This window comes from Furipterus horrens, unplaced genomic scaffold (assembly GCF_987537825.1).
Source record: "Furipterus horrens unplaced genomic scaffold, mFurHor1.1.pri manual_scaffold_17, whole genome shotgun sequence".
NCBI lineage: Eukaryota > Metazoa > Chordata > Mammalia > Chiroptera > Furipteridae > Furipterus > Furipterus horrens.
This window is the reverse complement of record NW_028327187.1, coordinates 31,942,171-32,014,259: the sequence shown is the minus strand read 5'-3', so window position 1 is coordinate 32,014,259 and position 72,089 is coordinate 31,942,171. Positions and strand designations below refer to the sequence as shown.

General features: G+C 36.9%; 1 pseudogene; it reads right to left on the bottom strand.

Moving 5' to 3' along the window:
• Window positions 1-23,232: 23,232 nt before the first annotated feature.
• Window positions 23,233-53,474, bottom strand: LOC149990779 (hydroxyacyl-coenzyme A dehydrogenase, mitochondrial pseudogene; annotated as a pseudogene).
• Between the last annotated feature and the right edge of the window lie 18,615 nt (window positions 53,475-72,089).

Here is a 72,089-nt window from a genome sequence, read left to right as displayed (position 1 = left end):
TCAGGAAACTCTGGCCAGCTTCATTAGACCAGCTGTGGATCCAGAAAAAGAAGACTACACACAAAGGCTGAACGGAGTAAAAACTTTACTTTTGTGTATATATATATATATTTTTTTTTTTAATTTTTATTTCTTTATTTGTATTTTATTTTATTTTAATTTTTTAAATTTCTTATTTTCTATTATAATTTTAATTTTTACTTAAAAATTTTTTTCTTAAAGAACTATCTCTTTAATTTGTTTCATAGCATCTCTCCTTCTCATCCTTCCTCTTTAATTTTTGTTTATTTGTTTGTTTTGTTTAGCCTCCCTTTCACACTAAATAGAATATAACTACTACATAAATCTTACTACACAATTCCACTATCTTACTATATTCTGCATTATTCCCTTTTTTCTTTTGTCATTATTAACACACAATGTAAATATTACCTACTGTCTTGCATAGTCTTGACACAACCTGCTACTATTACTAATCTATCATCCCCTCTCTCAAAAATTATATTTTTCCTCTTTAATAACAACTCTCATCTATTCTTCCTATAGTAGAAAAGCCCTAAGATCTACATTTATATTAATACTGGCTCATTTGTTGATTATAGCGGGATAGAGGGTGGGGGATGTTTTTGAGGGTGTGGGTCTCCTGCCTGGGCTGTGTGTTTATGTTTTTAACAGCATCTCCACAAAAGAACTCAAGACAAAGTGGAGAGAGTGACCCTCAATCAACTAGCCAGAGGAAAGATACCACCAAAGAGCATCTGAAATACAATCAGACAGCATAAACAAACGACATAAAGGGCACACCAAGAAAATCAGGCTCAGGAGATCAAAGAGACTGCAGCACTGAAACCCCCAGATCATCTATAAAGAATCTCATACCACAAAGGTGGAAAGTCAAAGCAGATAAACCCAAAAAACAAAACCAAACAAGAAGAATCCAACATGGTAAGACACAGAAACAACCTCTCAATGAAAAGAAAAGAGGAATCCCCAGAAAGAGATGTAGATGGAATGGACATAGCCCAAATGTCAGACACGGAATTCAAAACAAAGATGGTGAAGAAGCTCAATATACTCAACAACCTCAAAAACAACTATGACAACGTCCAAGAAAGTTACCAAAAACTGCAAGAAAATTACAGGGAACTTACAGGGAACTACACCACCATAAAAAAAGACAAAGAAACTATTAACAAGAACCAGGAAGAAATAAAGGACACAATCTCTGAACTGAAAAACACAGTAGAGTCAATCAAAAGCAGGCTAAATGAAGCAGAGGATCAGATCAGTGAGTTAGAGGACGATGTAGAAAAAAATTCCCAGACAATACAGCAAAGTGAAAAAAGATTGAAAAAGTACAAAACAAGTAAGGAAATTACAGGATAGCATAAGGAAAAACAATATCAGAATTATTGTAATTACGGAGGGGGGAAAAAAACAAGTTATAGAAAAACTGATAGGAGAAATAGTGACAGAAAATTTTCTGAACCTGATGAGAGAAAAAGTTATGCAAGTTCAGGAAGCACAGAGAGTTCCAATGAAGGGCAACCCTAAAAAACCCACTCCAAGGCACATCATAATTAAAATGGCAACATTCAAAGACAAAGAGACAATCCTTAACGCAGCAAGAGAAAAAGAGCAAATAACTTACAAGGGAGCTCCTATAAGGCTATCCACCGATTTGTCAACAGAAACACTACAAGCCAGAATGGAATGGTCAAAAATATTTCAAGTAATGAAAAACAAAGACCTACAACCAAGAATACTCTACCCAGCAAGGCTCTCATTCAAAACGGAAGGTGAAATAAGGAGTTTCTCAGACAAAAGAAGACTAGCAGAATACATCAACACCAAACCAGCATTGCAAGAGATGCTAAAGGGAATGTTTTAAGAAAAAGAAGAAAAAAAGAGGAGAGGAACACAGCCAAAAAGGGAAATAAATAAATACATGTCAATGATAACCTTAAATGCAAATGGATTAAATGCTCCAATTAAAAGACATAGGGTAACAGAATGGATATGAAAGCAGAACCCACATATTTTCTGTCTACAAGAAACACACCTCAAAACAAAAGATTTACATAGACTGAAAGTAAAAGGATATAAAAAAAAATTCCAAGCAAATAGACCTTAAAAAAAAAGCTGGGGTAGCAGTCCTCATATCAGACAAAATGGATTTCAAAGCAAGGGCAAAAGAAAGAGACAAAAAAGGACATTTCATAATATTTAAGGGAACATTCCATCAAGAAGGTATAACACTGATAAACATATATGCACCCAACATAGGAGTACGCAAATACATAAAGAAAATACTAGAAGACAACAAGAAGAATATTAACAACAACACACTCATAGTAGGGGACTTCAACACTCCGTTATCAACAATAGACAGATCTTCAAAGCAAAGAAAAAAACAAGGATATACAATCACTGAACAATACACTAAACCACATGGACTTAACTGATATATATAGAACTTTTCACCCCAAAGAAGCAAAATATACACTCTTTTCAAATGTACATGGGACATTTTCAAAGATAGACCGCATGATAAGACACGAAACAAGCCTCAACAAATTTAAGAAAATTGAAATCATATCAAGCACCTTTTCAGACCACAATGCCTTGAAACTAAAAATCAACCTCAGAGAAAATAATCAAAGACACCCAAACTCATTGAGAATGAATAACATGCTATTAAATAATGAATGGGTTAACAATGACATCAAAGAAGAAATCAAGGAATTTCTGGAAACTAATGATAATGAGCACACAACAGCCCAAAACCTATGGGACACAGCAAAAGCAGTCTTAAGAGGGAAGTTCATAGCAATACAGGCATATCTGAAAAGGATAGAAGAATCTCAAATAAAAAATCTAACCCTACAGCTACCAGAACTAGAACAACAACAACAAACAAAGCCTAGGGCAAGAAGAAAGAAGGAAATCATCAAGATCAGAGCAGAATTAAATGACATAGAGACCAAACAAACAATTCAAAAGATCAACGAAACTATGAGCTGGTTCTTTGAAAAAATAGATAAAACAGACAAGCCTTTAGCCAGGCTCATCAAGAAAAAAAGAGAGAAGATCCAAATTCACAAAATCAGAAACGAAAGAGGAGAAATCAGGACTGATACCACAGAAATACAAACGATTTTAAGAAATTACTACAAACAACTGTATGGCAAGAAATTTGACAACGTAGAAGAAATGGACAACTTTCTACTAACATTTAACCTTCCAAAACTGAATCAGGAAGAAGTAGAAAGTCTCAACAGACCAATAACAAAAAAGAAAATTGAAACAGTAATCAAAAATCTCCCTGCACACAAAAGCCCTGGACCGGATGGTTTCACAGGCAAATTTTACAAAACATTTAGGAAAGAACTAACTACACCCTCCTCAAACTGTTCCAAAAAATTAAAGAAGAGGGAAAAATTCCAAACTCTTTCTATGAAGCCAGTATTACCCTAATTCCAAAACCAGGTCCAGACACAGCAAAGAAAGAAAACTACAGGCCAGTATCACAGATGAACATAGATGCTAAAATCCTCAACAAAATATTGGCAAACAAGATCCAGCAACACACTAAAAAGTTCATATACCACAATTAAATGGGATTCATCCCAGAGATGCAAGGATGGTTTAATATTTGCAAATCAATAAATATAATGCATCACCTAAAGAAAATGAAAGACAAAAATCACATAATCATATCAATAGATGCAGAAAAAACATTTGATAAAGTACAACGCCTATTTATGATGAAAACACTCAGCAAAATGGGAATAGAGGGAGCATACAGTAACATAGTTAAGGCAATATATGAGAAGCCTGAAGCCAACATCATACTCAATGGACAAAAACTGAAAGTATTCCCCCTGAATTCAGTAACTAGACAAGGCTGTTTACTCTCTCCACTCCTATTCAACATAGTGTTGGAAGTCCTAGCCACAGCAATCAGACAAGAAAAAGAAATAAAAAGCATCCAAATTGGGAAAGAAGAAGTAAAATTATCATTATACGCAGATGATATGATAGTAAACCTAGAAAACCATATAAACCACTAAAATACTACTTGATGTAATAAGTAAATTTGGCAAAATAGCAGAGTACAAAATAAATATACAGAAATCTAAGGCATTTCTGTACAACAACAATAAAAGATCAGAGACAGAGACAAAAAAGAAAATACCATTTACTATAACAACAAGAAAAATAAAGTACCTAGGAATAAACTTAACCAAAGAGATAAAAGACCTGTACTCTAAAAATTACGTAACATTGAAGAAAGAAATATATGAAGATACAAATAAATGGAAGCAAATACCATGTTCTTGGATGGGAAGAATCAACATCATCAAAATGGCCATACTACCTAAAGCAATTTATAGATTCAATGCAATCCCTATTAAAATACGAATGACATATTTCACAGTCCTAGAACAAATCCTCCAAAAATTCATATGGAACTAAAAAGACCCCGAATAGCAAAAGCAATCTTGAAACAGAAGAACACAGCAGGAGAAATCCCAATAGCAGACATCAAACTATACTACAAAGCCACTGTGATCAAAACAGCCTGGTACTGGCGTAAGAACAGACATACAAATCAGAGGAACAGAATAGAGAGTCCACAAATAAACCCAGGAATATATGGTCAACTAATATTTGATAAAAGAGGAAGGAACATAAAATAAAGTGAAAAGAGCCTCTTTAAAAAATGGTGCTTGGAGAACTGGACAGGGACGTGCAAAAAAATGAAACTAGACCACTAACTTACACCACACATGATAATAAACTCAAGATGGCTCAAAGATTAAATGTAAGCCGCGACACCATAAAAGTCTTAGAGGAAAACATAGGCAGGAAAATTACAGATATCCGACATAACAATATTTCATGGATACTTCTCCTAAGGCAAGAGAAATAAAGGAAAAAATAAACAAATGGGACTACATCAAACTAAAGAGTTTCTGCTCAGCAAAAGAAAACATCAGCAAGATGAAAAGGAAACCAACCATATGGGAAAACATATTTGCCAATGATATCACAGACAGGGGACTGATCTCCAAATTATATAAAGAGCTTATACGACTCAAAATTAAGAAAACAAACAACCCAATTAAAAAATGGGCAAAGGACCTGAACAAACACTTCTCCAAAGAGGACAAACTGAAGGTCCATAGACACATGGAAAAATGTTCAACATCATTAGCCATCAGGGAGATGCAAATAAAAACCACAATGAGATACCACTTTACACCAGTCAGAATGGCCATCATCAACAAATCAACAAACAACAAGTGCTGGCGAGGATGCGGAGAAACCGGTAACCTACTGCACTGTTGGTGGGAATGCAGACTGGTGCAGCCACTATGGAAAACACTATGGAATTACCTCAAAAAACTAGAAATGGAACTGCCATTTGAACCAGTGATTCCACTGCTAGGATTATACCTGAAAAATCCTAAAACAGTAATTCAAAAGAACTTATGCATCCCTATGTTCATAGTTGCACTGTTTACAATAGCTAAGTGCTGGAAAAAGCCTAAATGCTCATCCGTAAATGAGTGGATCAAAAAATGGCGGTACATTTACACAATGGAATACTATGTAGCAGAAAAAAAGAAGGAAGTCCTGCCATTTGAGACAACATGGATAGAACTAGACAGAATTATGCTAAGTGAAATAAGTCAGGCACAGAAAGAAAAATACCATATGATATCACCTAATACAGGAAACTAAAGAACAGAAACAAAGGAACTAACTAGGACAAAGAGAAGAATAACAGTCAATAGGGGGAAGGGAGAGGGAGAGAAGTGGGATAAGTAAGGGAAGGGTTTAGTCAAGGAACGTGTATAAATGACTCATGGACATGGACAATGGGGAGGAATATGATTGTGGGAGAAGAGGTGGGCTGTGTGGAGGAGAGCAATGGGGGAAACATGGGACAACTGTAATTGAAAAGTTAAAAAATAAAATAAAAATAAAAACAAATTTACTTCTGCCTTTGCAATTTGTGCGTGTGTGTGTGTGTGCGCGCGGGCGTGCTTCTAAAACCATTTTATTTCATTATATATATAGATATTTAAATTTTATTGTTATTCAATTCCAGTTGTCCTAGTTTTTCCCCATTGCTCTCTCTTGCCCTGCCCACCCTCCACTCCCACCGTCATTTCCCACCCTGTTGTCCATGTCCATGTGTCATTTATACTTGTTCCTTGAATAGATCCTTCCTCTTTATTCCCCCATTATTCGTCCCCATCTGCTCGGTGTCAGTTTGTTCCTTATTTTTGTGTCACTGGTTCTATTTTGTTTGTTTTGTTCATTATGTTCCACTTATAGGTGAGATAATCTGGTATTTCTCTTTCACCACCTGGCTTATTTCACTTAGCATAATGTTCTCTAGTTACATCTATGTTGTCACGAAGGGTAAGAATTCCTTCTTTCTTTCAGCTGCATAGTAGTCCATTGTGCAAATGTACCACAGTTTTTTTGATCCACTCATTTACTGATGGGCACTTAGGCTGTTTCTAGTACTTGGCTATTGTTAATAATGTTGCTATGAACATTGGGGTGCATAAGTTCTTATGAATTGGTCTTTCAGGATTCTTTGGGTATAATCCCAGCAGTGGGGTCACTGGAGCAAAAGGCAGTTCTATTTTTAGTTTTTGAGGAAATTCTATACAGTTTTCCACACTGGCAGCACCATTCTGCATTCCTACCAACAACGCACTATGGTTCCCTTTTGTTCGCATCCTTGTAAGCACTTGTTGTTTGTTGACTTATTAATGATGACATTCTGACCTGTGTGAGGTGGTATCATTGTGGTTTTAATTTGCATTTCTCTCATGGCTAATGACGTTGACCATCTTTTCATATGTCTGTTCGCCCTCTGTATGTTCTCCTTGGAGAAGTGTCTGTTTAGATCCTTTGCCCATTTTTAAATTAGATTGTTTGTCTTCCTGGTCTTGAGTTGTATGAGCTCTTTATTTATTTTGGAGATCAAATCCTTGTCAGAGGTATCATTGACAAATATGTTTTCCCATACAGTTGGTTCCCTATTCATTTTGCTGATATTTTCTTTAGCTGTGCAGAACTTTTCTAATTTGATGTAGTCTCATTTGTTTATTCTTTCCTTTATATACCTATCCCTAGTACATGAAATAACCTAAACAAATTACAGAAAATGAAATCATATCAAGCATTCTCTTAGATCATAATGGCCTAAAACTAGAATCCAACCTCAAGGAAAAAACTCAAAAACGTTCAAATTCATGGAGATTGAATAACATGCTGTTAAATAATTAAGGGTTTAATAATTAAATCAAGGAATAAAGAAAAGTTTCTGGAAACAAATGAAAATGAACACACAACAGCCCCAAACTTACAGAGCACAGCAAAAGCAGTCCTGAGAGGGAAGTTCATAGCAATACAGGTCTACCTAAAGAAATAGAAAAATTTCAAACAAATGACCTAATCTTCCATCCACAAGAACGATAGGAACAACAACACACAAAGCCTAGAATTAATACAAGAAAGGAAATAATCAAGATCAGAGCAGAATTAATTGACATAGAGACTAAAAGAACAATTCAAAGGATGGATAAATGCAGGAGCTGATTCTTTGAAAAGATAAACAAAATTAACAAGCCTTTAATAAGACTCATCAAGACAAAAAGAGAGAGAACCCAAATAAATAAAATCATAAATGAAAGAAGAGAAATTACAGCCAATACCATAGAAATACAAAGGATTGTAAGAAATTAATATGAACAACTATATGCCAAGAAATTCGACAACCTAGATGAGATGGACAAATTTCTAGAAACTTATAATCTTCAAAAACTGAATCAAGAAGAAGCAGAAAGCCTGAATAGTCCAATAACAGCTAGTGAAGTTGAAGTGGTAATCAAAAAACTCCTGGCACACAAAAGCCTTGGACCGGACAGCTTCACAGCTGAATTTTACCAAATGTTTAGTGAGGAGCTAACTCTTATCCTCCTCAAATTATTCCAACAAATTCAAGAAGAGTGAAGACTCCCCGTCTCTTTTTATGAGACCAGTATTATCAGGTCCAATATCAGGTAAAGACACAATAAAGAAAGAAAACCATAGGCCAATATCCCTGATAAACCTTAGATGCTGAAATTATTTTCCAATTTGGATGCCTTTTATTTCTTCTTGTTTGATCGCTGTGTCTAAGACTTTCAGTGCTATGTTGAAAAGAGCAGTAAGAGTGGACATCCCTATCTTGTTCCCAATCTTAAGGGGAATGCTTCCAGTTTTAGTCATTAGAATGATTTTGGCTGTGGGTTTGACATACATGGCCCTTATTTTGTTGACATTTGTACCATCTATTCCTACTTTGCTGAGAGATTTATCATAAATGGGTGCTAGATTTTATAAAATAATTTTTCTCTATCTTTTATATGATCACGTAATTTTTATCCTTCATTTTGTTTATGTGGTGTATTATTTTTATTGATTTGTGAATATTGTTCCAACCTTGCATCACCGAAGTAAATCCCACCTGATCATGGTGCATGATCCATTTAATGTATTGCATGATCCAGTTTGCCAATATCTAGTTGAGCATTTTAGCATCTATGTTCATCAAGGGTATTGGCCTGTTATTTTCTTTCTGTGTAGTATTTCTACCTGGTTTTGGATTTAGGATGATGCTGGCCTCATAAAACGAGCTTGGAAATTTTCCCTTCTTGAAATTTTTGGAATAGTTTGCAAAGGATAGGGGTAAGCTTTTCTTTGAATGGTTGGTAAGTTCTCCTGTGAAGCCATCCAGTCCAGGATTTCTGTTTATTGGGTGTTTTATTATTAGTTCTTCAATATCACCAGTTGTAATCTACCTATTCAGGATCTCTGATTGTTCTTAATTCCGTTTTGGAAAATTATATGTTTCTAGAAATTTATCCATTTAATTTAGATTGTCCAATTTGTTGGCATAAAGTTGTTTATATTTTCTTATAACCCTTTGTATATCTATTGAGTCAGTTGTTACTTCTATTTTTCATTTCAGCTTTTAATTATAATGATATTTGAGTTCTCTCTCTTTTTTCTTAATGAATCTGTTTAAGGTTTGTCAATCTTGTTAATCTTTGAAAAGAACCAGTGTTTGGTTTCACTGACCTTTTGTATTGTTTTTTGATTCTATTTTGTTTATTTCCGCTCTTTTCTTTTTTTGTATGTTTTATTGATTATGCTGTTACAGTTGTCCCAATTTCTTTTCCCTTTAATCCCCTCCACCCAGAAACCCTCCTCCATCCAGCAGTCCCACCAGGGGTTGTGCATATAAGCTCTCCTCAACATCCCCCTGTATATTCTGCACCCTACTACTATGCTTCTTAATTCCTGAACCATTTCCTTTTTTTATCCCCTTTCCCACTCCCAGATGACACCCTTTCACATGCTTCCCCTACATATAATTCTGTTCCCACTCTGGTTTTCTGCTTAGCTTGTTTTTGTTTTTATTTTTTACAGTCTGTTGTTGATAGTTGTGATTTTGTTGTCATTTTTATGTTCATAGTTTTGATAATCTTTTTCTTAAATAATTCCCTTTAAAATTTCATATAATAATGGCTTGGTGATGAAGAACTCCTTCAGCTTTACCTTGTTTGGAAATCATATTTTCTGCCCTTCTATTCTAAATGATACCTTTGCTGGGTAGACTAATCTCGGTTGTAGGTCCTTGCTTCTCATCACTTTGAATATTTCCTGTCAGTCCCATCTTATCTGCAACGTTTCTTTTGAGAAATCAGCTGATAGTCTTATAGGTACCCCTTTGTAGGCAATTCTCTTCTTTTCTCTTGATGGATTTAAAGTTCTCTCATTATCCTTAACCTCTGGCATTTTAATTATGATGTCTTGGTGTGGTCCTCCCTGGATCTAGTTTGTTTGGGACTCTGTGCTTTCTGAACCTTTATATCCATTTTCTTACCCAAATTAGGGAAGTTTTTCTTCATTCTTTTTTCACATAATTTTTCAATTTCTTGCTCTTCCTCTTCTCCTTCTGGTACCCCTATGATTCAGTTATTGGCACGTTTAAAGCTATCCCAGAGGTTTATAAGCCTTTCCTCATTTTTTAAAATTCTTGTTCCCTCCTTCTGTATTAGTTGACTGTTTATTTCTTCTTTATTTTCCAATTTATTAACTTGAATCCCAGTTTCCTTTCCTTCACTACTAGTTTCACGTGAATTTTTCTTCATTTCACTTAGTATAGACTTAATTTCTTTCCTGTTATGCTTAATGTTTTCGGCCAAGTCTGTGAGCATCTGTATAACCAGTATTTTGAACTGTGCATCTGTTAAGTTTGCTACCTCTTCGTCTCTTAGGTTTTCTATCTCCTCGTCGCTTAGTTCTCCCACTGGAACTTTGGACTGCCCCTCTTTTGGACTGTACTTCTTTGCCTCCTCATCTTGACAGCTTTCTGTGTTTGCTTCTGTGTCTTAAGTAGAGCTGTTCCACCTGTTACATTTTTTAAAGTATATTTTATTGATTATATTGTTACAATAGTTTCAATTTTTTTCTTTGCGCCCCTCCGCCCAGTGCCCCCCCAATGCCCCCCAAGTCCATACTCATGGATCATACATACAAGCTCTCCTGCCTCACCCTTTCGTATATTCTTCTTCTTTTAAAAAAAATAATTAATTATTTATTTATTTAACAATAAAAAATAGCACTTCCTCCCTCTCAGACTTAAGATCCTTTATAATCTGATAAAGGACAATGGGCGAAGGTCTCGAGCTCTTCTAGCTGCTTCAAGCTGGACATAGTTGTCGTCCTACCTACCCCGGGGTGCAGAAATCCCTAATAAGAGTAGAGATGTGTGGAAACAAAAAAAAAAATAGCCCGAATAGCCACAGCAATTTTGAGGAAGAACACAGTAGGAGGAATCACAATACCTGATATCAAACTATACTACAAGGCCACGGTAATCAAAACAGTCTGGTACTGGCATAAAAACAGACATATAGATCAATGGAACAGAATAGAGAGCCCAGAAATAAACCCAGGTTCATATGGTCAACTAATATTTGACAAAGGGGAAAAGAACATCAAATGGAGTGAAAAGAGCCTCTTCAACAAATGGTTTTGGGAGAACTGGACAGGGACATGCAAAAAAATCAAACTAGACCACCAGCTCACACCATACACCAGAATAAACTCAAAATGGATCAAAGACTTAAATGTAAGACGTGATACCATAAAAGTCCTAGAGGAAAAAATAGGCAGGAAAATTTCAGATATCCCACATAGCAACATTTTCACTGATATATCTCCTAAGGCAAGGGAAATAAAGGAAAGAATAAACAAATGGGACTACATCAAACTAAAAAGTTTCTGCTCAGCTAAAGAAAACATCAGCAAGATCCAAAGGAAACCAACCATATGGGAAAATATATTCGCCAATGACATCTCAGACAAGGGATTGATCTCCAAAATATATAAAGAACTCATAAGACTCAATACCAAGAAGACAGACAACCCAATTAAAAAATGGGCAAAGGACCTGAACAAACACTTCTCCAAAGAAGACATACAGAGGGCCCATAGACATATGAAAGTATGCTCAACATCACTAGCCATCAGAGAGATGCAAATTAAAACCACAATGAGATACCACCTCACACCAGTGAGAATGGCCATCATCAACAAATCAACAAACAACTTGTGCTGGAGAGGATGCGGAGAAACGGGAACCCTGGTGCATTGCTGGTGGGAATGCAGACTGGTGCAGCCACTGTGGAAAACAGTTTGAAATTTCCTAAATAAACTAAAAATGGAACTGCATTTTGAACCAGCAATTCCATTGCTAGGATTATATCCAAAAAATCCCGAAACACCAATTCAAAAGAACCTATGCACTCCAATGTTCATAGCAGCACTATTTACAATAGCCAAGCGCTGGAAACAACCTAAATGCCCATCTGTAGATGAGTGGATCAAAAAACTGTGGTACATTTACACAATGGAATTCTATGTAGCAGAAAGAAAGAAGGAACTTCTACCATTTGCAACAATATGGATGGAACTAGAGAAAATTATGCTTAGTGAAATAAGCCAGGCAACAAAAGAAAAATACCTTATGCTGTCACCTATTACAGGAAACTAATGAACAACACAAAGAAATGAGCAAAATTGAACCAGAGGTATGTAAGCAAGAAGTAGACTAACAGTAACAAGAGGGGAGGGGGGAGGAAAAGAAGGGCGTAAGGGGAAGGGTCAAGTAAAAAAATATATATATATATGAATGACCCACAGACAGGGGCAACTGAGTGGAGACTAAATGTGGGGGAAGGGAGGGACAGGGTGCAGGGAAGCAAGAGGGCTAAAAATGTGAGACAACTGTAATGGAAAAACAAACAAAAAAAATTTTTTTTAGTGGGGGAAAAATGAAAATATGAGGAATGGAAATCCCAGTTCAGTGAATATTAGGACAAAGATTTTCCTTCACGTTGTATATTTTTCTCCCTATTTGATCCCTCCAGAGTTTGGCATTCTAAACAAGTAAGTAATGACATAGGTTTCTTTGCATAGAACTAATAAGACCAGTTGTCAATAGAGGTTTATTTTTTTATTTTATTTTTTTTTGACCAAGTCTTTGCTGGAATGTCAAGCCTAAAGGAAACATACTTGGGCACAGATTTTTACCAAAAAGCCCTGAGGAACTGGGAATGACTTTCAAAGGTAATTAAAGCCCATGAAATAAAAGGCCTGGTACCATGGTTGGTTGTGCGGTCCACAGCAATCTTTCCAGGGAAGGAACGAAGGTTGTTTTCCTGAAAGATGGCTAGAAGGGACCTTAAGGCGCAATGAAAGACCAGAAAGACTTGGAAAAAGCAGGTGTGTACAAGCAAGGATGAATGCCAGATATGTGGCTCAGCTTCTGTGCCCTGAAGAACAGACTGAGGGTCACCCCAAATATTCCTTGGGTAAGTTCCAGCAAAGCAGAACTAAAGATCATAAGTGATCATATCCTGCTCTTGTTATGTTTATGCAAATGAACAGGATAAATTAAAAATGGACTTAATGTAGTCCCTTTAAAGACAAGGAGGGTAACCTTAAGGAGAAAAATTATTATTCAAGGAAAATCACAATGATCAGTAGTAGAGTATAAAATAGGGCAACTAACCGTCTTAAAAGTTTCTTCTCATTTAAAATATGGTTTCACTTGAAAATTAAACCATGTCTGTGATATCATCAAAGATATTCAAGTTGCAGGCAAATAGAATTTCAAGTGCGTTGCAACTGGATGTCTTCCCAATAAGACAGTCTTACAGATATAGAGACTTGTTTGTGGGTTATGTTACATAAATTAACACGTGTTTTCTGTTTTCAAAGGACATAAGCCTATGATCGCATTACCTGAGTGATTGTCTGTACACATAAGCCTCACTTAATCCTCTCTGCTGCGCTGCCTCCTGAGACTCAACGGTTTGACTGAACTAAATGGCTGGGTTGGGGAAGAATGGGGTGGTCTGTGGGCTTCACTTTAAAACGGGTTTTTTTTTTCTATCCTAATGGCTTGGACAGAAAAGGCCAAGAGGTCTGAGAAGGGGAAAACCTAAACTATTTCCCTCAGCCCAAACTAAGTATAATGGGCAAAAGGGTTTTGGACAGGTGAGATGTGCCTAGCACACCTTCTTACAAAGAAGCCTTTTTTTTTTTCCTAATATGGAACATTGAAAAATTAATCCCTGCCTTTTGTCATCTAGTAGTTATGGATTGAATGATGTCTTTTAACCCTTTTCGCCAAATCTGTTGCCCCAGAACACAGCAAGGACACCAGCCTGTTAAACCAAGCACGCCATTGACCAGAGACAGCCAACTGACCTGGAGTCTGCACAATCCTTCCCCATGTGGGAAGGCCACCCTTCCCTCCACACCCCCACTCTTATTAGGGTTTTCTGGACCCAAGGGTAGGTAGGACGACGACCATGTCCAGCTTGAAGCAGCTAGAAGAGCACGAGACCTTCACCCATTGTCCTTTACAAGATTACAAAGGGTCCTAATATTTGCGAGGGGGTGGATAGTTAATTTTTACGAACCAGGGTTATGGACTTGAGGGGGATTGCTGGGGGAGGGGCATGCTGGGTGGAGGAGAGCAAGGGAGAGAAAATTAGAACTGTTGTAACAATATAATCAATAGAAAATGTTTAAAAAAATAAAATAACTATAGATGACAGTTAAAAAAAAAAAAAGAGTAGAGATGTGGAGGGGAGGGTGGCCTTACCACATAGGAAAGGATTGTGCAGACTCCAAGTCGGTTGGCTGTTCCCAGACAACGGCATGCTTGATTTAACAGGCTGGCATCCTTGTTGTATCCTGGAGGCAACAGATTTGGCAAGGGGTTAAAAGACATCATTCAATCTATAACCACTTGATGGCAAAAGACAGGTATTAATTCTTCAATGTCCCATATTAGGGAAAAGAAGTGCTTCTTTGGAAGAAGTTGTGCCAGGTACATCTCACCTGTCCAAAACCCTTTTGCCCATTATACTTAGTTTGGGCTGACGGAAATATTTTAGGTTTCACTCCCCTCAGACCTCTGGGCTCTTTCTGTTCAGGTCATTAGGACAGAAAAGAGAAACCAGTTTTAAAGTGGAGCCCACAGACCACCCTATTCTTCACCAATCCAGCCACTTAGTTCACCCAAACCATTGAGTCTCAGGACTCAGCGATGCTGACAGGATTAAGTGAGGGTACATCAGAGAAGGAAAACTCTGACTCCAAAAAACCTCCGCTGCCTTGCGGCATACCTCTTCAGGGGAAAGGCTAAGGGAGTAAACCCTGACAGAAAATCCGGAGCCGGAGTCCCTAAGGCGGTTTGACGTTGTAGTCAACACCGGCAACTCCTGCGGCACACCTGAAGCCAAGCTGTATTGACTCCGTCTTTCCCTTGGACCCTTCAGCTGTGAAGAGAGGGGGTGTCTGCTGCATGGGCAACAGCAGACCCTCCATATCACCCTGCCCAGGCTCTGTAGCTTCAGCTTCACTGGAGAGGACACTCCAGCGTCTTCGCAAGATGTCGATTCTACACGGGAGGAGACAGATACCGTGTCACTCCCGAGTCGGACTGCACAACCATTCTCGGCGGTGCAGATAGACTCTTAAGCTACACCATTGTCTCTTGAGACGGACGGCTGCCGACGACGACGACGATACGTACAAACAATCACTCAGGTAATGAGATCATAGGCTTATGCCCTTTGAAAACAGAAAACACATGTTAATTTATGTAACATAACCTACATACAAGCCTCTAAGTCTGTAGGACTGTCCTATCAGAAAGACACCTAGTTGCAAGGCATTTGACAATTTTCTTGCCTGTAAATTAAACATCTTTGATAATACCACAGACATAGTTTAACTTTCAAATGAAAACAAATTTTAAATGAAAAGAAACTTTAAAGATGGTTAGCTGCACTACTTTATAGTCTACCACTGAGCATTGTGATTTTTCTTGAATCATGCTTTTTCTCCCTAAGATTACCCTCCTTGTCATTAAAGGGACTGCATTAAATCCATTTTTAATTTATCCTGTTCATTTGCATAAACACAACAGGAGCAGCAAATGATCACTTATGATTTTTAGTTCTGCTTGCTGGAATTTACGCAAGGAACGTTTATGGTGACCTTCAGTCTGCCCTTCAGGGCACAGAAGCAGAGCCACATACCTGGCATTCAGCCTTGCCTGTAAACACCTGTCTTTTCCAAGTCCTTCTGGTTTTCCATTGTGCCTTAAGGTCCCTTCTAGCCATCTTTCAGGAAAACAACCTTCATTCCTTCCCTCGAAAGATTGCTGTGGACCGCGCATCCAACCAAGATACCAGGCCTTTTATCTTGTGGGCTTTTATTACCTTCAAAAGTCAATCCCAGTTTCTCAGGGCTTTTTGGTAACAACCAGAGCCCACGCATGTCTCCTTTAGGCATGACATTCCAGTCAAAATCTTAGTAAAAAAAAAATCTCTATTAACAACTGGTCTTATTAGTTTTATGCCAACGATTTTATGTCATTGCTTACTTCTTTAGAATGCCAATCTCTGGAGTGATCAGACAGGGAGAAAAGTGTACAGTATGAAGGAAAATCCTTGTCCTTCTAATATTCACTGAACTTGCATTTCCATTCTTCCTATTTTCATTTTTTCCCCCACTAAAAACTTTTTTGTTTGTTTTTCCATTACAGTTGTCCCACTTTTTCCCCCTCTTGCTTCCCTGCATCCTGCTCCCCCTTCTCCCATATTCAGTCCCCACCCAGTTGCCCATGTCTATAGGTAATTAATATATATTCTTTGACTAGACCCTTCCCCTTCTTACCACTTCTCTCCCTCCCATCTCCCCCTTTGTTATTGTTAGTTTATTCCTTGTTTACATACCTCTGGTTCAATTTTGCTCATTTGTTTGTGTTGTTCATTAGTTTCCTGTAATAGGTGATAGCATAAGGTTTTTTTTTTTCGTTGCCTGGCTTATTTCGCTAAGCATAATTCTCTCTAGTTCCATCCATGTTGTTGCAAATGGTAGAAGTTCCTTCTTTCTTTCTGTACTTATTCATTGTCATTTTCCCCCTTTGTACTCGTGTTCCTCTCTGTCTCTCACTGTTTCTTCATCTTCTTAAAGCAGACCCTTTAGCATCTCTTGCAATGCTGGTTTGGTGGAGATGTATTCTTTCAGCCTTCTTTTGCCTTGGAAGCTCCTTATTTCACCTTCCATTTTGAATGAGAGCCTTGCTGGGTAGAGTATTCTTGGTTGTAGGCCTTTGTTTTTCGTTGCTTGAAATATTCTTTGCCATTCCCTTCTGGCTTGTAGTGTTTCTGCTGAGAAATCTGCAGATAGCTTTATTGGAGCTCCTTTGTATGTTATTAGTTGATTCTCTCTTGTTGCTTTTAGGATTCTCTCTTTGTCTTTGAATGTTGCCATTTTAATTATGATGTGTCTTGAAGTGGGCCTGTTGGGGTTCATCTTCATTGGGACCCTCTGTGTTTCCTGGACTTGTGTGACTCTTCCTCTCCTCATGTTAGGGAAATTTTCTGTCATTAGTTTTTCAAAGAGGCTTTCTATTCCTTGCTCTTCTTCTTCTCCTTCCCGAATTCCTGATATGGATATTATTACATTTCATGTTGTCATGAAGCTGTCTTAGAGCCTCTTCAGTCTTGTTCAGTCTTTTTTCATTTTGTTGCACTGTGTGGGAGTTTTTGTCTACATTGTCTTCTAGCTCGCTGATCCAATCTTCTGCTTCCACTAGCCTGCTTTTAATTCCTTCTACTGTGTTCTTCAATTCAGAAATTGTATTCTTCGTTTCTTCCTGGTTCTTATTGATAGCTTCTATGTCCTTTTTCATGCTGGTGTTATTCTCAGTAAGTTCCTTGTAGTTTTTCTGAAGTTCCTTGTAGTTTCCACGGAGCTCATTGAGCTTCTCCATAATCCATGTTTTGAATTTCATATCTGATAGTTTGCTCCCCTCTATTTCATTTAGCACTCTTTCTGGGGATTCTACCTTTCTTTTCGATGGGCGGTTGTTTCTCTGTCTTTCCATTTTTGTGACTCCTATTGTTTGTTGTTGCTTCTTAGAATGATCTGCACTTCCTGGATCTGCCTCTGGTGGCGTCAGATCCTGTACAGGTCTGGGCCTAGGCAGCTTGTTGGAGACTTCCAGGGATCTATTGCCTTTGTCTGACTTCTTTAGTTGTTAGTCTATTCAATCTGTGATTAGCCATCAGATTCAAGGACGGTGGGTGTGGCAGCTTAATTGCTGTAGGCAGGGCTTTTGCTTCCCCTCAGGCTGACGCCACTTGTGGGGGTGGTGGTGGAATGGTCTACCCACAGTACTGGGAATGAGTCAGCACTGGGACCCGGTCGGCTGCTTCCCCAGTTCTCCCCTCAAAGCCACCACACCAAACTCTCCCCAAGCGTCTCCAGTCCTCTCCGCCTTCCCTCTGCTTGAGCCCAGGGTAAATGGAGGCCAAAATATTTTCGTATGTGATCCGCTTAAGAGCTCTTTTTCTCCAGCTGTTTCTCTCCGGCTAGCAAGAAACCCTGTGGCTTTTCGCTTTTCACAGCTGGATACTATTTTACTTTCCACTCTGTTACTGTAGGCTGGGAAGCTCAGCTTGGGGTTTAGACCTGCCTTTCTTAGGGGAAACCCCCAGCTGCTGAGCTGTTTCTCAGTCTCTTCAGCTGCCATCCATGTGAGCCCAGCCAGCTCTTCCTTGTCTCTGCACACCCTACCGGTCACGTTGTGATGTAGTGGCCTTTTCTGTCTCTTCATGGTTATAAACATCTCTCCAGCTAGTGTTCGGTTGGTTATTCCAGGTGATTTCTCCAAAATTACGTTGTAAATCCAGACTAGTTCTGGGAGGAGGTTAGTGTAGCTTCCACTTACTCTTCCGCCATCTTGTTTCTCCCCCACCTGTTACATTTTAAAGGTGCAGAGCTTTAGGTATTCGTCATTGCTGGTGACCCGTTTCACGGTGTTGTGGTGATGTGGTGATGTATGTATGTCTAAGAGAGAACAATGCCACTTGCTTAGCACTCTCCCCTTTTCCAGGCATGTCTCCCCTTTCTTGTATTAAATTAGTAGACTCTGCTTAGAGACTAGAAGTTTCTTCCTCTGCCCCAACCCCGACTGGCTTTCACATTCAGAAGCAATGTGGTTCTATTTTCCATGGTGCTGGAACCATATGCTGGGCAGTCTGGCCTGGGGCTGGAATCGGTCTGGTCTGGGGCTTGGATCACTTCCCAGATTTAAAATATATGACCACGCTTTTCTCTGCAGCTATAGTTGCTCTACCGCTCACTGCACCAATAACCGTGCTACCAGTTCCTGCTGCTGCCAAGCACCGCCCATGCAACCATTGCTGCTGCACCGGACTTTGTTTCCTCCACCCCAGCTCTGTTCCTCCTACCTTTCTGGCTGAATATCTTTTTTTTTTATTTCTTTGCTGAACTTCCCTGTATTTTCAACTTTCTGGGTTTTCTGTTCATTGTTGTTTTTGTTGTTTTGTGTTTGTTTTTTACTTTTGAATTGGTTATGAGTTTCTCCATAGTTGTGAGGAAAACACAGTGTGTCTATCTATGCCTCCATCTTGGCCATAAGTCTTTCTGCTCTTTTCTTTGTTATTTCCTTCCTTCTTCTCATTTTGGGCTTTGTTAGTTTTTCTTTTTCTAGTTCCTTAGAGTGTAAAATTATATTGTTTATTTGAGCTTTTCTTGTTTCCTGAGGTAGACTTGTAATGCTATGAATTTCCCTCTCAGGATTGCTTTTGCTATGTCCCATAGATTTGCGGCTCTTGTGGTCTCATTTTCATTTGTTTCAAGGTTTCTTTTGATATCTTCCTTAATCTCATTGTTGACCTATTCATTGTTAAGTAACATGTTATTTAGCCTCCATGTATTTTGTGTTTTTCAGTTCTTTTTTTGTGATTGATTTCTAGTTTCACAACATTATGGTCAGAGAAGATGTTTGATGTGATTTCCATTTTCTTAAATTTATTGAGATTTGTTTTGTGTCCTAACATGGGGTCTATCCTAGGAAATGTTCCATGTATATTCTGCTGCTTTGGTGTGAAACACTATGAAGATGTTGATTATATTCACCTGATCTAGTGCGTCATTTAAGGCCACTGCTTTCTTGCTGATTTTTTGTCTGGAAGATCTATATATTGATGTTAATAAGGCGTTAAAGTCCCCTACTATGACTGTATTACTGTGGATCTCTCCCGTTATGTTCATCAATATTTCATTTATATATTTAGGTGTTCTTATGTTGGGTGAATAAGTGTTTACAAGGGTCTTGTCCTCTGTTGGATTGCTCCCTTTATCATTATGTGTTGTCTTTCTTTGTTTTTTATTGTAGTCTTTGTTTTATTTTTTAATAATTTAATTATTTGTTTATTTATTTATTTATTTTTAAAGAGAGAGGAAAGGAGAAAGAGAGAGAGAGAAACATCACTGTGTGGTTGCACCTCACTCACGTCCACAACTGGAGACCTGATGTGCAACCTTGTCATGCGCCCTGACTGGGAATTGAACCAGCGACACTTGGTTTGTAGGCTAATGCTCAATCCACTGAGCCACAGCAGCCAGGGCCACTGTTGCCTTTGTTTTAAAGTATATTCTGTCAGTCCCTGGCCGAGTGGTTCAGTTGGTTGGAGCATCATCTTATATACCAAGAGGTTGAAATTTTGATTCCTGGTTAGGTTGCAAGTTCAATCCGCAGTTGGGACACATATAGGAGGCAAGCAATTTATCTTTCTCTCTCTCACTCTCTTTCTTCTTCTTCTTCTTCTTCTTCTTCTTCTTCTTCTTCTTCTTCTTCTTCTTCTTCTTCTTCTTCTTCTTCTTCTTCTCTTTCTTCTTTGTCTTCTTCTTCTTCTCTAAAATCAATGAACATATCAGGTGAGGATTTAAAAAATATAAACATGTGTTTACCATACAACCAAGCAATTATACTGCTGGGCATTTCTGCTGGATAAATTTAAACATATTTATACAAAATCTTGTACATAGCTATTTATAGCATCTTTATCCATAACAGCCAAAACCTGGAAACATCCCAGGTGTCCTTCAACAGATGAATAGTTAAACAAACAGTGGTATGTCCATACCATGGACTTCCACTAAGCAATAAAAAGAACACACTGTTATTACATACTCTATCACAGATGAATCTTGAGGGATATGTTGAAAAGCTAACATAAAAAGGTTACATGGTGTATGATTGATTTATGTAATATTTTTGAAATGAAAAATTTATAGAAATAGACAAATTAGTGAGTTCCAAGGGTTAAATATGGAAGTGCGAGTGGGCAAGAAGTGGCTTTGGCCATAAAAGGCAATGATGATATCACTGTAGTGATGGAAATGTTCTATATCTTGACTCCATCAATGATAATATCCTGGTCCTGATATTTTACTGTTGTTTTATTGTTGGAAGAAGCTGGGTCAAGTGTGTCCTGGATCTCCCTGCATTATTTCTTACTATGCATGTGAATCTACAATGATATTAAAATTGAAATTTTAAAAATCATCAACACCACAGAAAATGTATAGACATTGAAAATTTGTCAAGATAGAAAATTTTAAAAAGAAGAAACTATAAACCCCCCCTTTTTTTCCCAATAGACCTGACATTAACACATTGAACTTGCCTCTTGAATTGTCTGAGGCCATTTGAACTTTTGATAGATGAGGAAAGGAAAAACATAGGAAAGTGGCACTTGCTCTCTTTGGCATCCGTCGCTCCACTGTATACAACTGCTAGGGACCTAATAGAACTGAGCAGAATGAGCACATTTAGCATTCCTGTCACCCCATTAATGTACCTGAGGAGGCTGCAACCTAATAACCTCAATGAGGTGCTGGAATCATGATTCTTTAGGCAAGGAGTGGTCAATCTTATTTCTAACTGTACAGGTTAGATTAGTGAAGTTAATGTGCTAGCCATATGCCTATTTAATAGGCTCAAATGAGGTGTTTAAAAGTTCTGCACATCCTCACAGAACTTATGAGTATAGGCAGAGGACTCCACAAAGTGAAAAAAAATCCAAGCAGACTTTTTGTATTTTTGTATACTTATTTAAATATGATATACACAAACTACTATATCCATATATTTTATACATTCTTGAAAACACAAAAAAAGAGATTGATGAATTAATGCAATGCAGATGTATACTAGGATTCTAAATATACCTGTAGTGTATTTATAGTGGTGGGAGTAAAGGAGCTGATATGGAGAGAGAGAAATAGATAGGCATGTGGCAAGCAAAAAGAGAAAAAAATCAATACCCCAAACTCAGCATATACGATATAATTACACTTACATTTATTTAAACTTTTATATACATATGTATATATATGTGTAAACATAATTTTAAAATAAAGTAACATACAAATTAGAGGTCTAATTTTTTTGGTACCTCAGTGGATTGTGTTATACTCACTGCTGTTCTAGTGGACTGTCATTTATTGAATGCTTATTAATAAGACAAGTACTATGCTAAGTGCTTAACATAATTTTTAAAAATTTAATACCTACCACCACAAGTGGAGGCATGCATTATCTCTCCCATTGAACATATTAGGAAGTGAAGGTATCACAAGTTTAAGACAACTCAGCAAATTCATACAGCTAGTAGGAGAGAGAGCTAGGATTGAAATGTATCTTGGCTTGTTTCCCAAGGCCATGCACAGGCTATATAGTATGTATTCTGTGTTGAATTTTTTGTTAAAAAAGCAAGTGATAACAAATGAGCAAAACAGAACCAAAGGCATGGAAACAAGGAACAGACTGACAGTGATCAGAGGGGAGGGGGGAGGATGATAAGGGGGGAAAGAATGGGAAAGATCTAATCTATGAACAAGTATAGATGATCCACAGACATATACAACAGGGTGGGGATTGACTGTAGGAGTGGGGGGTGGGCAGGGCAAGGGAGAGCAAGGGGGGAAATTGGGACAACTGTAATATAACAACAATAAAAAATAAAATAAAGTAGGAAAAAACAGGTGATATAGTGAGTTGTTTTATTTCTTTGAAGATTAAGGAGTACTGCTTTTATTTTTAAGGCAGAACATAGGAATAAAATGTTAAATGTACAACTCAGCTAAAAACCCTGAACCAACTATTGAGAACTATTAGGATAAAGTTAAAATACTCGTATATTGAATTCTTACCAAAAGCTCTGGTTCTCCTTGCTGAAAGTAGTTTTAGACATGCCACATTAGTCTCAATCATTTTGAAAACTCTAAAATACTTCATAGAGCAGAATTTCAAATAAATAAGAAGCAAAAGGTAATATTTATAATATTTTAAATATTATTTCTCTTATACTTTCTCTAATTCTTAACTCATTGAATTATAGGACCAATACATATCAACAGAGTCCATTCTTTTCATTCCTGGTTAATGATCCATAAATTATTCTGAACAGAGGAGTGGAGAATGTGTACAATGCCAGCTTTCCCACATCACTTTTGATGGTAACCTGTCTTACCCATAGTGCTTGTTCTAGAAGAAGACTTTTTGTTGGTAATGTTTTTTTGTTTTTTGTTTTGTAAATCAATACTTCAGGTAGATTACAATAAAAACACACATCAAACAGACTGTGCTGTGTAAGAGACCGTCTGATCCAAAAGCATGCCTGGGGCACTTGGGGCAGTTGCTGATACGAGCTTACAGACTTCTCAGAGTCAGAGAATCAGCACTTGTCACTTGTATTTGTAAAATCCTTCTCCAGTCTTCTTGCCAAGCTTCTTCTCTGCTACTAGCTTATTCATGAACTGGCTGGGCTGAAACAATGGGTTCTGTGCATCCATCTCATGCCAACCATCCATGATGAACTTCGTAGTATCCAACCCAACATAATACAGAAGTTCAAATGGGCCCATAGGGTAGCCAGCTCCCAACTTCATAGCAGTGTCAATGTCTTCCTTGGATGCATCAGCTCGTTCAAACAGCTGGACTGCTTCCATGAGGTATGGCACCAGCAGGCGGTTCACAATAACCCCAGGTGTGTCCTTGTAAGAAACAGGATGCTTTCCCAGGGTTTTGCTGAAGTCCACCAGAGATTCAAATGTCTTCTGGCTGATCATTAATGTTTTAATGACCACCACGAGCTTCATCATGTGCACTGGGTTCAAGAAATGGAGCTTGGCAACTCGGTCCTGTCTGCTGGTGGCTTTGGCTATGCTCATGATCTGCAAAGAGGAAGTGTTGCTGGCAAAGATCATGTGTTCAGTGGCAAACTTGTCCAGCCTCTGGAAGAGTTCAGTCTTCACCTTCAGGTTCTCCACAATGTCCTCCACCACCAGGTCCGTGCAGTGGGCGACAGATGCCGCATCCGTGCTGGTCAAGATGCTGCTCAGGGTCTTCCCCACAAAGTCATTCCCTGCCTTGGGGTTTTCTGCGAACTTCTTTTTGGCTATTTTCCTAAAGTTTTCCTGAATTCCCTTTTTGGATTTTGCGAGAACGTCATCTGTCTGGTCTACCAACACTACTGTGTGGCCAGTTGCTGCAGCAACCTGGGCAATGCCGGCGCCCATCAGCCCACTGCCGATGACTGCCACATGCTTTATGATGAGTTTCTTCACTGAGGCTGAAGCTTTGGATGATGAGGACACCGTGCGCACGAACTGCCTGGTTAAGAAAGCCGTGGTGCAGAGGCGGAGGAGGTGAAGGAAGCGGTGGCTACCGCAACCAGCCCAGGAGAAGAAGTGTTGGTAATACTTTATATCGCCTGACCCTGTACTCCTGGTCCCAGCTGATTGGAGCAAGTGTAGAGACAAAGATGAAGATAAGTAAATCCGTAGAAAATTATATTCTAAGTTAAAAAAATGAGCTGAGACAATAAAATTCTCAGTTTCAGTAATTTTATGTGGTAAATACCAACTACCATGCACATAATATGCATTTCCTATAGCTAGTCTAGAATAAGATTTTGAAAATCCTGATTTGAAAGGAAAAGTGGCAGATGGAATTTAAGTAGCACTGCAGTGTATTGCAATAAAAGTACCCAAAGGCACTCAAACTATAGTTTATTGGTAAATGAACAATGAGACTCCTGGTTACTATACTTTTTCTAAAAGCTTAATATATTTATCTTCAAATGGTTTAATCTACTATATCTTGGAAGAGCAGACTGGAATTTTGTATGTTTCAATTTAGTCAGTTTTAATTTAATCTGAATACATGTGCATTTTTTTATTATCACTTGTCTAAATGTCCTCTAAGCATTGCTATTGTACTGAAAAAATAAAGGAGACCCAAATAAGTAGTATTTTTCACATTAACATCATGTTTTAAGAGAACCTAGTAATATGATGTTTTGTGGATAAATAAATTGAAAATAGTAAGCAGAAATACATCTTTCTACTCATCTTTTTAGATATTGTCTACCTTTATATCTCTACATACACATATAATTTTAGATATATACATAAATAATTTTATACAAACATAAATAATGATTCAAAAATAATTGGGAGAGAGTGCATGCAAATCTGGAAAATATAATATGAAAACCATGCACAATATAATCCTTGTCTTTCAAATAGCTATGTCACCTACACATGAAAACATAAAAAGGAGTGAGTTACAAAGTCTCCAAAAATTGCAATTCTTATCCAATTTACCATTAAAAAATTTTTTCTCACCATTCCTAGCACAGAGGCTTTTAACTTGTAAGACCAAGTTTTCAAAAAATATATATTTTAAAAAGAAGGTATGTTGTAGAATAAATGTTTATATCATGATTTTATCACCATATTTAATGTCAAAAAATTCAGCATTGGTGTATTTATTTCTTAGAGTTAAGGTGCAAAGCTAAATTGTCAGGTAAACCTTCCAAAGCAAATATACAAAAGGAGCTTAGTTATCCAGCTATGAGAACATTTCCCATAATTCTTAAAAAATAAAATGACTATCAGACATGAATACAGTTTTCCAGCAAAAAAAAATTGGATTATGAACATAATTTTAACTAAGACCAGGATTAGGGTATTGTGAGGACCACCTGGAGGTACTATGGGTATAAAAGTATAAAAATTATATTCATAGCCCAGAAATAGACCTTGGAGTTCAGTGTATGAACATTTCTTGGAGAGTTAGAACTCAATAAAATGCCTACCTAATGCATCTACCATATCACTTGATCTGATTGGACCTGCTGAGCAGCAACTATTAATTGAAAATCAGTAAGCTCAAGACAGTACGCTCTCACATAGGCTTATCACTACATATTGATTGTACTCAAATAACTGATCTGTTACCATCCTGGAAGCTCTGCCTATGCTGTAACTAGTTCTAAAAGCAACACATTTTGAGTAATCACCCTTCCCAAAAGAACCCATAAGGGTATTGTATATTGACCAGGATTTCCCAGATTGAGTAGCTAAATTCATACATTTCTAAATTTTCAATTATCTTTAAATGTTGAGAAAGAAAGACTTATAATAGGGAAAATAATCATCGTAATCATAGCTGTCATTTACTGATAGCTTATGATGTGTTATGTTTATGCAGTTCTCATAATAACCTTGAAAGGTGAATATGTTTGTCCCTACTCTACTGATGAGGTGGGAGACTTAGAAAGTGTTAGACAACTACTAAGTGTCAGAGATGAACCAAAAATTTAGTTTTGTCCGACAACTGCATTGTCAGCTCAGACTGCCATAATGAAACACCATAGGCTAATTGGTTTAAACAATGAAAAATTATTTCTTACATTCTGGAGGTTGCAAGTCTGAGATCAGGGTGCCAGCATGCTCAAGTTCTGGCTTGCAGACAGTGGCCTTCTCTGTGTGTTCTCACTTGATGGAGAGAGGCACTTCTGATGTTTTCTCCTTATCTTATAAAGATACTAATCTCATCATGGCCATTCCAGTCTTATTACTCTATCTATACTTAATTACCTCCTAAAGGCTCAATCTTCTAATACTGTCATATTGGGAGTCAGGGCTTCAAAATATGAATTTGGGGGGAACACAAATATTCAGTCCATAACATACATAAAAAAAGAACATTCTAATTTTTCTGTGCAAACATTTCTAAAATGTATTATGAAAAATCATTTGTGAGATTCTTTGCAAAATGTACATATATATTTTCCAGTGAAACACATTTGGAAAGTAGGTGTATACTCTATTCAATGCAAAAGAATTCACAATGCATGCTACCTGAGTGAAGTCTCTGACAAGTCCTGTGGAAAAGAAATCTGTTTTACTTTAATCAGTGTTTTTCAAATTTGATTTTCTATTATAAACTTTTCTAGAAAACACACTTTGACAAATAGTAGTTTCTGTTAGTCATACTCTGCTCTTCTAATATCCTTACTGGATGAAATTATGACTATAGATTTTTGGAATTTGAGTAAAATAAAGCATGTTTCAAGGTTAGCAGCAATGAGTACAAAGAATGAGCAATCTTAATTGCATGAGATTTGTGGTCCTGTCTGTGGATGAGAAAAATCTAAAGCAGGTGTCATCATTTTGCATAGATGAGTAATAATGGTGATGATGATGAAAGCTATTATTATTATAAGCTATTATTATTATTGCATAAAACACAAGGATGAACTAATAGAAATACTGTTTCATCACTGTATTAGTCATGGCTCTCCAGAAAAACTGATTATATATATATATATACATATGATATGTTTATGCAGTTCTCATAATAACCTTGAAAGGTGAATATGTTTGTCCCTACTCTACTGATGAGGTGGGAGACTTAGAAAGTGTTAGACAACTACTAAGTGTCAGAGATGAACCAAAAAATTTAGTTTTGTCCGACAACTGCATTGTCAGCTCAGACTGCCATAATGAAACACCATAGGCTAATTGGTTTAAACAATGAAAAATTATTTCTTACATTCTGGAGGTTGCAGGTCTGAGATCAGGGTGCCAGCATGCATATATATATGTATATATATACAGGGTGAGGCAAAAGTAGATTTACAGATGTGAGTACACAAAATACAGTTTATTCTTATATTGTTATTTATTAGTTACTGTATGATTTTCCATACAAATAACTGTAAACCCACTTTTGCTCCACCTTGTGTGCATGTGTGTGTATAGTGTGTCTAGAAGGTCTCCAGCCATGTAATATGAAAAATAGAGACATTTATAAGAAACATTGTACATAGGACAATGATGTCTCAGTCTCCTTCAAAGCAGGCACTTTGGGACCTCACAGAGTTCTTCCAATAGCTATCAGATGCTCCACTGTATGTTCCTGAATATCATCAATAGTCTGAAAACTCTTTTCTTTCAAAGGTGATTTTATTTTTGGGAAAATCCAGAAGTTGCAGGTCACCAAATCTGGGCTGTACAGGGACTGAGTCACCTCTGTGATTTGATGTTTTACCAAAAAATTCTGCACAAGACTCAATGAATGAGCAGGTGTATTGTCACGATGAAGCTACCAATCACCAGTTGCCCATAGGTGCAGCCTTCTGAATCATTTGAATAGTTTCTGTGGAGGGATGTTCAAGTTTAATGCAAAATTTAGTGAATATTCATTGCTCTACTCACTCAGTCATTTTGAATGTAACAACCAGTACACATGCTCACTCAGTGGTGTCTACCACCTCCACTGACTAGTACAGTGAAGTTGTCATTGTTCACGCATGTGCATTTCAGTCTACTTTCTTTGGCTGCCAGGTTACATCAATGCCACACAAATCATTCTCATTATATTAACAATGGCTGGACTTATTCTGGGCAGATATTTCATAGTGTGTGTGTGTGTGTGTGTGTGTATTATAATACACACACACACACACAGAAAGCCTTACTACAAATTGTCTGACCTGATTATGGAGTCTAAATCCCACAATCTGTTAACTGAAAGCTGGAGACCCAGCAAAGCAAGTAATGTAATTAGTCTGAGTCTAAAGGCCCAAGAATCAAGGGAGCCAATGATATCAATCCAAGGGCAGTCCAAGGGCAGGAGAATACTGATATATCAGCTCAAATAGGCAGTCAGGAAGGGAGATAATCTACCTTTCCTTCACCTTTTTGTTCTGTCCAGGCCCTCAAAGGATTGGATTTGACCTACCAAGGTAGAGAAGGACAAGGCACTCCACTCAGTCTACATAATTCAGATGCTAATGTCTTCAGTATTCATCCTCGTGAACCCACCCAGAAATTCCTAGCCAGACATCTGGGCATACTATGATCCAGTTAAGTTGATGCATAATATTAACCATTATACTCATCATAGGTGACTTTTAAAAATCTAGAAAACTGATTACTATAATAATTGACATGACTCTATTCTTGTACTACAGCAAATGACAGTTTTTATGTCTGTAGTTAAAGAAATTTGTTGAAGGTGCTTGCTCTTTAAAACAAACCTACATATAAAAATCAATTGCAAGAGACTCATTTGACTAAGCTTCTACACAAAGTTTCAGAGTAGAAGTGATGAATTTTTAAAAAGACATACTAAAGCTTTCAAAGTGCGAAATAAATTTCTGCAACCCCATTTTAAAATGTCGTGACAGACCTAGAAACAATTAAGTGAATATAACTAATTAAAACCAAATTACTAAATCGATAGTGTAATTTAACCCAAACTAAAACTCACTTTAGCAGACTTGAACTACTTAGATTTGACAAGCTGATTACTGGATCTCAATTACATAATATGATGCTATTGGTCATGAAACTTGCAGAAAAACCTTCATTCTTAGATTTGAGATTAACAATAAGGTAAAACAGAATGTTCTCAGAACATATGAACATTTTTACAATAATCAGAATAATCCACAGTATTAGCTCTATTAGTATGATTATACAAAGGCTAGCTAGCCACATTTCATAGGTTGAGAAACACTATTCAGATGGTACCTATATTTAAGATAAAGATCCAAATTAATTTTAAATGACTTAATTTGTATAAAACTTTGTTTTAGGTTTATGTTTATTATGCTGTCTGTTTTTTAGGCAAAATTTCCCCTTGTAAAAAATTGCCGATAGAACTGAAGATCTGGGCATAAAAGATCCTCTATGGAATTTAAGGGGCAGCATAATATTCTAAGGCCCTTGGAAGCATGCCAAAAGAAAGGATATGGAGTATGGAGAAGTCATTTCTAGAAAAGATTTGAGTAAAATATGGAAATAAGCTATGCACATTTTTGCTTATAGGTATAGATAATGAACTTATGATACAGGCATGTTAATGAATGATACAGTTCATTTCATAAATTGATTTAGTCTATCTAGTGTATCTGGTTATATAAATATAGATCCTGAGAGATTTGAAAGAACTTGATAGCATGATTTTCACAATAGCAGTAATTTATCTAATTGAGATTGAGAAATGTCAATTTTCAGAGCCATAATTTTATCAATAAATGTCTTTCTTCTGTACATGGGTAAAGCACATACAGTTGAGCATTAAACAGTTGGGGACTGGAGGGCATCAAATCCTTATGCAGTTAGAACTTTATGAATAATATAGCCGATTAAAGCATATTTTGTATATGTATTATATTTTGTATACCATATTCTTAGGATAAAGTATGCTAGAGAAAATGTGATTAAGAAAATTATAATGAAGAGAAAATATATTTGCTGTGCTGTGTTTGTTGAAAAAAAATTGCATATTAGTGGACCCACACAGGTCAAAACAGTGTTTTTCAAAGGTCAATTGTAATTCATGAGACAGCTCATGTGCTGATAAGTTGTGTTTGTAACTGTACCGTGTATTTAGGATAGAGGGTAATCACTTATATAGAGTGAGACATATAGTTATATTGAACTGTTTAAATATATATATATATTTTTAATGTTTTTTATTGATTATATTGTTACAACAGTTCCAATTTTCTCCCCCTTGTTCCCCTCCACCCAGCACCCCCTCCCCCAGCAATCCCCCCAAGTCCATACCCGTGGTTCGTAAAAATTAACTATCCCCCCCCTCTCAAATATTAGGACCCTTTGTAATCTTGTAAAGGACAATGGGCGAAGGTCTCAAGCTCCTCTAGCTGCTTCAAGCTGGACATGGTCGTCGTCCTACCTACCCTTGGGTCCAGAAATCCCTAATAAGAGTGGGGGTGTGGAGGGGAGGGTGGCCTTCCCACATGGGGAAGGATCGTGCAGACTCCAGGTCAGTTGGCTGTCTCCGGTCAACGGCGTGCTTGGTTTAACAGGCTGGTGTCCTTGTTGTGTTCTGGGGGCAACAGATTTGGCGAAAAGCGTTAAAAGACATCATTCTATCCATAACTACTAGATGACAAAAGGCAGGGATTAATTTTTCAGTGTTCCATATTAGGGAAAAAAAAAAAAAAACTTCTTTGTAAGAAGGTGTGCTAGGCACATCTCGCCTGTCCAAAACCCTTTTGCCCATTACACTTAGTTTGGGCTGAGGTAAATAATTTAGATTTTTCCCCCTCTCAGACCTCTGGGCCTTTTCTGTCCAAGCCATTAGGATAGAAAAGAGAAACCCGTTTTAAAGTGAAGCCCACAGACCACCCCATTCTTCCCCAACCCAGCCATTTAGTTCTGCCAAACCGTTGAGTCTCAGGAGGCAGCGCTGCAGAGAGGATTAAGTGAGGCTTATGCGTACAGATGATCACTCAGGTAATGCGATCATTGGCTTATGTCCCTTGAAAACAAAAAACACGTGTTAATTTATGTAACATAACCCGCAAACAAGTCTCTAAATCTGGAGAAGAAACTTTTAAGACGGTTAGTTGCCCTGTTTTATACTCTACTACTGATCATTGCGATTTTCCTTGAATAATAATCTTTATCCCTAAGGTTACCCTCCTTGTCTTTAAAGGGACTACATTAAGTCCATTTTTAATTTATCCTGTACGTTTGCATAAACATAACAAGAGCAGCAAATGATCACTTATGATCTTTAGTTCTGCTTTGCTGGAACTTACCCAAGGAATATTTGGGGTGACCTTCAGTCTGTTCTTCAGGGCACAGACGCTGTGCCACATATCCGGCATTCATCCTTGCCTGTACACACCTGTTTTTTCCAAGTCTTTCTGGTCTTTCCTTGTGCCTTAAGGTCCCTTCTAGCCATCTTTCAGGAAAACAACCTTCGTACCTTCCCTGGAAAGATTGCTGTGGACCGCACAACCAACCATGGTACCAGGCCTTTTATCTCACGGGCTTTAATTACCTTTGAAAGTCATTCCCAGTTCCTCGGGGCTTTCTGGTAACAATCTGAGCCCAAGTATGTTTCCTTTAGGCTTGACATTCCAGCAAAGACTTGGTCAAAAAAAAAAAAAGGAACCTCTGTTGACAACTGGTCTTATTAGTTCCTTGCAAAGGAACTTATGTCATTACTTACTTGTTTAGAATGCCAAACTCTGGAGGGATCAAATAGGGAGAAAAATATACAACATGAAGGAAAATCTTTGTCCTAATATTCACTGAACTGGCATTTCCATTCTTCATATTTTCATTTTTTCCCCACTAAAAAATTTTTGTTTGTTTTTCCATTACAGTTGTCTCACTTTTTTAGCCCTCTTGTTTCCCTGCACCCTGTCCCTCCCCTCCCCCACATTTAGTCCCCACTCAGTTGGACCTGTCTGTGGGTCATTCATATATATATATATTTTTTAACTTGACCCATCCCCTTACACCTTTCTTTTCCTCCCCCCCGCCCCCCTTGTTACTGTTAGTCTACTTCTTGTTTACATACCTCTGGTTCAATTTTGCTCATTTGTTTGTGTTGTTCATTAGTTTCCTGTAATAGGTGACAGCATAAGGTATTTTTCTTTTGTTGCCTGGCTTATTTCACTAAGCATAATTTTCTCTAGTTCCATCCATGTTGTTGCAAATGGTAGAAGTTCCTTCTTTCTTTCTGCTACATAGAATTCCATTGTGTAAATGTACCACAGTTTTTTGATCCACTCATCTACAGATGGGCATTTAGGTTGTTTCCAGCACTTGGCTATTGTAAATAGTGCTGCTATGAACATTGGAGTGCATAGGTTCTTTTGAATTGGTGTTTCGGGATTTTTTGGATATAATCCTAGCAATGGAATTGCTGGTTCAAAAGGCAGTTCCATTTTTAGTTTTTTAAGGAAATTCCAAACTGTTTTCCACAGTGGCTGCACCAATCTGCATTCCCACCAGCAATGCACCAGGGTTCCCGTTTCTCCGCATCCTCTCCAGCACAAGTTGTTTGTTGATTTGTTGATGATTGCCATTTTGACTGGTGTGAGGTGGCATCTCATTGTGGTTTTAATTTGCATCTCTCTGATGGCTAGTGATATTGAGCATACTTTCATATGTCTATGGGCCCTCTGTATGTCTTCTTTGGAGAAGTGTTTGTTCAGGTCCTTTGCCCATTTTTTAATTGGGTTGTCTGTCTTCTTGGTGTTGAGTCGTATGAGTTCTTTATATATTTTGGAGATCAATCCCTTGTCTGAGATGTCATTGGCGAATATATTTTCCCATATGGTTGGTTTCCTTTGCATCTTGCTGATGTTTTCTTTAGCTGAGCAGAAACTTTTTAGTTTGATGTAGTCCCATTTGTTTATTCTTTCCTTTATTTCCCTTGCCTTAGGAGATATATCAGTAAAAATGTTGCTACGTGGGATATCTGATATTTTCCTGCCTATTTTTTCCTCTAGGACTTTTATGGTGTCACGGTTTACATTTAAGTCTTTGATCCATTTTGAGTTTATTGTGGTGTATGGTGTGAGCTGGTGGTCTAGTTTCATTTTTTTGCATGTCCCTGTCCAGTTCTCCCAACACCATTTGTTGAAGAGGCTCTTTTCACTCCATTTGATGTTCTTTCCCCCTTTGTCAAATATTAGTTGACCATATGAACCTGGGCTTATTTCTGGGCTCTCTATTCTGTTCCATTGATCTATATGTCTGTTTTTATGCCAGTACCAGACTGTTTTGATTACCGTGGCCTTGTAGTATAGTTTGATATCGGGTATTGTTATTCCTCCTACTGTGTTCTGCCTCAAAATTGCTGTGGCTATTCGGGCTCTTTTTTGGTTCCATATAAATTTTTGAAGTATTTGTTCTAGGTCTGTGAAATATGTTGCTGGTATTTTAATAGGGATTGCATTGAATCTATAAATTGCTTTGGGTAGTATGGACATTTTAATGATGTTGATTCTTCCCATCCATGAGCATGGTATACGCTTCCATTTATTTGTATCTTCTTTAATTTCTTTCTTCAGTGTTATGTAGTTTTCTGTGTACAGGTCTTTTACCTCCTTGGTTAAGTTTATTCCTAGGTATTTTATTTTTCTTGTTGCTATGGTAAATGGGATTTTTCTTTCAGTTTCTATCTCTGAGTTTTTATTGTTGGTGTATAAAAATGCCTTCGATTTCTTAATATTGACTTTGTATTCTGCTATTTTGCCAAATTCACTTATTAGATTGAGTAGTTTTTTTGTGGAGTCTAAAGGATTTTCTATGTACACTATCATGTCATCTGCAAATAATGACAGTTTTACTTCCTCTTTTCCAATTTGGATACCTTTTATTTCTCTTTCTTGTCTGATTGCTGTGGCTAGAACTTCCAAGACTATGTTGAATAGGAGTGGAGAGAGCGGGCATCCTTGTCTTGTTCCTGATCTCAGGGGGAATGCTCTCAGTTTTTGCCCATTGAGTATGATGTTGGCTTCAGGTTTCTCATATATGGCCTTTATTATGTTGAGGTATGCTCCCTCTATTCCCATTTTGAGGAGAGTTTTTATCATAAATGGGTGTTGTACTTTATCAAATGCTTTTTCCGCATCTATTGATATGATCATGTGGTTTTTGTCTTTCATTTTGTTTATGTGGTGTATCACGTTTATTGATTTGCGAATATTAAACCATCCTTGCATCCCTAGGATGAATCCTACTTGATTGTGGTGTATGATCTTTCTAATGTGTTGCTGGATCCGGTTTGCCAATATTTTGTTGAGGATTTTAGCATCTATGTTCATTAGCGATATTGGTCTGTAGTTTTCTTTCTTTGTTGTGTCTTGACCTGGTTTTGGAATTAGGGTTATACTGGCTTCATAGAAAGAGTTTGGGAGTCTTCCCTCTTCTTGTATCTTTTGGAATAGTCTGAGGAGGATAGGAGTTAGTTCTTTCCTAAATGTTTTGTAGAATTCACTTGTGAAGCCATCCGGTCCTGGGCTTTTGTGTGCTGGGAGTTTTTTGATTACTGCTTCAATTTCACTAGCTGTTATTGGTCTATTCAGACTTTCTGCTTCTTCTTGATTCAGTTTGGGCAGACTATAGTTTTCCAGGAATCTGTCCATTTCCTCTAGGTTGTCAAATTTCTTGCCGTACAGTTGTTCGTAATAATTTCTTATAATTCTTTGTATTTCTGTGGTATCAGTTGTGATTTCTCCTCTTTCATTTCTGATTTTATTTATTTGGGTTCTCTCTCTTTTTTTCTTGATAAGCCTGGCTAAAGGCTTGTCAATTTTGTTTATCTTTTCAAAGAACCAGCTTCTACTTTTGTTGATCTTTTGAATTGTTACTTTAGACTCTATGTCATTTAATTCTGCTCTGATCTTGATGATTTCCTTCCTTCTACTTGATCTGGGCTTTGCTTGTTGTTCTTCCTCTAGTTCTTGTAGCTGTAGGGTTAAATTTTTTATTAGAGATTCTTCTAGCTTTTTTAGGTAGGCTTGTATTGCTATGAACTTTCCTCTTAAGACTGCTTTCGCTGTATCCCATAGGTTTTGGGTTGTTGTGTGTTCATTATCATTGGTTTCCAGGAACTTTTTGATTTCTTCCTTGATGTCATTGTTAACCCATTCATTATTTAATAGCATGTTATTCATTCTCCAAGAGTTTGAATGTTTTTGAGTTTTTTCCTTGAGGTTGATTTCCAAGTTTAAGGCATTGTGATCTGAGAAGATGCTTGATATAATTTCAATTTTCTTGAATTTATTGAGGCTTGTTTTGTGTCCTACCATGTGGTCTATCTTTGAAAATGTTCCATGTGCACTTGAGAAATATGTATATTTTGCCTCTTTGGGGTGTAAACTTCTATATATATCGACTAAGTCCATGTGATCTAAAGTGTTGTTCAGTGCCTCAATATCTTTGGTGTTTCTTTGCTTTGAAGATCTGTCCATTGTTGACAATGGGGTGTTAAAGTCCCCTACGATGAGTGTGTTGCTGCCTATATCTTTCTTGGAGTCTTTCAAAATTTTCCTTACATATTTGGGTGCTCCTAAGTTGGGTGCATATATATTTATAAGCGTTATATCTTCTTGATGGATTTTTCCCTTAAGTATTATGAAATGCCCTTCTTTGTCTCTTTTTATGGACTTTGCTGTGAAATCTGTTTTGTCTGATATAAGTATTGCTACCCCGGCTTTTTTTTCATGTCCATTTGCTTGGAATACATTTTTCCATCCCTTTACTTTCAGTCTGTGTAGATCTTTTGTTCTAAGGTGGGTCTCTTGTAGACAGCATATATGTGGGTCATTCATTCTAATCCATTCCGCTACCCTATGTCTTTTAATTGGAGCGTTTAATCCATTTATGTTTAAGGTTATTACTGATAAGTACTTATTCATTGTCATTTTCCCCCTTTGTACTCGTGTTCTTCTCTGTTTCTCTCTGTTTCTTTATCTTCTTAGAGCAGACCCTTTAGCATCTCTTGCATTGCTGGTTTGGTGGAGATGTATTCTTTTTGTCTTCCTTTGTCTGAGAAACGCCTTATTTCGCCTTCCATTTTGAATGAGAGCCTTGCTGGGTAGAGTATTCTTGGTTGTAGGCCTTTGTTTTTCATTGCTTGGAAAATTTTTTGCCATTCCCTTCTGGCTTGTAGTGTTTCTGCTGAGAAATCTGAGGATAGCCTTATTGGAGCTCCCTTGTATGGTATGAGTTGTTTCTCTCTTGCTGCTTTTAGGATTCTCTCTTTGTCTTTGGATGTTGCCATTTTAATTATGATGTGTCTTGAGGTGGGCCTGTTGGGGTTCATCTTCATTGGGACCCTCTGTGCCTCCTGGATTTGTGTGACTCTTTCTCTCCTCATGTGAGGGAAGTTTTCTGTCATTAGTTTTTCAAAGAGGTTTTCTATCCCTTGCTCTTCTTCTTCTCCTTCTGGAATTCCAATGATACAGATATTGTTACATTTCCTGTTGTCCTGCAGCTGTCTTAGAACCTCTTCAGTCTTGTTCAGTCTTTTTTCATTTTGTTGCATTGTCTGGGAGTTTTTGTGTACGTTGTCCTCCAACTCACTGATCCGATCTTCTGCTTCCTCTAGCCTGCTTTTAATTCCTTCTACTGTGTTCTTCAATTCAGAGATTGTATTCTTCATTTCCTCCTGGCTCTTATTGATAGCTTCCATGTCCTTTTTGATGCTGGTATAATTCTCAGTAAGTTCCTTATAGTTCTTCTGGAGTTCACTGTAGTTTTTCTGGAGTTCTTTGTAGTTTCCGCTGAGCTCATTTAGCTTCTCCATAATCCATGTTTTAAATTCTGTATCTGATATTTTGCTCCCCTCTATTTCATTTAGCACTGTTTCTGGGGATTCTACCTTTCCTTTTGATGGGGGGTTGTTTTTCTGTCTCCCCATTTTTGTGATTCCTTTTGTTTGTTGGTGCTTCTTGGAATGATCAGTTCTTCCTGGATCTGCTTCTGGTAGCGTCAGATCATGTATCAGACTGGCCCTAGGCAGTCTGTTGGAGACTTCCAGGGATCTACTGCCTTTGTCTCTCTTCTTTAGTTGTTACTATACTCAATCTGTGATCAGCCGTCAGGCTTAAGGACCGTGGGTGTGGCAACTTAATTCCTGTAGGCAGGGCTTTTATTTCCCCTTAGTATGACACCACTTGGAGGGGGATGGTCTGTCTGCTGTACTGGGGCTGAGTCAGCACTGGCTGGTCCTGGGAGGGGGTTAGTGTAGCTTCCACTTACTCCTCCGCCCTCCTGGATCTCCGTCTGTGTTGTCCTTGATGATATTTCTTTAATCTGTCTGGTTGTATTTCAGCTACTTTTTGGTGGATCTTTTTCACTGGTTAGTTGATTGAGAGTCACTCTGCCCACCTTGTCTTGAGATCTTTTGTGAAGGTGCTGCTAAAACATAATTACACAACCCAGGCAAGAAACCCACACCCTCCAATGTCTCCCCCAAATACAATCCCACTATAGGCTGCAAATGAGCCCGTGTTAATATACTTGTGGAGATACTGGGACTCTTATTTCGTAGGAGAAACAGAAAGGAGTTGTTTTAAATGAAGGAAGGGTAATTTTTGAGCTGGAAGTTGATAGAGTATTAATATTAGCAATTGGGATCAAGGTTATGTAAGAGAGCAATTAACACTTACACTGTCTGTTTGAAAAGGGGGGGAGGGTTACAGTGTGGAGTGTGAAAGTTGAAGTGTATAGTATTAGGATTATATAATCGGTATATACTATATGATTAGCGTGGGAGGTAGGGTAGACACAACAGACATCCAGGTAGACAGATAGCCAGAAATTGAAAGAGAGGGCTGGGGAGGTTAGAAGGTAGGTAATAGATTGAGAAAGAATTTTTTAAGGATAAAAATACAGAGTAGAAAATAGCAAGACAGGAAGGGAGAGAGGAAAGAGAGAGAGAAAGTAGAGAAGAGAAGGGTAGGAGAGAGAACAAAAGAAGAAGGGGAGGTAGAAGAGAGGGAACTGGATTAAAATTCTTTTTTAAATTATATGTTATAAAAAAGATTAGGAGATTAAAACATGATATAAAGTTGCAAGATAGAGAGAAAAAGTGAATATAGAGAGAGAGGAATAGGAGATAGGAAAGCAAGAGGATTTGGGAGGAAAAGAGCTCAGAGGAGGGAAGGAAATCAGGAGGAAGAGGAGATATTAGGGAGGGGAGGATTGAAATTGAAGAGTTGGCAAAAGATAGGATGAAGGAGAGAAATACAAGAGGTAGGGAAAGAAGTGGGGGGATGGGGTAGAAAAAGAGAAGGGGTAAGAATGGGAGAGTAAAGGGAGAGGGGGATAGATTAGAATTATAATTTGAATATTAAGAGATTAGAATATAAAGTGTAATAGGGAGAGAGAGAGATTATGTATAGGGAGAGAAGGAAAATAAGGACAAGAGATGAAAGAAAAATGAATGTAGACTGAAGGGGGACAAAATAAAGAAAGAAATTTAATAAAGTTGATGGTGCGTAGCGCAGAGAAAGGAGAGGGTGAGAAAGGGAGAGAACTTAAAATTATAAAATTAACTGAGAATAGGATGCAGGGGAGAATGCTAAGGGGAGAGAAGGGAGGGAAGGGGAGGGGAGGAAAGGAGTGAGAATAAGAAGGGACTGACGGTAGGGGCAGTTAGAGAGAGAGTGAGAGATAAAAGAGTGAGGATTTTAACTCAATTCAACTTTTATGCACAGTCTCTGGGTATTTTTGGTTTGTTTGTTTTTTGGTTTTTCCTTGTTTCCTTCCTGAGTCTGCTCCTATTCAAAATTCCATGAGTTTCAAATCTTTTCTGGTTGGTTGGCTGGCTGTGGGAGGGTTCTGCTTGATTCTGGGGTTGCTAGTCTTTTTTTCGTGGGCCTACCACCGCTCTGCTGTGAGCTGCCTTTAGTTGTCCCCTCCTGAGGCAGCCTCAGCCCTCCTCAGGCTTGTCCAGCTACTCCTTCCCTCTGTCGGTCCAGCCTGTGCCCGCCAGCAATCCCCGCCCTGCCTCCAGTCCTGTCTCTATTCCCAGGCTACAGCTTCTGCTCTCTTCCCTGTCTATATGCCTGCGCACCCTACCTCTCTCCCTGTCTCAAGATCGTCCTTTTGTTCTGCAGGACTCTGGCACAGTCGGTGAAAGCGCCGGGCCCAGTGGCCCTTTCCTGCCCAGGGCCTCTCCCCTAGTCTGGAGCTTTGCAGTGGCTTTCCTGCCTGTGCTCTTCTCCTTGCCCCAAAACTTTCTCTATTCCGAGCTACCGCTTCCGCTGGCTTCCCTGTCTATTGGCCTGCGAGCTCTATCTTTCTTCCCACCACAGCACCGTCCCTTTGTTCTGTGGGACTCTAGTGTGGTCGGTCAGCGCAGCACTCTACTTCCCCGGAGCTCTCTGCCGGTCTGGAGCTTCGCAGCAGCCCTTCCCTGCGGGCCCTTCTCCTTGCCCTAAAACTGTCTCCCCTCCAGAACCTCCGCCTCCGCTCTCTTCCCTACTTACACACCCTGCACGTCCTATTTCTCTCTTAGCCCTAAACCTGCCTTTTGTTCTGTGGGATTCTAGCGCGACTAAAGAGCAAACACTGATTTCAAGAACACAGTTCTCCCCCGGTCCGGAGTTCCGCAGCAGCTTTTCTGTGCGGCCCATCTCCTAGCCCCAAAACTGCTCCTTTGTTCTGTAGGGCCCTAGCGCAAGTGCTGGGTGCGCCCGGGATGCTGAGCTTTCCGTCGGAGGTTGCAACTGAGGATGTTTCTCTCTAGACTCAGGTCACACAGTTTCTCCCAGTCCTGGTTGTTCACTGTTCTCTCCCTCCTCTGGCTTTTTCGGCCAAATCCTCTCCCTAGCTCCCTACAAGAATTCACTCCCGGCTAGTGAGCTCTCCGGCTTGATACTGCAAATGCACAGAGTCTCAGAATGACTCAGCCTGCAGTTTGTGATAAACGCCTCCACCCCCCTCCACGCTGCTCCCACGATCTCCTCCCCATTCACGTTATCAGATATTCCCACTCACTCAGTCATTCCTCCCCGAGTTTTTTCCTCCTGGATTGTCTCCTTAACAGGAGCGAGCTGAGAACACTGTTCCTACTCCGCGGCCATCTTGGTCCCCCCTTGAACTGTTTAAATATTAATGATTCAGAGGAGATGTCAGTCAAATGGTAGACCAGGAAGTTCTATTTCCTCATTTTCCTATGGAAAATTTAAAAGCAAACAAAGAACAAAACAAAAAACCACCTAGAGACTGGCTAAAGTAACTTATAGGAGCTCTGGAAAACAATCAAAGGTTTATTGCAACCAATAAAGAAAAAGTGGATATCAAATGGTAGGAAGCCTACTGGAGTTTTATTCACCATTACACAATTTTTTTTTTCCTTCTGTTTTTTTTTTTTTTCAGATTTAATGTGTTTTATTGATTAAATTATTACATTTGTGCCAATTTCCCTTCCCTCTGCTCCCCTCCACCCGGTGGCCCCCCTCCCTCCAGTTGTCCCCCCCTTTTAGATTATGTTCATTAGTTGTGCATACAGTTCCTCCCAACCTCTCTCCGTCTATTCCATTCCCTCCTACCTTGATCCCCAATTCCTATATCATCTCCCTCCCTTTCCCCATTCCCCCTCCCTGTTGACCTCCCCCCAATATGCTTCCCGTACCCACAGTTCCTCTTCCACTCTCGTTGCCTATTTAGTTTGCCTTTGTTTCATCTCCCTAGCTTCTGTTTTTTTTTTAAACCAGTCCCTTTAACATCTCATATAACAGTGGTTTGGATCTAATGAACTCTTTCAGTTTTATTTTGTCCTGGAAACACTTTCTCTGTCCTTCTATTCTGAATGACAATTTCGCTGGATAGAGTATTCGTGGTTGTAGGTTTTGGATTTTCATTACTTTGAATATTTCTTGCCAGTCTCTTCTTGCCTGTAGGGTTTCCCTTGAGAAGTCAGCTGATAGTCTAATTGGGACCCCTTTGTACATAATTCTTTTCTTCTCTCTTGCTGCTTTTAAGATTCTCTCTTTATCTTTAATTTTTGACATTTTGATTATAATGTGTCTTGGAGTGGTTCTCCCTGGGTCCAGTCTCTTGGGAACTCTCCTTGCTTCCTGGACCTGCAGGTCTATTCCCTTCCCCAAGTCTGGGAAGTTCTCCTTTATTATATTTTCACTCAATTTTTCAAGTTCTAGTTCATCTTCCTCATTCTCTGGCAAACCAATGATTCTTATGTTGGGCCTTTTATAGCTGTCCCAGAGGTTTCTGATCCTCTCATTGTTGCTTCCCATTTCCTCTCGCTGCATTGGTTGACTGCTTGTTCCTTCTCCATATTCCAGTTCGTTGAAATGAACTCTGGATTTTATTTCCTTTCCTTCTGTCTCGTATGTGGTTTTGTTCCTTTCGTTATGAAAGTTTTTCGCTTCTTTCATATCTTTTTCCTGCTCTTTTGTGAATTCTGTAAGCCACCTGATAACAATGGCCCAGAACTGAGCCTCTGACAGGTTTCTTATCTGTTCATCTGTCAGGTTCTCTATCTGCTGCCTGGTGAGTTGTGTTACCGGTATTTCTAAAGTTGCCTGCCTCATTTTGACAGATGCGTTTTGTTTTCTTGGGCTGGCTGTCGGGGGCAGTGCCTGTGTACGCGTCACAAATTAGCGACCGGCGCCTGCCTGTCCGCGACCTATTTCTCAGCCCTGTGGTGCTTTCTTTTGGGGGCGGGGGTCCAAGATGGATTCACACAGTTATTCAGCTAGGAGACCGGGATCCGTCCTCCCGCCCCCCTGGGCCTCACTGTTCAAGGCGATGCGGCGGCCGCTCTCCCAAGCTCCGGAGTCGCGCACCGCCAGGGGCTTGCGCAGCCGGGACTCCTCGCTGCTCGCCGCTCCGGGTGCAACCGCAAACAGCACTGCCCTCTTTAACTCTTACCTGCCGAAATGGTACCGCTGGTTTATAACTTCATATGTTGGACTTCCGTGTAGTTTTATTTTCTGGAATTTCTAGTTATCCTTTGTTTTGAAGTAGTTGTATTCCTCTATAGTTGTAGAGGGAGACCTAGCGTGTCCGTCTAAGCCTCCATCTTGGCCGGAAGTCCGGTGCTGCATGGTCTTGATGTGGAGAAGGCAACAGCCTAGTTTCTGGTTTCCTCTCTCAAACCACAGGGAATAATAGGACACTGTTCTAACTTATCTGGGGTTTTCCTGAGTAGCTGGTCTTGTTTCACTTAACTTGGAGCTCAGGCAGGAAAATGCAGTGGGTGCTGCGTTGTAAAAGCTGCTAAGAATCTAAGACCCATAGATGCATGTGCCAGGAGGTTATGAGTAAAGACATTTAAATGACCATCTAAGGCAACAACCCAGTTCCCATTTCTTTTCTCTAAACTGGAGGAAGCAAAGTAGACCTTATTTGTAGCATTCTAACTTGTGTGTGGGCTGCTTAAAGGATGGGTCTCAGTTTTACCTAACTTGGCTCTCAGGCTGGGAAAAGCAGTGGGAAGCATCAAACACTTCTTGTAAAAGCTTCAGGTCTACAGACTCACAGGAGCCTGGAGCAAGAGGTTATGGGCGGAGGCATACAATAGACCATTGCAGGCCCCAGGGAGAAGTTAGGGTGACACTCTAGGAAATTAAGACACTCAAAAGCAGTATTGAAAACTCCACACACAAGCCCAGGTAAGGTGCATGCTAGAAAAAAGGCTGGAGAAGATCTTAAGACTTAATCTTGAGCTGATTCCAAGGACCAAAATTTGTACAGCTAATAAATAGAGGACTTCCTGCACAAATGTTTTAATTTTTATGAAGTACAATGTATCTCATTTTTTCCTTTTGTTACTAGTATTTTTGGTGCAAGAACTCAACAAAAACTAAATATTAACAATTCAGTTAATAAAACAGGGACAAAAAACTTGAATAGACATTTCTTCAAATAATATATACAGATGATCAATATATACAGAACATGAAAAGGTGCTCAACACCGCTAATCATTAGAAAATGCAAATAAAAACCACAATGTTATATTATTTCACATCCATTCAAATGACAAATATTTAAAAGAAAAACAGAAATAACAAGTGTCAATAAGGATGTGGGGAAACTGAAATCTTTTATGTTGTTGGTGGGAATATAAAATGATCACCATCAAAGGAAGAGTATTAACATTTTATTTTGATTATTAATATTTTTAAATCTCAGGGAAACACCCCAAAAGTGCATTAGTAGGAGACAGGATAAACAAATTTTGACTCTTTAACACATGGCTTGCCATTCCACAATGAAAAGGAACAAAGTAGTTTTATACACAACAATAACGATAAATAATAGTGACATGCTGAGAAAAAGGAGCTGGGAACAAGAAGAACATCTAGTGTGATTTGTTTATGTAAACTTTTCAAAAACAAAACACATCAATGGTGAAAAATGAACAATTGCCTGTGTTGTGTGTGGTGATATTGACTGGAAAAGGACATGAGGTAAATTTCTGAGGTGAAGGAAATGTTCTAATATTTGAAAATATATCAGTTATGTGTACTTCTGCATTTGCCAAAATTTATTGCATTGTACAGTTTGTATTTCTACATTTATAATTTGAACACAAAATAATGGATTTGTAAACGAAATGAATGAATGAGTGAATGAAAGCAAGCTGCCTTTTAGTTAAAAAAAAATTGTGTCTTTTGACCCCAAAATTTCACTTGTGACAAAATGTTCCAAAGAGATAATAACATGCATCTATCTATGTATCTACCATGTATTTATCATATTATACTTTTATTGGTTTCTTGTGCATTATAAAAACTAGAACAACCTGCAAGTCCTTTGGGGATCATTTGAATAAAATATATCGCCATTTAATGTAAAAATATGCAGCCATTTAAAATTGGAATGTATATCTAAGCTTATTGGCAGGAACAGATGTATGTGACTTTTTGAGTACAAAAATATATTAAAATAGTATATGTAGTATTTCTCCTTATATATATTATTTGTATAGTTCAGTAGGTAGATAGATACATAGAGAACATATTCATGAAAGGATAGACACAAAATAATAAACACTATATTTAAAGAGTTTGACTTCAAAGTAACTTCTACTTCAATAATTATACATTTATGAAAAATGTTATAATAAGAATATATTATTTAAATAAGCAGAGAAAATATAAAGCTATTTTCATTTTGAAGAATAAAATGTAAGTTACTTTTGAAAACAATTTCTCTTTACATTAATGTGAGGAAATGCATGATTTCTTCTGCCAGGGAATTAAATAACACTAAGGTATAATTAATCCTGTAGAAAAACAGATTAACAACAATTTCTGTATTCTCTACCATTTATTTGTGGTCAATAACAAGATCTTTTTCATTTACAGAATTCATAAACAATTTTAAAATATACAAAGTATATTCTAATTAACTTGTCTTTTTTGGTTTGTGTGTATGTCTGTGTATAATTAATTTTAAATAGTATTCTGTTAAATTCAACGTTCATATACAGAAGGCAGATGATTGTCAAAGAGACAAGATAAGAAAAGACATGTTTGTTCACCTTCCAGAAGTGAAGATTTCTAATTAATTTTGCTTTCACGTTACAGATGTCACTTGCGGTAATCTATCAACTTTCCAACTGGCAGGCTAGCTGATGAAAATTCAACCTACATTTTCTATTCTTCTTGGTGTTTTTACAGGTTGCTTAATGTTAAAATAAGCAATAAAAAAGTTTAAGGATTGATTTAAACCTTATTAATGGAATTGTGCAAATGTATCTTCAAGAGCCTTTTGTTATCCTAGAAGGAAGTTTTTATTTTCCAAGCTCTTACTTTAATGTGCTTAAGAGTAATGTATACATAGGCATTTGAATTGTGAATAGAAATACTATGTAATATGAATAATAATTATTTTTAACAAATCATATACCTAACAGTTTTTAATTACCATAGAGGATATATAATAAATGAAAATGAATGATTTTTAGCCTATTTGGAGAAATTTCACCTTACTCTTGTATACAAGCAAATTTGTCTACAAGTTTCAATAGGCACTTAGACACATTCAATAGTACAAAACCCCACTTCATTTACAGCAGCTTTAAGCATGTTCTGTTATTTACAGAACATCTTTTCAAAATGCCCATTATATTTAAGGAGAACTTAACAATGAATAGCTATTATTTATAACGATTGAAAAAAAATTAAAGTATCCTTTTCTCAGCATTAATCATCTTTATTTTCCAATATATAAATGGATTCATTGTTGTTGAATTGCTTTTCCAGGCTAGAAAAGTCAGTTTACCATAGTCTGAGAAACAGACTCTAATATTTGCATGCATATGATTATTGGGACATGGTCTCAAAAATATCAGCTGTGAGTGAGTGGGTATCACCAGAGTATCTTTGCAATATAATCTTTTCCTATAAGTCAGCGGGAAACTGCTTGGCCAGTTGCCTGTTGAGCAGCCCAGCACCAAGGAATAGACAAGAGTCACACAAGGTAACTATACTATTCACTCAGCTTTTATTGAATGTAGGTTCACTCAAAGTATAACATCAACATGCATTAGTATCCTACTCATACTCTAATAATCTAAGAGAAATAACACACACACACACACACACACACACAGAGAGCAATCAATGGAGGGAAACGAACCTGAGTCCCAGAGTCTCAGTCTGCAGGTCTGGGAGACAGCACAGTGGGAAAGGGAGTTGTCAACGTCTTGCAAGGAAGGATCTCGGGAGCCAGGTGGGCAGCAGGGCGGACATAGTCCTCCATACAGCAGCTCATGCCAAGGGAGATCAGTGTGGCATGGAGCAGCACTCTAGTGTGAGGAGCTCAGCTGTCTCAGAAGTGGTCCCGAGGTTGCCTTAGTTATACCTTGAAAGTGTTGTACTCCACCCTTCTTGGTCTTTGTGTTAAATGTCTTGGCACCCCTGATGCCATATGGGGAATTTGCCCAGGACCCTATCTATGAGTGGTCCCATTCTGTAGCTATGGCTGTTCTGATTACATATGCAGATACCTTATGTGTATCTCTTTGCCTGATGTATTTAACATGACTTTGATAGTTTTCCACTGGAACCAAAGTGTCATGGCTGACTGGTAAGCCATCTTGGTTGACATGAGTGACTCGGCTTTGTTTTATATCCTCTATGCTATCTTGACCAATGCCATTTTATTGGTCCTGCTCTCCACAGTGTGGAAAGAGATTGGACAGTAAGAGTAGCTGTACTGTCCTAAAATTACACCAGAGGACTTGAACAACCTCATAGAGAGTTCTTGGGCTGGCATGACCTTAACAGGTAACCCAAATGGAGGCAAGGTTGCTCAGCCTTTGTAACCTCTCCATCATTCAGTCTTTAGATGTGGGAAGCCCCCAGAAAAAGACTGTCACTTTGGCAGTACCACGTCCATTAAAAATACCACAATGTAACTGGGTGAGTAATACCATAGACCTGAACAAGGGAGGAATCTGGATGTTTTACCACAGCATCCACTACAACTAGTAAAAACTGTACACAAAGCTAGAACACAAAAAGAAAAAAGTAAGCATCTCCCACAATCCCATCAACCATATATAAGCAACGTTACCTTTCTGTTTGATCTTTGTATATCACCCAAGCCTAAAAACTAACAAGCCATTCCTGAGTTCTCCCTTACCCTCTTCCTCACTCCCACATCCAATAACCTAGAAACGATTGACAATTTTATATGCTAAATGTTTCTTAAATCTATCCTTCTTCCACTGTTATCCCCATTTCATGGACCTAATTCAGGCCCTCAACATCTTTTGCTCCATTTATGAGTTATGCAGTTTTATTCATTCCCTAACTCATTGGCTGTTGTTGTTTCACTCCTCCTTGACTTAAGTCTTTCAGCTGGACTTCTTCCCAACATATACTACAGTGTTTTATGTTTTGTTTGCTTAATTGAATTTTTTCCCTGAAATATTATTTCTGTACATAACATTGTCTGTACTTAACAATGCCCTCTGCCAAATACATACACAGACCCCCATGTGCCCCTCTTCCTCACTTTGGCTCTATTACTGACCTGTTTAACTCCTCCTCATCTTTTCAAGCTCACTGTTCCCTTACAATGTTCCCCACCCCCATCCTAAACTGTTCTCAAACCACCATCTAAGTACCTCTATTAGAACATTTACTAATATATGCTTAAAGACCTCCAGTGATTTTCCATTATGTTTACTATAAAATCCAAATGTTTTACTCTAGTTTACAAAGCCCTACATAATCTGACCTTTGTCTGCCTTTCAGAACCGGTCATTCTTGTTGTTGTTGTTGTTCTCCTCCTCCTCCTCCTTCTCCTCCTTCTGTCCTTCTCCTTTCTATTCCTCCTCTTCCTCCTTCTTCTTCCTCTTCTTCCTCTTCTTCTTTCTTCTTCTCCTCCCCTCTCCCTCCTCCCCTCCCCCTCCTCCCCTCCCCCTCCTCCCCTCCCCTTCCGCCTCCTCACCTCCTCCTCCTCCTCTCCTCCCCCTCCTCCCCCCTCCTCCTTCTTCTTCTTCTTCAAGTGTACAACCTAAAGATTAGCTAATCATAACCTTTCCATAGTGTTCCTCTAGATATTCCCAATACCCCAATTGACACCATATATAGTTACCACAATATTATTGACTACATCTTTCTTTTCTTTAATTATATAGCCACCATGTATTGGGGACTTTTTGCTTAGCTGTCTGCTTTGCCTGGAATGTTATTGTCTTTTTACGTGGTCTGCTTCTTGTTATTGAATTCTCCAGTTAAATATTATCTTCTGAAAGAGCTCTCTTGAGCACTTCAACTTAGTTACCAAGTCATTAATACAGCCCTCTTTCATTTTCTTTATAGCACTTATCACTTTGGCTACTGCTTTCCCTACAATTTGAATATAACCCCAAGATGACATTAGATCTATGTTTGGCTTATCTACCACTGCTTCCACAGCATCTAGAAAATTGCCTGACACATATTAGCCAGTTGATAAATAGTTGGTGAATCAACTATTTGTCTTTTTTACTTTTAAACTATATGTTTCTCAAACTTAGATCATGTGCCTTAATTTTAAATGCCAATGTTTATCACTAACTCCAAACAAAAGTGCACAGAAAGAGCATAGGTTCAATAATGTTGTAAGATTTAACTACTTTATTTTTATGATTTTGGGTCATGTATTGTGGGGTTCTTGGGATCATGTCCATTTGTCATGTTTTGTGATTGCTTGTTTTACATTTCTTAAAACCTTACAGAAATAGTCTAAGTCTATGAGTTCTTTCTTTTCAATGCATTTATTATTATTATATTATTATTTCTAATAGTTCATTTTTATTGTATTTTTCCATTACCATTTATCCCCTCTATGCCCTCTTCCACCTCCACCCACACAAGTAGACTAGAAAAATATGTAAATATATAGAGGATAAAAGTACCCAGATCTCTCATTGCCAAAAAAGAAAGTTACAAATAAAAATATAAAAATGGGAGCAGGCTGGGAATGAATTCTGTGGATAGGTTTTAGAATTGGAGGTATTGGATAATCAAACACCTAAGGATAAATATAACCAAGATAATGAGTTTTCCCTAAAAAGTATAAAACATTGCTGAAAGAAATTGAAGAAGATCAAAGTAAGTGGAAAGACAAGTGTTCATAGAAAAGCTTGATATTGTTAAGATGTAAATTCTACTCAAAGTGTTTACAGATTCACTACAATCCTCCTCAAATTTTTGCGACCTGTTTCTTCAGAAACAAAAACTTATCCTCAAATTCATATGGAGTGGTTAGGGGCTCTGAATACCAAAAAAAATTTTGAAAAAGAATACATTTGGAAGACTCACTTACTACAAAGCTATGACAATTAAGACAGTGTAGTACTTCCATAAGTATATACATATAGACCAATAGAATAGAATTGAGAATCCAGAAACAAACCCATATATCTGTGACCAATTGACTTTTGACATGTGTTTCAAATTCATCAATGGAGAAAGAATAGTGTCTCCACAAATGGTGCTGAAACAACTGGATATCCACATGCAAAATAATGAAATTAAATCACTACCTCTTATCATATAAATAAATTAATTCAAAATGCATTAGTGACCTAAATATAAGATCTAAAAGCATAAAATTTATAAGAAAATGAGGGTTAAATTTTTATGATTTTTAATTTAGTAATGAAGTCTCAGATATGACACCAAAATATAAAAAAAAGAAAAGAAAAGAAAAAAATAGTTAAATTGAGCTCCATCAGAATTTTAAACCTTTGTGAATGATCCATGGACATGGATAACTAAATGGGGATGGACAGTGGGAGAGGAGGGAAGTGGATGGAGCAGGGGAAAGCAAAGTTGGAAAAATGGGACAACTGTAATAAAAAAACAATAAAAAAATTAAAAATAAAATAAATTAAATTTTAAAAAATTTAAAAGAAATACAATATTAAAAAAAATATTATCAAAAAAGCATAACTACAACCTAAAAATACTCAAGAAGAGCCCTGGCTGGTGTGGCTCAGTGGGTTGAGTGTTGGTCTGCAAACCAAAAGGTCTCGGTTTGATTCCCAGTCAGAGCACATCCCCTGGTTGGTAGCGTGCGAGAGGCAGCCAATCAATGTATCTCTCATACATTGGTGTTTCTCTCTTTTCTAAAAAAACAAAACAAAACTGGAGATGATATTTGCAAATCATATGTATGATATGAGTTCAATATTCATTGTATATAAAGAACTCTTACAACTTAACAGCATAAAAGACAATCCAATTAAAAAAGACAAAGAACTTCAATAGATTTTCTCCAAATAACATATAAAAATGGCCAATAAGCACATGAAAAGAACTCAACTCATTAGTCATTAGGACAATGCAAGTAAAAATCATAATAAGATACCTTTTCACACTCACTAGCATAGCAATACTTAAAAATTTTAAAAAATAAATAAGTTTTACGAGGGTGTAGAGAAATTGGAATTCTCAAACATTTTTAGTGAGAATGTAAAAATGGTGCTCCTGTTGTAGGAAACAGTTCAGCAGTTCTTCAAAAAGCCAAACATAGAATTAATGTATAATCCAGAAATTCCATTTCTTGGCATGTACCTCAAAGAATCTTAAACAAGGACTCACAGAAATACTTACTCATACAACAATGTTCACTGAAGCATTATTCACCATAGCCATAAGCTAGAAACAACTTGAGAGTCCATCAACAAATGAAGGAACAAAAGTATAAATATACATATAATATAATATTATTCAGCCATCAAAAGGAATAAAGTTCTGATACATGCAACAACATGGATATAGCTTGAAAACATGTTACATGAAATGAGTTGAATACAAAAAGGGAAAAGTATTTTATAATTCCATTTATATGAAATATCTAGACAGGCAAATTTATAGAGACAGGAAGTAGATTAGTGGTTACCACAGACTGGGGTAGAGAAGAATGGATAGTTATTGCTTAATAGTTTCTTTTTACAATAATTAAATCTAGTTTGGAAATATATAGTGATGATGTTCACACAACATTGTGAATATAATTAATTTACACTAAAATGCCTAACATGGCAAATTTTATGTTATATATGTACACACACACACACACATATCCCATACAATTAGTTATGAGAAAAAGAAGGCATTAGGTAAAAATTATGAAAATCTAAAGAAAATGTGGACTTTAATGTATTGATATTGGTTAATTAATTGTGGCAAGAAACAATACTAATATTAGATGATAAGAATAGGGGAAACTGCATATATGGAAATTTTCTGTATTATGTTTTCAATTTTTCTATCACCGAAAACTATTGAAATATAAAGAATATTTTTAAAAACAGATTAGTACAATAGGAGAAGGTTTGGAAAATCTATATAAAGCAAAATAATTTTTAAAATTACATATAGAAACAGAAATAAAGGTATTTTTGTAAAACATAAAGTCCAGAAATAGACACAGTAACAAATAATAGTGCTGCATCTCATAATAGAAGTGACAATGTATTGGTTTTCTTTCATATGTTGTACACTTTATTTACATAATTCTCAGTCCTCCCAATGATCCTTCAAGTCAAGTACTACATGGCCACAATTTACACACAAGGAAGTTTTGGATCAGTTGAAGTCACATAACCAGGACAACATGGCACAGCTCATAAGTAACAGAACATGAAATTGAAACCAAGTCTGCATGATTATCAAACCTGTGGTCTTAAAGGATGTTTTAAAATTTGGGGGGCAAATAAATAATCTAAATAAGCTTTCTAAATGCAACAAGGTATACTCTACATGGATTACACACAATTCATCAAATTATAGAAAATCAAACAATATATTTTAAATACTTATCATATTTATATAAAATATGTTATCTTTGAAGTGATAATTATAAGGAATAAAACTGCCATGCTTGAATGTAAAAACTTTAAAGTATAAAATAACAAAGTAGGAGGGACCACAATTCCTGATATCAAACTATATTACAAGGACACTGTAATCAAAACAGTCTGGTGCTGACATAAGAACAGACACATAGATCAATGGAACAGAATAGAGAACCCAGAAATAAACCCATATCTCTATGGTCACTTAATATTTGAAAAAAGGGGAAGAAGCATAAAATGGAGTAAAAATAGCCTCTTCAACAAATGGTGTTGGGTAACTGGAGTGATACATGCAAAGAAATGAAACTAGACCATCAACTTACACCATACACCAGAATAAGATCAAAATCAATAAAATACTTAAACATAAGCCATGCCAACATAGAAGTCCTAGAGAAAAACATAGCCAGTATAATTTCAGATATCTCACAGAACAATATTTTTTGCAGATACACTCTTTAGGTCAAGGGAAATAAAGGAAAGAATAAACAAATGGGACTACATCAAATTTAAAGTATTCTGCATGGCTAAAGAACACATCATCAGAATGAAAAGGGAACCAACCATAAGGGAAAACATATTTTCCAATGATACCTTGGAAAAATGACTCATATGACTCAACACCAGGAAGACAAACAATCCAATTAAAAAATGGGTAAAGGACCTGAACAAAGACTTCTCCAAGGAGGACATACAGAGGGTCCACAGACATATGAAAAGATGCTCAATATCACTAGCCATCAGAGAGATGCAAATAAAACCACAATGAGATACTACTTCACACCAGTCAAAATGGCCATCATTAACAAACCAACAAACAACAAGTGCTAGTGAGAATGTGGAGACAAGGGAAGCCTAATGCACTGTTGTCAAAATGCAGATAGTGCAGCCATTGTGGAAAACAGTATGGAATTTCCTCAAAAAAACTAAAAATAGAACTGCCTTTTGATCCAGTGATTCCACTGCTGGGATTATACCCTATAAATCCTGAAATACCAATTTAAGGAACCTGTGCTACCTCTATGTTCATAGCAGCATGATTTACAATAGCCAAGTGCTGGAAACAGCTTAAGTGCCCATCAGTGGGTCAAAAAGTGTGGTACATTTACACAATGGAATGCTATGCTGCAGAAAGAAAGAAGGAACTCCTACCATTTGCAACAACATGGTTGGAACTAGAGAGAATTGCGCTAAGCAAAATAAGCCAAGCAACGAAAGACAAATACCATATTATATTATCTAATACAGGAAACTAATGAACAGCACAAACAAATCAGCAAAATAGAACTAGAGACATGAAAACAAAGAACAGAATGACAAGGAACAGAGGGGAAGGGGAGAGGAGCAAGGGGGGAAAGAAAAGGAAAGGTCTAGTCAAGGAACATGTATGAAGGACCCATGGACAACAGGGTGGCGATTGACTGTGGGAGCGGGGTTGGGGACGGCGGGGCAAGGGAAAGCAATGGGGGAAGTTGGGATAACTGTAAAAGAACAACTATAAAAAAAGGCAAAAAAAAAGAAATAATATAAAAATAAGATAGAAATTGTGAAAATTATTGCACTGTTTATAACCCAGGGACTGCATTTATGATAGAGCAAGAATATATTAAATTTTACAGAAATTATATAAAGCTATCAATTAAAAAGTGGACAATGAATTTAAGCAGATATTTCACATGTTGGGAAATTAATGACTGAGCATGTTGGAAAATGTGAGTCCACACTAAACACGATCACACTAGAATCACCTCTGTATTTTATGAAAGCACAAAAATATTTATAATAATAATGATTGGTACTCATAAGGTGTTAATGTATTTCAACTCAATTGCCATTGCCAATTAGAATAAACCTTTTAAAAAACAATATGGCAGTGTGAACTGTGAACTACTGCTAGGTGTTCTCTTAAAATGTTATTTTTTAAATTTGCTTTATTGTAGTTTTTCCATTACCATTTAGTCTCCTTATGTCCCCTTACCTGCAGAAATCACCACACTGTTGTCCATGTCCATAAGTCCTTTCTCCTTTTTGCTCAAACCCTCCACTCACTAACCAACGCCCCCTTAGCTCTCATCCTGCTCTCCATCTTTGAGTCTGTCTCTATTTTGCTTGGTAGTTCAGTTTGTCATTAGATTCCACATATGAATGTAATCATATGGTATTTGTCTTTCTCTGACTGGCTTGTTTCACTTAGCATAATGTTCTCCAGGTCTATCCATGCTGTTGCACAAAGTAAAATTTTCTTCCTTTTTTATGGCCGTGGTGTAAATGTTCCATACCTGTTTTATCCACCCATCTACTGACGGACACGGGTTGCTTCCGTATCTTGGTGACTGTAAATTACACTGCAATGAATGTGATTTACCACATAAACTAAATAAAGGATAAAAACCACATGACCATATCTATAGATGCAGAAAAAGCATCTGATAAAAACCAGCACCCATTTATGATAAAAAATCTCAACAAAGTGAGATCATTCTAAGAAGCACCAACAAACAATAGGAGTCACAAAAATGGGGAGACAGAGAAACAACCCCCCACCGAAAGGAAAGGTAGAGTCCCCAGAAAGAGTGCTAAATGAAATAGGGGGGAGCCAACTATCAGATATGGAATTGAAAGCATGGATTATGGAGAAGCTCAATGAGCTCAGTGGAAACTACAAAGAACTCCAGAAAAACTACAGTGAACTCCAGAAAAACTATAAGGAACTTACTGAGAATTATACCAGCATCAAAAAGGACATGGAAGCTATCAATAAGAGCCAGGAGGAAATGAAGAATACGATCTCTGAATTGAAGAACACAGTAGAAGGGATTAAAAGCAGGCTAGAGGAAGCAGAAGATCAGATCAGCGAGCTGGAGGACAATGTAGACAAAAACTCACAGACAGTGCAACAAAATGAAAAAATACTGAACAAGACTGAAGAAGCTCTAAGACAACTGCAGGACAACAATAAAACGTAATAATATCCGTATCTTAGGAATTCCAGAAGGAGAAGAAGAAGAGCAAGGGATAGAAAACCTCTTTGAAAAACTAATGACAGAAAACTTCCCTAACATGAGGAGAGAAAGAATCATGCAAGTCCAGGAAGCACAGAGGGTCCCAATGAAGATGAACCCCAACAGGCCCACTTCAAGACACATCATAATTAAAATGCCAACATTCAAAGACAAAGAGAGAATCCGAAAAGCAGCAAGAGAGAAACAACTAATAACATACAAGGGAGCTCCAATAAGGCTATCATCAGATTTATCACCAGAAACACTACAAGCCAGAAGGGAATGGCAAAATATATTCCAAGTAATGAAAAACAAAGGCCTACAACCAAGACTACTCTACCCAGCAAGGCTCATTCAAAATGGAAGGTGAAATAAGGAGTTTCCAAGACAAAAGAAGGCTAAAAGAATACATCTCTACCAAACCAGCATTGCAAGAGATGCTAAAGGGTCTGCTCTAAGAAGATAAAGAAACAGAGAGAAACAGAGAAGAACACGAGTACAAAGGGGGAAAATGACAATGAATAAGTACAGAAAAAAAGAAGGAACTTCTACCATTTGCAACAACATGATTGGAACTAGAAAGAATTATGCTTAGCGAAATAAGCCAGGCAACAAAAGAAAATTACCTTATGCTATCACCTGTTACAGGAAACTAATGAACAACACAAACAAATGAGCAAAATTGAACCAGAGGTATGTAAACAAGGAATAAACTAACAGTAACAAAGGGGGAGATGGGAGGGAGAGAAGTGGTAAGAAGGGGAAGGGTCTAGTCAAAGAGCATGTATAAATGACCCATGGACATGGACAACTGGGTGGAGACTGAATGTGGAAGAAGGGGGGGCAGGGTGCAGGGAAGCAAGAGGGGGAAAAAAGTGAGACAACTGTAATGGAAAAACAAACAAAAATTTTTAGTGGGGGGAAAAAATAAAAATATAAAGAATAGATATGCAAGTTCAGTGAATATTAGAAGGACAAGGATTTTCCTTCACACTGTATATTTTTCTCCCTAACTGATCCCTCCAGAATTTGGCATTCTAAAGAATTAAGTAATGACCTAACTTTCTTTGCATAAAACTAATAAGACCAGTTGTTAATAGAGGTGGTTTTTTTTTTCTTTTTTAACTAAGACTTTGAATGGAATGTCATGCCTAAAGGAGACATGCTTGGGCTTTGGTTGTTACCAAAAAGCCCTGAGCAACTGGGACTGACTTTCAAAGGTAATAAAAGTCCACGAGGTAAAAGGCCTGGTACCTTGGATGGATGAGCGGTCCATAGCAATCTTTCCAGGGAAGGAATGAAGGTTGTTTTCCTGAAAGATGGCTAGAATGGGTCTTAAGGCACAATGGAAAACCAGGAGGACCTGGAAAAGACAGGTGTTTACAGGCAAGGCTGAATGCCAGGTATGTGGATCTGCTTCTGTGCCTTGAAGGGGAGACTGAAGGTCACCCTAAATGTTCCTTGCATAAGTTCCAGCAAAGCAGAACTAAAGATCATAAGTGATCATTTGCTGCTCTTGTTGTGTTTATGCAAATGAACAGGATAAATTAAAAATGGACTTAATGCAGTCCCTTTAATGACAAGGAGGGTAATCTTAGGGAGAAAAATCACGATTCAAAGAAGATCACAATGCCCAGTGGTAGACTATAAAGTAGTGCAACTAACCATCTTTAAAGTTTCTTTTCATTTAAAATTTGTTTTCATTTGAAAGTTAAACTATGTCTGTGGCATTTTCAAAGATGTTTAATTTACAGGCAAGAAGAATGTCAAATGCCTTGCAACTGGATGTCTTTCCAATAAGACAGTCCTACAGATTTAGAGACTTGTATGTGGGTTATGTTACATAAATTAACATGTGTTTTCTGTTTTCAAAGGGCATAAGCCTACGATCTCATTACCTGAGTGATTGTCTGTACATATAGGCCTCACTTAATCCTGTCTGCATTGCTGCCTCCTGAGACTCAATGGTTTGGCTGAACTAAGTGGCTGGGTTGGTGAAGAACGGGGTGGTCTGTGGGCTCCACTTTAAAACTGGTTTCTCTTTTCTATCCTAATGGCTTGGACAGAAAGAGCCCAGAGGCCTGAGAGGGGGGAAACCTAAAATATTTCCCTCAGTCCAAACTAAGTATAATGGGCAAAAGGGTTTTGGACAGGTGAGATGTACCTGGCACACCTTCCTCCAAAGAAGCCCTTTTTTCCCCTCATGTGGGACATTGAAAAATTAATACCTATCTTCTGTCATCTAGTGGTTATGGATTGAATGATGTCCTTTAACCCTGTTGCCCCCAGAATACAACAAGGATGCCAGCCTGTCAAACCAAGCATGCCGTTGTCCAGAGACAGCCAACCAACCTGGAGTCTGCACAATCTTTCCCCTTGTGGGAAGGCCAACCTCCCCTCCACACCCCCACTCTTATTAGGCATTTCTTGACCTAAGTGTAGGTAGGACGACGACCACGTCCAGCTTGAAGCAGCTAGAGGAGCTCGAGACCTTCGTCCATTGTCCTTTATAAGATTGTAAAGGGTCTTAAGTCTGAGAGGGAGGGATTGTTATTTTTTATTGTTAAAATATTTAAATAATTAATTAATTATTGTTTTAAAAAAGAAGAAGAATATATGAAAGGGTGAGGCAGGAGAGCTTGTATGTATGACCCATGGGCATGGACATGGGGAGGGGATTGTTGGGGAAGGGGGGTGCTGGGCGGAGGGGAGCAAAGGGGAAAAAATTGGAACTATTGTAACAATATAATCAATAAAATATATTTAAAAAAAGATAAACTTCTAATAAATACATCATTTATGCTAGTGTAAAAGAAATCTCAACAAAGTTGGAATAAAGGGAACATACATAAATATAATAAAGGCCATATAAGACAAATCCACTACCACAATCATACTCAATGGGCAAAAACTATAAGGGTTCCCCTTAAGATCAGAAACAAGACATCGATATCTGCTTTTACCTCTTATTCAACATAGTACTGGAAGTCCTAGCCACAGCAATCAGACAAGAAGAGGACATAAAAGGCATACAAATAGGAAAGGAAGAAGTAAAACTGTCTTTATTTGCAGATGACATGATACTGTGTATAGAGAATCCTGAAGATCCCAGCAAGAAATTACTAAAACTGATTAATGAATTCAGCAAAGTAGCAGGATACAAAGTTAATACTGAGAAATAGTTGTATTTTCATATGACAACAATGAACTAACAGAAAGGTAAATTAAGAAAAACAATCCCATTCACAATTGCTTCAAAAAGAATAAAATACCTAGAAATAAACCTAACCAAGTATGTAAAAGACCTATATTCAGAATGTTATAAGACACTGAAGAAAGAAATTGAAGAATTTATAAGTGAAAGCACATGCTGTGTTCATTGATAGGAAGAATTAACATAATTAAAATGTCCATACTACCTAAAGCAATCTATAGATTCAATGGAATTCCTATCAAAATTTCAATGTTGTATTTCACAGAACTAAAATGATTATTTCTAAAATTTAGGTCTTAGAGTCAAGATGGTGGTGGAAGCAGACATGGCTTGCCTCTTCACACAACCACACCAAAATTACAACTAAAACATATAACAACCATCACCCAGAACCATTAGAAATTGAGTTGAATCGAAGTATGACAACTATGGAATTAAAGAAACTACTTCCATCCAAACTGGTAAGAAGGGTTCATACACAGAATGGGCTGGTCCCACACCCATGTGTGGTGGATAAAAATTCAAGAGGGATATCTCTGGAGTGAGGAGTCCCAGCCTCAAACCAGGACCCCCAGCCCAGATTCTCAGTGCTAGAAAGATAAGTATCCACAATTTCTAGCTGCAAAAAACAGTGGGGATTGAGTTGGTGAAAGAAACTGCTGGAGCCCCAAAAAGTTCCTCTAAAGAACCACGCGAGGACTCACCTACTTAGACTCACTTCCTCTGAGCTCCAGCACCAGGGTAGCAGCTTAAAATCCCCCAGTTGCATACAGGGAGAAACTGAAGTGTCTGGCATCAAGGTGAGCAGAGGCCATTGTCCCTTTGCTAAACCATGCCCCCAGAGAGTCAGTAAGCTGGTACCATATATGAGACTCCATCAACCTGGCTAACATAGTTTGACCCACCTTGGAGATCTCCAGAGACTCCGCCTGACCCAACTTATGGACCCACCCAAGCTACTTTTCCATATGAATGGTTGATCTTGTCTCATGCTTCACTACTTCCTAAATCCTGTCAAACAAGCAATGGCTGACTTCAGTGAACCCCAGGAGTGGTACTAGCAGCAGCTAGCTTAGATTGCTTTATAGCTCAGGCAGGGTGCCCCAGGAAAAACACAGGTTGAGGCTGATCTTGGCCTGCACCACTCAGGAAACTCCTTGGCCATCTCACCAAGTAGACAGCTACAGACCACGATGGACCACCACCACCTTGTCGCAGCACAGCTGATCCCTTGTGGAGGGGGAAGGTTAGTGTTCAGTGGTCATAGCCAGCCCTTGCAGCTGACTGGCCTGGGTAAATTCCTCCCATTGATCTACCAACAGCAACCAAGGCTCAGCTACAAAAGCAGGGTGTACTCAGCTCACATGAAGGGAACACCTTGAGTACCCAACTTGGGTGATAGGGGATGCTGTGCCATTAGACCCTACAGCACACCTATTACATTCATCCACACTATCTAAAAGCAGCTCTACCTAATACATAAAAACAAACACAGTGAAGCTGCCAAAATGAGGAAACAAAGAAACATGGCCCAAATGAGAGAACAGATCAAAACTCCAGAAAAAGAACTAAACAAAATGAAGATAAACAATCTATCAGATACAGAGTTCAAAATACTGGTTATAAGGATGCTCAAGGAACTGAGTGAGGACCTCGCAGCATGAAAAAGATTCAGTCAGAAACAAAGGATACATTAATTGAAATAAATAAAAATTTACAGGAAAACAACAGTAGAGTGAATGAGGCTGAGAAGAAAATCAATGATTTGGAACATAAGGAAACAAAAAACAACCAATCAGAATATTAAGAAGAAAAAAGAACAGAGGCAGAATCATGAACATGGAGAACATTTTGATAATTGCCAGATAGGAGGGGGTGGGAGAGAATTGGAGAAGAGATGAAGAGATTAAGAAGTACAAATAGGTAGTTACAGAATAGCCACAGGGATGTAAAGTACAGTATAGGAAATGGAGTAGCCAAAGAACTTACATGTATGACCTACAGACATGAACAATGGTGTGGGGATTGTCTGTGTGAATGGGGGTTGCTGGGAGGAGGGAGCGGCAAAAGGGGAAAATCACGACGACTGTAATAGCATAAATAGTAAAATATAATTTAAAAAATTATATGGAACCACGAAAGGGCCTTCATAGTAACAGTGATCCTGAGAAAGAAAAGCAAAGTTGGAGGAATCACACTATTTAATATGAAACTAAAATATAAGGTCGTAGTAATCACAACAGCCTGGTACTATAAAAAAAATAGCCACATAGGTCAATTCAACAGAATGGAAAGCCCAGAAATAAACATACACATTTTAGTCAGCTAATATTTGACAAAGGAAGCAAGCACATACAATGCGCTAAATATAGTTCATTCAATAAATGTTTTTGAGAAAATTGGACAGATACATGCAGAAAGCGAAACCAGACCACTTTCTTACACCGCATATAAGAATAAATTCAAAATGGATTAAAGTCTTAACTGTTATATCTGAAACCTTAAAAATCCTAGAAGGAAAGATAGGTAGTAAAATCTTACACATTGCTCCTAGTAATATTATATCAGATATATCTCCATGGGCAAAGAAAACAAACAAACAACAAAAAAGGGACTATGTCAAACTGAAACTTATTGCATAGCAGAGAAAAACATCAACAAAATAAAAAGACAATCTATGGAATGGGAGAACATATTCACTGATACATTTGATAGGGGTTTAATATTGAAAATTTTTAAAGAACACCAAAAAAAAAAAAAAAAGAAAAGAAAGAAAACAAAAAACACAACAACAACAAAAAAACAACCCAATTTAAAAAATGGGCAAAGGACCTGAACAGACATTTCTCCAAAGAGGACATACAGAGGGCCCATAGACATATGAAAAGATGCTCAATGTCACTAATCATCAGAGAAATGCACATTAAAACCACAATGAGATACCATCTCACACCTGTCAGAATGGCCATCATCAATAAATCAACAAACAACAAGTGCTGGTGAGGATGTGGAGAAAAGTGAATCCTAGTGCACTGTTGGTGGGAATGCACACTGGTGCAGCCACTGTGGAAAGCAGTATGGAGATATCTCAAAAAATTAAAAATGGATCTGTCTTTTGACCCAGTGATCCCACTTCTGAGAATATACCTGAAGGAACCCAAAACACTGATTGGAAAGAACATAAGAAAATAATATAACAGAAGAAATAATATGCATTAAAACATCCATTGAAATGTTTACCTATAAAGGAAAATACCAGGCATAATTAATGTTCTTTAGTGAAGTGATTTAATAAATTTTGATATATCATCATGTCAAAAGAGAAAGCACATTAAAATACTAATCATCAAGACTGTGAAAATTATGGTGTAACGTTAAGGGAAAATAATAAAACAGAAACCGATATGTAAACTATGAGTAAAATGATGTAAGAAAGTCTCAATGTGAAAGGCAATCTGCATAAATGAAGGTAGTCACTGTGTTCTTTGTTATTGTTTTAAAAATTTATCTGGTGAAACAAAGGCAAACTAAGTAGGCAACGAGAGGGGGGGAAAGAAAATAAATAAATAAAAATTTATCTGGAATGACAATTTTTGAGGAAATGAAGTGTTATGTTGTTTTAATTATTCTTACATGAAGTCAAAGATTAAATTTGCAGTCACAGGTGAGGGTACCCAACTAAGAAGAAATGAAGGGCTCTGAACCTGAGAAATATTTAGATGCTGGGTTAGCATTAGGGTACAGTGGACTGAGAAAATTTGAGAGCAGGAACACAGAATTGCTGAAACAAGGTTAGAAGAGTTTAACTTCCAATGAGATGGAGAACTCCTGAAGTCAAACTATTGCCCCTGTGTCAATTTTTTGAAAGGTTTCCCTTGGTTTGTTTTCAAAAAGAACTCTGAATAAGTGGAGAAAGTATTAATAATATAACTGGTGTTTTGGGTCTTAGAATATCAAGTTAGAAAATAAAATAAAATGTGCAAGTTTAGTTATATGTATCTTCTTGTCCTAGACCTAGATTTATTTGAATTAATTCTTTAAAATATCAGGGTCTGAGTGAAAAAGATTACTTAACCCCTGGTGGCTAACGTTTATAGTTTAGTGTGATTCCTTGTTCTCTTTTGTTTGGTTTGGCTTGAGTTTTATTTTTAAGTTCTTTTTGGTGGCCAGTCTACTTTCTAAATGAAGTTTGAAAGTATTGGTGCATGAACATTTCTCTGCAGCTTAATGAAAACCTGTTACCAAAGTCCCTAGTTGTAACATTGAATGTATCTCATGTAATAAGGAGCACAGAAATGAACCACTAATTCAGCCCGTAAGGGAAAGCAGGAAGCCTAGGCATCAGAAAAGCCCATTAGGAAATGAACACTATAGTATCATGACTTCAGCAATGTCTTCAAATTGTCAAACTGTACTGTGAAGACATTGACTGATCAGAGGTAGCACTGGTAGGCCTAGATTATTAGCTATGACAATCACATATTAATTCATATATTCTAATCAATGATGCAGATTTTAATTAATCCTAATTGTTTTATTATAGTTCCTAGAAAGCAGCAACACTGTAGCTAGGAATCCCTGAACAGTTTGACTTAGTTTCTTGATAATCTTTCTTGAGATGTTTAGAGTAAACTAACATTTAACTCAATAAATACAGAAGTTATACCCTGCAACAAGTTAACACTTTGATGTCATAAGTAAAAATGATCAAATACCACTTGGTAAAATCAATGGGTTATTTCTTTAAATGTCAAGGTCTTTCTTTGTACTTAGTATTTATCAAAGATGTGGTAAAGGAGTTTAGGAGTGAAGAAGAGGAAAAGAAGGGTGATACATGAACCTTAAACTTTAGTAGCTGCTGACAGTCTCTAAATTATAAAAGTTGGAGAAAAACTTTTTAAAGCATAAAAAAATTATGTCAAGTACAGTAAATTTTCAATATTGAATTTTCTCTCAATTATTTAAAAATATTTCTTTTGAACAAATCAACTATCATATGACTATTAGGTTATTGATGGTTTTAACACTTTTATTAATACATTTAGAAAATACATTGTGATTAAACAAACATTTCTTTGAATTTAATATTCTAAAGGAGAAGCTAATTCATAAATTTTTATGAGATTAATTTTACAAATTTAATATTCTACATATTATATAAACCAATCAAAGGCAAAATTATAGCAAATTTGTGAATAGTAGGATGGACAATGAGTTTGCCAAAATTCTTTTCTCAAATTACATGGATCACTTTTGTGGATATTTCCCTTTGGAATCTAAAGGGAAAATAACTAATCAAATTATTTGTAAGTATCTTCAAATAATTTCAAAGCCTTGAAGAAAGACACAAGGTAAAATAAAATAGTACATACAGATAAGAATATACTTGTTCTAACACTTGGAAATATGGTACAAAACTCAGTATTTGACAAGCCTTTTAGTGAGTAGCCTATTAAAACTCTTTGAGTAATGTAGCTTTTCTAGCTCATATCAGTTCATATATTCTCACAGGAACAGTTATTTCTTCAACATTAGTTACATAGTTCTTTCAAGAAATATTATTTCATAAATTACTATAGTAATTTAGAACAATAAATCCTACCTTAATTAATATGGTTTCCCCAAATTGTTAGATAATTCTCTAGTACATTTGTATATTAGTATGCATAATGTGCAATGGAAACTAAACAATGAGAAAAAAATAGAAAAGAAAACTCTTTCACATTCTATATAAAACCAAGCATAATTCTGAGTTGTTTCAAATTTATTTCTGGTTTTGAAAACTATGAATTATAGTGTATTTTCAAAAATAATGCAAAATTATTTATTGATTGTAAGTCTAGGAAAGAGAATAATTAGGAAGAAATTTGCTCTCTCTTTCAGCAAAATAATAGTAACATGAAAATTTATTTCTCAAATGCTCACTCTTGCTTCAAAAACACTATGCTGGGTATTTTACATGTATTATCTCATCTAATCTTCAAAATAATTTAATGAAGTCAGTGTATTGACTGCATTTACCGATGACCAAACTCATTTCGCAAACCCACATTGTTTATACTTTTGTTAATCCCTCAGTTATTTCCAAAGACTAATTATACAGTCAAATCAGAAAGTAGAGACACATTTATATTTTAAATAACATCTTAATCAAAGTTATTTATGAATTATAAGGAGATAATAAAATTTTTTTAGGAATTACTGTTTTACACTTTATAAATTAGAGAAGTTAATTACTTTTAATTATAGTTTTAAAAAGTTATTAATAAGACAGAATTATATGAAGTCCTAATTTGGAGTTAAAAACAAACCATGTCCTTGTACTCTTCAGAAATTCTCATCTCCCGAATTCAGGAAAGTATTTCAGTTCTGCCTTTTCACAAAGAAAAACTTCTGTAATAATGCTGTTATGATCACACTTTCGAAGCAGGGCAGATGTTTGAATAAAACCATTAGCTATGGTATTTGATAATATAAAGATTATAAAAACATAAATTTTACAATCTGGCCTTCAGGTTTTGTTTTGTAAACTTTGTACATTTTTCTGCATCATTATTTCTAATCATTCTACTTTAGTTGTGCATATCAGCATTCAAGACTTAGAGTGCTAAGAGTTTATCATTATCCCAGCATGCAAAGTAAAATTTGTAAAAGAAGAAAATCTTAACAAAACAGTGATGATTCGGATTCTAAAATGTATGACGTTATCCATTTATCCAGCTTCAAAAAAAATATGGCTTTCATTATTAGGTTAAAATGGATCAAGATTTGTGTTCACATTAATGTTGCCCTCATTTCCATTTATATTAAACTGGTATTTGTTTTTTATAGGAAGCACATGAATGAACAGAGCCTTCCCCAATCTCTGTTTGTTCAGCTTGTAAGATGCACAATAACAAATTCAATCTTGTTAAGAGGCTTATTCCTCCATTGTAGAACTTACTCGAATTGCAAGAAAGTTGAAATTTGCATGCGTATGTGTTTTGGTGGAAGAGTGAATTGAAGTTAAAGACTTTACTTTCCTTTCTCAATAATAAATTGCTTATGGCTGCTTGATTTCAAACATCCTTTGCCCATTCCATTACTCAGCTGAGGGAAAATAAAGTCTTCATTTCAAGAAAGTCAGGTTTATTTTAACAAATAATTCCCAAAATGTCAATGAAATCACACCTCTTAAAACTCACAAAGACAATTTCTCACTTAGGTAAATTCCTTAAAGCAAACAGTGTTTCTTTGATGAAGCATAATTTAGTTTAAGTCAGGTAAAAAGGCATTGGACACATAGTCATTACGTTTCTTTGTTAGCAAACTGTGTTTTGACACACATATATTGTTATCTTGCCAAAGATTGTTTTCTTTTTAAAAATGTACTTCACTCAAAGAAGAAGCTAACTGTCATCAGCCAACACATGAAAAGTACCAATAAAATTTTGTTCATATTGCAAGCATGTAGGTAACTTTGTTAACCTATAGCCGAATGTAGACAACAATTGAATGATTAATAATTTTAATACACTGTATTAAGTGGTATGATAAGATGTAGTAGTTGTTATTAAGAGAAACCTGTGGAACACACTCTTTCACACATACACAGCACACACATACTCAGATTGCAGGACTATATTGCAGTAGAAAAATTGCATTAGAAAAGGAGCTGACCCTAGTGTTTATTTTCTGTGACCTTGACAAAACTTTTAACCTTTCTGCTGAGATTCAGTTGCTGCCTTTACAAAAAAAAGAAAAGAAAAAATATCTGAAATAATGTGTTTCATGTTAAATGAAACTAGACACATGCAACTAAATGTAATTCATAATCTCCAATTGGACTTTGAACATTAGGAGAACAATAATATTATGACAACTGAATAAGGTGAGTGTCAATATATAGATTTTTATAATTGTACTATGGTTATATAAGACAATGTCTCTTTTTTTTGAGAGGAGGAAGGAGTTACCACTGAAGTATTTAAAGATAAAGGTGCATTAGTCGGAGAAAGACAAATACTATATAAGTTCATTGACATGTGTAAGCTAATGATCATAATAAACTAATAAACAAAATAAAAATGGACTCATGAATATAGAGAACAGACTGACAACTGTCAGAGGGGATGAGAGTTGGGGACTGAGGTGAGAAAAGGTGAAGGAATTAAGCAAAAAGAAAAAAAGTGAAAAAGGAAACACACATAGAACACACTGAGGTGATAGCCAAGAGGTTAAGGGGAGTGTGGGGAGGTGGAAGTGGACAAAGAGTTGATAAATGGGGACTGAAAGAGACTTGACTTTGGGTGGTAAGCTCAAAATTCAGTATACACATGATGTGTTATAGAGTTGTATACTTCAGACCTGTATGGTTCTACTAACCACTCACCCCAATGAATTCAATAAAAAAGATAAAGGGACATCATGTATTCAATTTATTTTGAAATGCTTCAGAGAAAACTAGAGGGGAAAGAACCAATGACTAAGCAAGTATAATAAAGCACTATTAGCACTTGGGGAATCTGGGTAAGGACACAATGCAATACTTTGTGCAGTTTAATTAATTTTTCTTTTCTAGCTTCTTAAGTTAAAATCTAAGGTTATTTATTTAATACCATATTCATATATGCATATATATATAATTATTTAGTGCTACACATTTCCCTTTAAGTATTTCTTTAGTTGCATAATACAAAATCACATATACTGTGTTTTTATTTTCATTCAGTTAAAAACAATTTTTTATTCTTAGTATTTCTTTATTAGCCTGTGGGTTATTTAGAAGTATGTTATTTAATTTTCAAACAACAGAAAACTCCTGGGCAAAATAACATCATTATTAATGCTGCCAAACATTTCAGGAATGAATAATACCTATTTTACACATACTTTTCCAGAAAATTGAAGAGGAAACATTTCTCCACACATTCTATAAAGTTAGCATTATCTTGATATCAACACTGTACACATTATAGTAAAAGAAAAGCTACAAACAACTTCTTATAAATATGGATGCAAAATGTATTAATGAAATTTTAGGAACTCATATATAGAAATACATCTAAAGGAGAATACCTCATTACCAAGTGGAGCTTATCCTAGAAATACAAGGTAAATCTAACACTTGGAAATCAATGTAAATTAAGAAAATTAAAAAGAGAAATGTATATGGATATCTCAATAGATGCAGAAAGAGTATTTTACAAAAGCCATCACCCATTCATAAAAACTCTCAATAAAATAGAAATAGAAAGGTATTTTCTCAACCTTACAAGGTACTTTGACAAAAAAATAACCCTGCAACTTAATTGTGAAAGACTATGTGCTTTTCTCCTAAGAACAGATAACAAAGAAAGAATGTCCTCTCTTACTAGTAGTTGCTAAGGCAATTATAGACTTGTTATACTTAATTTAACAAGATAGTATTGAAAAATAAGAAGTGGAAAATTTGACCTCTTCAACTTGATTTTTAGAAACAAGGAGGAAAACATCTCTAGAAAACCACCTGTATTATTATTTATTAATTATTGTATTATTTTTCATACAAACAACTATAAACCTACTTTTGTAAGTTTCCTGTACATACGTGCATATGATAAAATTTAATTTACAGGTTAAGCATAGTAAGAATTTAACAATAACTAATAAATTTAAAAAATTATAAGAATATAGTGTAATAAAAGTTGTGTGAATGGTTCAGGGCCATTATTAAATAAAATAAAGCTTATTTGGACACAAGCACTAAGATACTGCAAAACAGTCGATCTGATAACAGGATAGCTGCTAAGTGACTAATGGGCAAGAAGCATATATATCATGGAGACTCTGGACAAAAGGATGATTTAAATCCTAGGCAATAATATTTCATTACAATTACCAAAATAGCACACAATTTAAAATTGACAAATTGTTTATTTCTGGAATTTTCCACTTAATATTTTGTTATTACAGTTGACCACGAGTAATTCAAACCACAGAAAGTGAAACCATGAATAAAGGGGAACTACTGTGTAATATAATATAAATAAACAATGTAATGCAAGTTAAAAATCTTGCTTCTCCCTTTTTCTATGTATTTTTAATAACACCATTGTAATGATCTTCCCTTCCTGAAGAGGATACACATTTCTTCTTTGTGAAATCAAACAAGTGAGAGTATAAGGTTATATTTTAGCAGGAGACTGATATTTCTTTAGAAAAAAACTGATTAGATGTATTCATTCTAAAGGAACTGGAGGTGGCTAATATCTAAATCTCACTAACGATGTAGGGGCTTAAGCAAAGACAGTTGTTGTTGCCAGAATTGAAATTCTATCTTGTTAATACAGTAGGACCCATGAGAACATTTAAATTTTTTGAGCTCATATAGATTTACAAAATCTCCAGGGTCACTGAGAGAGACATTGTCTTTCTAAGTTAGAATTTTTACATCCACTCACATAAAGAAATATCTAACTAAGCTTCCATTTGAGCAATTATAGTAACATGTAATATTTTTCCAACTACCATACAAAAGTCATCCACATTGGCAGAACAGCAAAACATTTAGATCTGACTAAATGGAGACTCCTTAAATACAAAAATTATTTGCATTGTCAGTACATACAAATGATGAATGTACACATTGGGTAATGTTCTTAGTTTCTTTTATATGTACTCATATCATAATTTGGCTGCCTTTTATAGACTACATTGTTGGGCAGACTAAGCAAAAAATACTGTTATTAGATATATGTAAGTTCAGTATATTTCAGAGTGTAAGTTCCTTGAGAACAGAAGTTATATATTTCAACAGTATTACTTACCCCTTAATTTCAAATTATAGAGTGGCAGAGGCAGTGTGGAACAACTCAGGAAATATGTACTGAAGAAATTATTTCATTTGTCTTTATTCTTTTTTTGTAGGTGGTATGAGGACTTTTAATTATAATAATAACGCTGATTACAGGGTGGGGCAAAGGTAGGTTTACAGTTTTGAGCACATTAAAAAAGTTTATTCTATTATTTATTTATTTTATTATTTTTTAAATTTTATTTTATTTTTTTTTACTACAGTTGTCCCGCTTTCCCCCCATTGCTCCCATACACACAACCTACCCCTTCTCCCACAGTAATTCTCCACCCCGTTGTCCATGTCTATGAGTTATTTATACTAGGTCTTTTACTAAACACTTGCCCCACTTAACCCCCTATGCTCCCTCTCCCCCTACCCCTTGATAAATGTTATTCTGTTTCTTGTTCAATTCTGTTCATTTGGTTGCGTTGTTCATTAGTCTCCTGTATCAGGTGATATCATATGATATTTTTCCTTCTTTGTCTGGCTTATTTCACTAAGCATAATTCGCTCTAGTTCCATCCATGTTGTCACAAATGGTGGGAGTTCCTTCTTTCTTTCTGCTGCATAATACTCCATTGTGTAAATGTACCACAGTTTTTTGATCCACTGATGGGCACTTGAGCTCTTTCCAGCACTTGGCTATTGTAAACAGTGCTGCTATGAACATAGCGGTGCATAAGTTCTTTTGAATTGGGGTTTCAGGATTCTTCAGTTATAATCCTAGCAGTGGAATCACTGGTTCAAAAGGCAGTTCCATTTTTAGTTTTTTGAGGTAATTCCATACTTTTTTCAATAGTGGCTACACCAATCTGCATTCCCACCAACAGTGCACTAGGGTTCCCTTTTCTCCACATCCTCACCAGCACTTGTTTGTTGATTTGTTGATGATGGCCATTCTGACTGGTGTAAAATGGTATCTCATTGTGGTTTTTACTTGCATCTCTCTGATGGCTAGTGATGTTGAGCATTCTTTCATATGTCTATGGAACCTCTGTATATCCTCCTTGGAGAAGTGTTTGTTCATGCCCTTTGCCTATTTTTTAATTGAGCTGTCTGTCTTCTTGGTGTCGAGATGTATAACTTCTTTATATATTTTGGAGATAAATTCTTTATCTGAGGTATCATTGGCAAATATGTGTTCCCATATGGTTTGTACCTTTTTCATTTTGCTGATTTTTCTTTAGCTGAGGAGAAACTCTTTAGTTTAATGTAGTCCCATTTGTTTATTCTTTCCTTTATTTCCCTTGCCTTAGGAGATGTATTGGTGAAAATATTGCCACATGAGATATTTGAAAATGACCTGCCTATGTTTTCCTCTAAGACTTTTATGGTGTCATGGCTTACATTTAAGTCTTCGATCCATCTTGAGTTTATTGTCATGCGTGATGTAAGCTGGTGGTCTAGTTTCATTTTTTTGCAATTCCCTGTCCAGTTCTCCCAGAACCATTTGTTGAAGGGGCTCTTCTCACTCCATTTTATGTTCCGTTCCCTTTTGTTGAATATTGATTGACCATATAGACTGGGTTTATTTCTGGGATCTATTCTGTTCCATTGATCTATATGTCTATTCTTATAGCAGTGCCAGGCTGTTTTGATTACAGTGGCTTTGTAGTATAGTTTGATGTGAGGTGTTGTGATTCCTTCTACTGTGTTCTTCTGTCTCAAGATTGCTTTTGCTATTCGGGGTCTTTTTTGGTTTCATATACATTTTTGAAGTATTTGTTCTAGGTCTGTGAAATATGTCACTGGTATTTTAATAGAGCTTGCATTGAATCTGTAAATTGCTTTGGGTAGTATGGACATTTTAATGATGTTGATTCTTCCCATCCATGAACATGGGATATGCTTCCATTTATTCATATCTTCCTTAATTTCTTCCTTCAGTGTTATGAAGTTTTCCGAGTACAGGTCTTTTATCTGTTTAAATATATTCCCTGGTATTTTATTTTTCTTCTTGCTATACTAAATGGGATTTTTTTTCTAGTTTCTGTATCTGATATTTTACTGTTGGTGTACAGAAAACCCTTCAATTTCTGAATATTAACTTTGTACCATGCTATTTTGCCAGATTCACTTATTAGGTCGAGTAGTTTTTTCATGGAGTCTATAGGGTTTTCTATGTACACTATCATGTCATCTGCAAATAATGACTGTTTTACTTCCTCTTTTCCAATTTGGATGTCTTTTATTTATTTTTCTTGTCTGATTGCTGTGGATAGAACTTCCAAGACTATGTTGAATAGGAATGGAGAGAGTGGACATCTTTGTCTTGTCCTGGAACTCAGGGGGAATGATTTCAGCTTTTGCCCATTAAGTATGATGTTGGCTTCAGGTTTCTCATATATGGCCTTTATTAGGTTGAGGTATGTTCCCTCTATTCCCATTTTGCTGTTTTCATCATAAATGGGTGTTGTACTTTATCAATTGCTTTTTCAGCATCTGTTGATACGATCATGTGATTTTCGTTTTTCATTTTGTTTATGTGGTGTATTAAACCATCCTTGCATCCCTGGGATGAATCCCACTTGATCGTTGTGTATGATCTTTTTAATGTATTGCTGAATCCGGTTTGCCGATATTTTGTTGAGGATTTTGCCATCTATGTTCATTGGCAATATTGGGTTGTAGTTTTTTTTGTTGTTTTGTCTTGACCTGGTTTTGGAATTAGGGTAAAGCTGGCTTCATAGAAAAGGTTTGGGAGTCTTCTCTCTTCCTGGATTTTTTGGAATAGCTTGAGAAGGGTGTTAGTTCTTCCCTAAATGTTTTGTAACAACATTCGTGTATCAGAAGTTTTTTTATTAGTGTTTCAATTTCACTTTTGTTGTCAGTCTGTTCAGGCTTTCTACTTCTTGATTCAATTTTGTTTCTAGAAATTTGTCCATTTCGTCTAGGTTGTCAAATTTCTTACCATACAGTTGTTTGTAGTAATTTCTTATGATCCTTTGTATTTCTATGGTATTGATGATTGTTATTTCTCCTCTTTCAGTTCTTATTTTGATTATTTGGGTCCTCTCTCTTTTTTTTGTTGATGAGCTTAGCCTAAAGGCTTGTCGACTTTGTTTATCTTTTCAAAGAACCAGCTCCTACTTTTGTTGATCTTTTGAATTGTTTGTTTAATCTCTATGTCATTTAATTCTGCTCTGATCTTGATGATTTCCTTCCTTCTACTCACTCTGGACTTTCATTGTTGTTGTTGTTCTAGTTCTTGTAGCAATAGGGTTAGATTTTTTATTTGAGATTCTTTTATCCTTTTCAGGTAGGCCTGTATTGCTATGAACTTTCCTCTCAGGAGTGCTTTCACTGTGTCCCAGGGTTTTGGGCTGTTGTGTGTTCATTATGATTTGTTTCTAGAAACTTTTTTATTTCTTCTTGAATGTCATTGTTTACCCATTCATTATTTAATAGCATGTTATTCATTTTCCATGAGTTTGAATGCCTTTGATTTTTTCTTGAGGTTGATTTCTAGTTTCAAGCCATTGTGATCTGAGAAGATGCTTGATATAATTTCAATTTTCTTGAATTTATTGAGGCTTGTTTTGTGTCCTACCATGTGGTCTATCTTTGAAAATGTTCCATGTACACTTGA